Source organism: Macrobrachium nipponense, chromosome 27 (assembly GCF_015104395.2).
Source record: "Macrobrachium nipponense isolate FS-2020 chromosome 27, ASM1510439v2, whole genome shotgun sequence".
NCBI lineage: Eukaryota > Metazoa > Arthropoda > Malacostraca > Decapoda > Palaemonidae > Macrobrachium > Macrobrachium nipponense.
Genome location: NC_087216.1, coordinates 7,383,870 through 7,455,958, shown reverse-complemented (window position 1 = coordinate 7,455,958; position 72,089 = coordinate 7,383,870). Strand labels below are relative to the sequence as shown.

The 72,089-nt window shown below is 37.0% G+C and overlaps 3 protein-coding genes across 6 annotated transcripts; all 3 read left to right on the top strand.

Moving 5' to 3' along the window:
• Window positions 1-14,115: 14,115 nt before the first annotated feature.
• On the top strand, window positions 14,116-24,700 carry LOC135200779 (uncharacterized). Of its 2 annotated transcripts, none has more exons than XM_064229421.1 (9): window positions 14,116-14,273; window positions 15,189-15,623; window positions 16,051-16,208; window positions 16,373-16,480; window positions 18,356-18,540; window positions 20,592-20,815; window positions 21,158-21,286; window positions 22,847-23,077; window positions 24,568-24,700. In XM_064229421.1, exons 2-9 carry the CDS (start codon window positions 15,203-15,205, stop codon window positions 24,675-24,677), a joined length of 1,566 nt encoding a protein of 521 aa, XP_064085491.1. In that variant the 5' UTR covers window positions 14,116-14,273; window positions 15,189-15,202; the 3' UTR covers window positions 24,678-24,700. The 2 variants fall into 2 exon arrangements, with proteins under 2 accessions (XP_064085491.1, XP_064085492.1); XM_064229422.1 differs by having other exon boundaries at window positions 14,124-14,273; window positions 15,195-15,623.
• A 3,815-nt stretch (window positions 24,701-28,515) lies between these two features.
• On the top strand, window positions 28,516-55,103 carry LOC135200778 (glucosamine-6-phosphate isomerase-like). Of its 3 annotated transcripts, none has more exons than XR_010311358.1 (8): window positions 28,516-28,672; window positions 32,433-32,556; window positions 36,809-36,910; window positions 37,530-37,712; window positions 37,925-38,109; window positions 39,712-39,885; window positions 43,248-43,346; window positions 52,665-55,103. XR_010311358.1 is itself a non-coding variant. In XM_064229420.1 (8 exons), exons 2-7 carry the CDS (start codon window positions 32,433-32,435, stop codon window positions 43,290-43,292), a joined length of 813 nt encoding a protein of 270 aa, XP_064085490.1. In that variant the 5' UTR covers window positions 28,516-28,672; the 3' UTR covers window positions 43,293-43,295; window positions 52,665-55,103. The 3 variants fall into 3 exon arrangements, 2 of the variants coding, with proteins under 2 accessions (XP_064085490.1, XP_064085488.1); XM_064229420.1 differs by having other exon boundaries at window positions 43,248-43,295; XM_064229418.1 differs by lacking the exon at window positions 43,248-43,346.
• Window positions 55,104-60,141: 5,038 nt separating this feature from the next.
• LOC135200777 (3-hydroxyacyl-CoA dehydrogenase type-2-like) lies at window positions 60,142-66,962 on the top strand. Its single transcript, XM_064229417.1, has 5 exons — window positions 60,142-60,211; window positions 62,673-62,837; window positions 63,944-64,108; window positions 65,965-66,202; window positions 66,416-66,962. The coding sequence occupies exons 1-5, from the start codon at window positions 60,203-60,205 to the stop codon at window positions 66,604-66,606; spliced, it is 768 nt and encodes a 255-aa protein (XP_064085487.1). The 5' UTR covers window positions 60,142-60,202; the 3' UTR covers window positions 66,607-66,962.
• Window positions 66,963-72,089: the final 5,127 nt, after the last annotated feature.

Sequence of the window (72,089 nt, the reverse complement as noted above, 5' to 3'; positions counted from 1 at the left end):
CAACCCCATCATCATTTTGGGCTCCCTCTTGGGACCCCAAAATGATTCGAGCCGGGACGTGGGCTCTGCTGGTGGTAGCGGCGATCCTTCCGCAAGGTCATTATGCAAACGCATCAGCTTAATGACCTCTGCGAAGTTCCTCTGTATCTCAGGCGTTACCGCGTCTTGTGGAGTAGGACCGTCCAGTCCCTCCAGCAAGAGCATATCCCTCGATACTCCTCCTTCAGAAGGAGAACAGCGACAGACCCCTGACGGTCGCCTCCAACTACTTGCGCGTACGTTCTGGTCGGTCCTAAGACCGTGCCTGAGCCGCACGGCGTCATAGCTGGGTCACGAGCGGCGCACCTCTCGTGATCGCTCCTTGGTACCTCGCTCCTCCCGGTATAGCCCGAGGAGGTTGAAGGTACAGGAGAGGCAGACCTGACGCTCCCCCCTCGCTCGCTGGCAGGACCAGCGTGCGTGGAGGGCTGCTGCTGATCGTCAACCCGCGGTGACGGTCGAGCAGCAGGCCTAGCCTTGCCGCTCGCCTGGGGCGATTGGCTCGGCTGAGAACGTCGAGACCGATCTCTAGCGTCAGGCGAGCTGCCGCTGGTCACCGTCTCCGCCCGGTCCCATCGGGAGCGGCGGACGGGTGACCTGCTAGGCTCCCTTTCGCGTCGAGACCGGCCAGCGTCCTCTCGGCGCGTCAAACCGCTGGTACCAGCCGTGGCTGGTACCGGCGGCCGTGGGGACTCCTTCCTCGCCTCACCCGTGGGCCGGTTCAGCGACCGTCACGTCAGCCCGAGCAGCCAGTTGATCGCTGCGAGAGCGTCCACTGGCCTGGCGAGAGTCGTGTGCACGACTCTCGCCAGTCTTCTGCTCCGCGCCGCTGTCTTGACGGCGAGCGAGCTCGGGCGTCAAAACTTTGGCTGGGACGGTCCTCTTTGGAAGAGCGTCCACTCGGTGCTTCTCGCGAACGAGAAGCGGCCGAGACGGAACCTGGTTTAGCGGCAGAACCGCTAGCACCAGGTGAGGACGCACCAGCCGAGGCTGGTGCACCTCTGGTCCCCGTCGACTTCTTCTTTGCAGAAGAAGCGACGGGCCCCGTTCCCGAAGGAACAGGAGGACCAGCAGAAGAGCTCCCCAGCTCGCCTGAGCGAGCCAGGGCCCTTAGAAGATCCCGAAGGAGTCTTCTTAGGGGGTGGGGGGGAGGAGGCAGCCTTCTTCTTCTTCGGCTGTTTGGCCTTAGAAGTCGAAGGGGAAGGAGAGGCAGCAGACGACGAAGAAGACGATGAAGACACGACGACACCTTCTTCCTCTTCCTCTTCTTCTCGCCAGGCTCCGCAGAACAGACGTCAGGTCTTCCATCCAGGAGGGATCCGAGGCAGTTGCCGAAGCAACAGGGCCCGACTGCACCTGTCCGGAAAGACCTGAGACTGTGACAGCAACACCAGCAGCAGGAACAACAGGAACAGGTCCGGGAACAGCAGGAACGGCAGGAACATCTGAAAGGGAATGTGCAGGCCGATCTGAAATGGAAAGAGTAGCTGGAACGGCAACAGGTACGGCAGGCACGGCAGGTACCACGGGAGAGCCAGGCGTCCTGTCGGCAGTTACGTCATCCGTGGCACTGGCGGCAGGTCCAGGGGGGTACTCTTTGGGCAGCGGAAGTCCGGGGTCGGCAAAGGAAAAAATCCAGGTGGTGGTGGCACCGTCCCTCCCCTTGGCACGGCAGCAATTGTTTTTTGTATAGCCACCGTGGGGTGTCACCGACATTATATGGGGCGTATATAACCAGATGTGGTGCATCTCATACTCCTGGTGTCGTTATTGTGGTGGTAGTTGTGGTCAACCGCACCATGAGTGACCACCGCCGACCCCGCCAACCGCTGAAGCAACCCCTGGATGCTGGGCACTCCCCTTGCAGTCCCAGCGACTCCCACACCTGTCCCAAGTCGTCTTCACTGATGGCACACCTGCGGAGACAATAGTCGGGTTAGTTGGAGGGGCTTCCTCACGCCCTGGGGAAGAAACACCCCCCCCAGAGCGGACGGAAGACCCCGAGTACAGCTGTACGTCCGGGTAGCGGGCGCCCTCCTCCACACTCGACGGATCGAGAGAGGAAAAGGACTCCGCTACCCCCCCCGCAGGGGAAGGCGCGAAACGTGGGGGCTGGCCTGGGGGCTGGCCGGGGGGCAGGAAAGAGGACGAAGTGTCCGTCACCAAAGGAGTCACTGGACTTTCCGATGACTTCTTGGCCGGCCTAAGTCTCTTCCTGCCCTCGTACAGCACCCACTGCGCCTCGGACCAATTAACACATATGACACAAGGTTCGTTGCGGGAGCACTCTCGCCCCGGCAACGAGTACAAACCTCATGGGGGTCCACGTCAACGAATGACCTGAACCCTCCACATCTACGCCCCTCCAGCCCGGGACACACTCTACGGGCGACTGGAGGGCGCGGTGAAATCTCCATTTCTTCCAATTCACTCATTGCAAGATCAATAGAATTGTAAAAGTACTTACAGTCACTCCTGATTTATACAGAAAGAGAGGCAAATACTCAAAGTCAAAGCAAACGACAAAGCGGGCAGAGCGATGGCGAACACGTCCTTCCCACATACGGCCGAAAGCAAAAGTGATTTGTTTACCTCCCAGTCGCGCGGCGCGCGACGATCGGACAAGCAGTTAACTACGTTCTCCCCTTGTTCGAAGCTTACGACCGTTCCAGCTGCCGCTAGCTACTTCCTATTGTTAAAGGACCGAGGGTTTGTATTACGTATCGGAACAAAAACGAATTCTAGTCAGGAGGAAGTAACAACAATGTTGATACCGCCGGCGACAGAGAGAATCTGATTAGAAAACGGGAATAGTTCCTAGTCCTGCCACCCAGAGCAGGGCGGTAGATCACCTGACCTACCTGTAGCGAGTGCCGCGAAATTTGAAATTCTGTCGGGAACGACGGAGTCTATAGCTATGTATATATCTGACAGGTAAGTTGAATGTATGAAAATGCAATTTTGGACAAATTGTCATTTGTTCCGACACGGCATACAAACCTTCGGTCCTTTTACAATAGGAAGACTCACTTCTTGGTGGGAGGAATCTGAGTCTTTTGTGAACAGACTGGTGTTCGCCCAACCTTGGAATGCCTCCCTGGTCGTAAGAGCGAGGGAGGGATCCAAGCCTCTGTCCGATTGATCGGGGTGTGCACCGCAGGATCAATGGTCAGACTGGACCAAGTACTAAGAGAGAGGCAAGGCGGTATTCTCTTCGTACCAGCAAACAAGAACAAGTTCCTATTTGCAAGAGGCAACATAAAGTTATGGTTTGTCTCTTGTTGGCATCCACTTCCCCCCCCTTGTAGGAGGAAGTGGTGGATATTCGCTCCCATCCCTAGTGAAAGGGATAGGATGGGGCTCTGTCGAGTAGCTCACCGGCATCTCGTCCTTATCCAGCAAGGTGATGACCGTATCCCTCTACCCACAGGTAGAGGGGGAGAAAAAGATAGGAAGAGAAACCAGTCACTCTCTCATTCACTTATCTATTCTTACAGTCACACCAGGACTCGATGCTGTTCAGCCTGCTAGGGTCTGGGTTAGCTACACAACGTGTTGAGCAGCCACCACGGGTCCCAAGGAAAACGATCCAAGGACCTGTGGGCAATATCCAAAAGGTAGAAGGAGGTGCCAGTGGTCTGGTTGTACCAGACCCCTGCCTTCAGTACCTGCGCCACGGAGAAGTTCTTGTGTAACTCGAGGGAGTGTACTTCTAGGTTCATCTTGGTGCTGACGAAGAGTCTTCAACACTCAGCCTGGGATGTCGAGTTTCTTCAGAAAGCGCGGTCGCGCTTTCACAGGACAAAGCAGCATCTCCTTCGCATCGAAGGCGGTGAAGTCCATTAGGGAGGGGATTGTGAAGGACTCTAAGCGATCGTCAGGAACCGAAGGGTTCAGAAGTCTTCGCTACGAATTCGGTACGAAATCGAGCGTCACGAATCCCCATCCCCTGGATGCTTGACTTCGCAGGAAAAGTCATGCAATTACCTCAGAGGAAAAGAAGGGGAATGTCGTCATGACCTATCCCTCTTCTCGACTTCGGTGATGTCCTGTACCCATACTGGTCTATCCGTCTGCAGCGGTAGTGGATAGGACACCGACACTCAATGGTGGGTGTCGATGGTATGGGTACTGTGACAAGCCGTTAGGACGAAGAAAAGATTGTTATGGAACAACCGAACTAAGTCCACAGCGAAGTTCGTAACAGACTTGGGCGCTCTGACAGCTGCCGACTGACTGCGTTCGGTAGGAGGCAAGTTGTCCAAGCACCCGAGCAAGTCACGTGACCTTCGCCTTAAAAGGGTTATGCCAAGAGACTAAACAAATAATTTGTTCGTCACCGATGCCAGAAGGCAAGGTGATGACTCTCTTAAGGCATGTGCCCAACAGGCGAAAGTCAATTGCCTTCTAGAGACCGAGGTCCTGATGGCAAGATATCTCATAGTATAGTTGATTCTCGGCTAAGGAGAAACAACACTATGTGTCGTTGAAGACGAAGGTGTACAGAAAATGCAACCTACGTCTTCACAGCTGAACCGAGAGAAGGATTCTCAAGATTCAGAACCTGTGCTACAAAGACTGAGAACGCTAACCGCTATTCATTGCTGTCCGGTGAGGATCGTAGTTGCAATAAAAGCGGAGCGCTTTTCAGTAATGAAGACAGGGAAATACTGCCTGAAGAACTGCTTCTCATGGGCTGAACATTTGGAAGTAGAGCTGTCAGGTCGGAGAGTAGGCGATGTCTTCTGACATATCTGTTAATTCGGGGCGAGCAATGAATAATTGCACACCTACGAATACGAGATATTTTGAAGACAAACTCAGATGTCTGCAAAAATCATTCGCATTATCGCGGTGCGATGCAGCGGGTGACTAGTACAGACTTCTGTTACCGTGCGGTAAACAGAAAGATGAAAGAGTCCAAGAGATATCTCTGTTGAAAATTCTCGCAATGTCGAAGGCGATGAAATAGAGCGTCACAGCAGTAGATGGTCCTTCATTATTGCGAGAATCCCCGTTAATCAGAGACCTAAGTCCATGATTGTTGGGCAGAGATACGGTTCGGTAGTCAATCAAACCAGGGGAGAGAGAGACGTAACTGACCGTGCATCTCCGAGACCTATCTGATACTGAGCCGCTATCAGGCAGTTCAATACGCAGTAGCTCTCGGTGACTCATCATCCTGAGTTGCCAGGTAATCCATTATTCCACGAAGGAATGCGTTCGGCTAGAACCATCGAGCACAAAGAATACGCTCGAGCAATTATATTTAAACGAAACGGATTTCGGTAAATACAAAAGCTGATTTGGTGTTGTCATGACAATACCAAGTATCTAAAATCGAAACTGAATAAACTGCTGGGAGGTTGCAGGCAACCCCGAGTTGCAGTTCAATTAAGATACAATTCGTCTCGGTCACAAACCGTAGAGTTAACTACGGTATGCGCCTACCCCCCGGACAATTCAACTGTTAAAAGAATCATGTCGCGAGGGTAATATACGTAGTATATTTGTAGGTTCTGTACCACGACCTCCATCCTAAATTCTTTTCCTCTCGAGGAATGAGAATAAGGATTGGAGATCGACCGCCTTCGTTCTCTAGTCAAGAGAGTGAAGGAGAAGTCTTTCCCAAAGGAAAGCTTCAATGGTGAACAGAATACCGAAGACGATAGTTCAAGCCAAACTGGAAGTTCCCGTCCGTTCTTCTCTATTCCAGGTTAATCGCCTACTGTGAGATACTCTTCTTTCAGCAGCAGTCTTCTTCCAAATGCTAGAAATTACAGGAATTCGAGCATAAGCGAGGTTCCCGATTATCGTGTAACAATTATCGGGGATTCTCGCTCACTTTGGACCGTGGTCTCGCCTAAGTGTTTGGAGATCGTAAAAAACTCGAACACTCTGAGTGCGCTAGAAATTCCGTAGAATTCTAAGCACTCTGCGAAACCCCCCACCGAATTCGTCAAACGATATCGGCTGGTGGTCCTCTCGATTCCCGTAGAAATCGAGAAAGGGGCAGGATCCCTCCATAACGACCGGGGCTTACGTCAGGTAGGACCCGAAGGTCCCCCCGGTTAGCCGCAGCCCCTAACGTGGGATCTTACAGAGAAATATCTGTAGGATCCCTCCCCTTTCCCTCGTAGCCGTAAGGAGAGAGGGAATGGGGGAGGAATTGGATACTGGCTCGCCTTCCCAGCGGAACTAGCAGTTGGAGAAGAAAAGGAGCAGCCATCGCCTTACGGCGATGGCCTCTCAGAGTCTGGGAAAACGTATCGTCAGGAGAAAACGTTTTCCCCGAGGAGGGTTACGAACTCATACGGTAGGTAAGGGTCTGCCGCCACTGTGAACGTCGTCTGGGTGGGGCTGATCGACACCTGACAGGAGAGAGCCGATACCGTCCTCCGACTCATTCCAGTCCTCGTCGAGGTCGAAACCTCAGGAGGACGTAAGGGGTATTCAAATTAAAAACGGTGTCCGAAGACACGTAGAAACGCCTGTCGCAGTAGAGGAGGTGAAGTAGCTTGTTCGACCGGCCAGAACTGAGAGCGCCTTCTTGTCCGGAGACGAGAGACTACCTGGTTCAACACAGTCGGCAAGCTCCGATCGCGGCAGACCCACCGTCGATTTGGGTTTCCCTCTCGGGCCCCAAAACGACTCGAGCCGAGACGTGGCTCTGCTGGTGGGAGCGGCGATCCTTCCCCGAGGTCGTTGTGCTGACGAATCAGCGCCATAACCTCGGCAAAGTTCCTCTGGATCTCGGAAGTCACAGCATCTTGCAGAGTAGGACCGTTAAGCCCTTCGAACAAGAGCATATTCCGAGAACCTTCCTCCTAAGAAGGGGGAACAGCGACAGCCCTCTCGGTCTTCTCCATCCACTTGCGCATACGTCCTGGCCGGTCCAAGAACCGTGCCTGGCACGTAGGGCGTCGTGGTGGGATCATGAGGGGCGCACCCCTCACGATCACTCCTCAATACCTCGGTCCTCCCGGTGTAACCCGAGGAGGTTGAAGGTAGGGGAGAGGCAGACCTGACGCTCCCTCCTCGCTCGCTGGCAGAACCAGCAGGCTTGGAGGCGCAGGCGATCGTCAACCCGCGGTGGCGATCGAGCTGCAGGCCTGGTCGAAACCGTCTCGCTGTGGAGAACGGCTGGACTGAGCACAGCGGCCCCGATCTCGAGTGTCAGAAGAGCTGGTGCTGGTTGCCGTACCCGATCGCTCTCTGTGAGAACGACGGTCAGGCGACCCTGCAGGCTCCACTGTCACAGTGAGACCGGTGCTTGTCCTCACGGCACGTCACGTTCGCTGGTTCCAGCCGTGGCTGGCACCGGCGAACGGGGGGACCTCTTCCCAGCCTCAGCCCGTGGCCGGTCGTGGACCGTCACGTCCCCGGGTAGCCAGCTGGTCGCCGCGAGAGCGAGAGCTGGTCTGGTGAGAGTCGCGTGAGCGGCTGTCACCAGTCTTCCGCCCCGTGCCGTGAACCTGACGCTGAGCGGACTCAGAGGTCTGGTTCCTGGCTGCACGGTCGCTGGTAGGCGACCGTTTACACTCCGGTACCTCCGCGAACGAGAGGCCGAGACGGACCCTGATACAGTGGCAGAACCACTGACACCAGGCGAGGAAGTACCGGTGTTAGCCGGTACCCCTGTGGTCCCCGTAGTCTTCTTCCTTGCGGAAGAGAGACGGGCCCCGCTCCCGAAGGAGCAGGAGGACCAGCGGAAGGAACCCTCCCGTCCCACCGAGGTGAGACGGGTCCCCCGAGAAGCGCCCGAGGGAGAATTCTTGGAGGGAGGAGGCGAACCCTTCTTCTTCCTCAGGCCTGTAAGCCTTAGAAGTCGAAGGGAAGAGGCGGCAGCCGACGACGATGAAGAAGATGAAGACGACGACGACGACACCTTCCTCTCTTCTTCGTCAGCTTCCTCAGGACAGACGTAAGATCTGCTATCCAGGGCGGAGCCGGGGCTGCTGTAGCCGAAGCCACAGGGCCCGGACGCACCTGTACAGACAGACCAAAGTCTGGGGTAGTACCACCACGAACAGGGACGACGTCAGCAGGTATGGGCATCTCAGGAACAGCAGGCACAGCCAGCACAGCATCGGTAGGGACAGCCAGCGCAGCACGGCAGGGACAGCCAGCGCAGCAACGGCAGGGGACAGCCAGCGCAGCAACTGCATGGACAGTCAGCCCAGAATCGGCAGGTACGGCAGGCAGCACCGGAAACACAGGCAGTGGGGCAGCAGCCAGCAACATCCTGGTACCGGCGGCAGGTCCAGGGGCGAGCTCTAGGGCAGCGGAAGTGTGGTCGCGGCAGCGCGGCAACCACGAGCGGCGGCGGCACGCCCCCCTCTCGGTACGGCGAACGGCACTTCACAGCGGCTGTAGGCAAGACTGTTACCACGTGAGGCGAGTACACCAGGTGAGGAGGGACATCGTCACCTGGAGCGTGGTCACCACTCCATGGGTGACCGCAGTAGGCCCAGACATAGAACCGCAGCCCCTGGACACTAGCACGCCCTGCAAATGGAAGGACGCCCATACCTCACCAAGGTCCACCCTCGTGGCAGTAGCACCTGCGGAAATAACAGTAGTAGCGATTAGTGGGGGGGGAAGGGGGGGAAGTCCCCTCGCGCGGGGGGGTGAGCCCTCTCCGAACGAGTGGAAGACCCCGAATACAATTGTACATCGGGCACCGAGCGCCCTCCCCGCGCTCGACGGATCGGGCGAGGAGAAGAACGCAGATAACCTCCCCCCCCCCAAGGGGAAGGGCCATCTGTGGGAGCAGGCGGGGGGGGAGTTTCGGGGGGGGGGGGGGGGGGGGGGTTCTCGTTCCCCACCCCCGCACAGCACCCATGTACCCAACAATAATAATAAGAGCCCGAGAGCAATCGTGCCCTCGGCCCGAATGCAAGGGCATAAGGATCAATTCCTTGACTGAGCGGAACTTGAACCAAATAAATATTGATGCAATCAATAATAAAAGGAATAAAATGAAAAAGAATCTTGCATTACGATTCACTTCACAATGAATAAGGGCTCGGATCGAGCGCATTTGCGCCCTCGGTACCGAGCGCAAGGGTAAAAGGATCCATTCCCGATTATGAATGGAAACCTTGATCCATAATGAATTGATGCAATCAAAATATATATGAAAATGAAAAAGAATACTGCGCTTGCGATTTCACTTCATACAAATAAAATGGGGAAGGATCAATTCCCGGGAAATAGCGGAAACATTGATCCAAGTAACAATGCAATCTCAATAAAATATGAAAATGAAAAAGAACTGCACTTGCGATTTCACTTCATTCAAATAAAAAGGGTAAAGGATCAATTTCCGGGTAAGCTCGGAAACTGATCCAAAATGAGTATTGCTACAATCAAAATAATATATATGAAAATGAAAAAGAATACTGTACTTGCGATTCCACTTCATACAGAATAAGTTTTCGTGCCGAGCGCATTCGCTCGGCAACGAGCATACAGGTCAAAAAATATATAAATGAAAAGAGCACTTACTTACGATTTTCATCTACACATTTCCAACCAAATATACGCTCGGAGCGAGCGCTCTCCCGCCCTCGGCACCGAGCATACACAATACGAGGATCATTTCTGGGAAAATGAATTCCCGCACTTACGCCTTCAGTCCCCCGCAAACATCGGGTAATCGGAGGGCGTGGTGAAACCAAGATCCTTTAATTCACAATTGAATTCAATGGAAATAAATATGAAATGATTGTACTTACAATTCAGTTTCACTAGATAAATAGAAAAAGAAAAACACAACCATGCGAAAGCAACGACGATGAAGCGGGCAGAGAGCGATGATACACGTCCACACGCCAGCAGGCCGAAAGCAAAAGTGATTTGTTTACCTCCCAGTCGCGCGCGCGCGCCTGTCGGACAAGCAGTTAACTACCGAAACCCCTTGTTCGAAAGCTTACGACCTATCCAGCTGCCGCTATTGTAAAAGGACCGAAGGTTTGTATGCCGTGTCGGAACAAATTGATTATTTTGCATTTTTGGTGGCATATTTCATCTGCCAGATCAGCGTTTGTAGGCGTCGTAACTCTGGAACATGCGTCGTAACCCTGGAAATAGTTTCTGATGAATATAATTGAAAAGCGTTGTAACCTCGGAACGTCGTAAGCCGAGACCGTCATAACCCAGGGACTACCTGTACATTAGTCAAAGCTGAACATCATCGTAGACATTTCATCATCAAATAGAAGAAAATTATTTTTATTTAAAAACGCTTCCAGGAAGTTAGATGAAAAACCATTTAAAAGTGTCTGGATTATGATTTTAACAAGAACACAATGGAACAGAATAAATTTTATAATCCACATACCTAAACAGTCTGAAATGTAAGATGACAAATTTTATGTATAGTAATTGCATATGAGCCAAGGATTGTTCAATTTATTGCCTAGCAAACTTGAAGAGAGGCTGTATACACCTGTAACTCATTTCTAATGAAGGAAGATGCTTGGAACTCATGTTCTTTATTTTTTTCTTAAATACTACATTGTGTGTGACGAGCGGCGAGGTTTAGTGAGGCTTCAAACTGCCCAGCTCCTTCAGTGTGGTCATCAGATAAGAACTGTTAAGTTTCATAAATTAGCAACAAGTCACCCCATTCAAGCCACACTGTTTGCAGTGTGACTGTGCCCTTATGGTTAGTTAGTACAGAAAATCCTTGTTCACAAAGATAAGATGTGGAAAACTGCAATAAAACCGTTAATGCCTTGTTAGCTATTAAAGGATATTCTTCTTTAACTGAAATCCAGAACTGATCGATGGTCACCTCTTTATGCTTGATCTTTAATCCCCAATCAGTAGATATAGCGGCCAGCACTTCCTCTTCTGATAACGAAAAGCCAACTTCCTCAGAAGAAATATCAATGAAAGGGTTGCGAATCCAGTCGTACTGCTCAGTGTTTATTGAGGGAAAATAATTATTCAGATTACCTTCCAGAGTCGCTAAATGATCCACTATCAAAGGAATTAAATCGTCTGACTAGCCTTTTCTCAGCAAAGGGAACATTTCCAAACAGCCTGAACTTGCTTTTCTTTTCCAAATCACTATTGTCTTCTGGAATGCTTTAATTCTGTCGGTAGATGAGAGAAGATTTTCATTTCCACTTTGCATAGACATGTTCAGATTATTCAAGTGTTGAAACATATCAGTCAGATATTCCAATTTTGATGTCCAAAACTCACATTCCAAAAGTCCACAAAATTTACTTTTATTTTCTTTTTTAAAAAAAGCCAATAGTTCTTCGTAAAATTCAAGCACACGACAGAGTACCTTTCCTTTTGACAACCATCTTACTTCTGTGTGCAATAGCAAGCAAGTGTGTCGTGAATCTATGTTTTCACAAAGTTGTTCAAATATACGTATGAGCCTTTACTGGTCTAATCTTGATGAAATTTACCATTTTGACATCTTGATCAAAAACTTCTTTCAATTTAACACCCAGTGTTTTTGCCATCATTACCTCTCTATGCAAGAAACAGAGAGTTGTTATTATCTTGGGATTCATTTGTTTTACAAAAGATGCAAGACCTTTAATGGAACCCATCATTGATGGAACTTCATCAGTACAAATTCCAACACATGACTCCCAGGATAAATTACATTTCTCAAAGTAATTATTTAAAATAAGGAAAATATCTTCACCTTTAGTAGTAGTAAGCAATTCCTTGCAACAAAGATACTGATTTACTATTCTATCCCCATGAATAAAGCGAATAAAAGCCAGTAGTTGCGCTTTGTTACTTATGTCTGTTGATTCATCAACTTGTAGTGCAAAGTATGCATCCTGAAGTTTATTACTACAAACATTTTCCTCAAGATCGGTAGACATTTCCAGATTACGCCTATGAACAGTATCATTTCATAGTGGAATTTTACTTAATTGTTTCTCTGCATCATCTCCTAACAGTCTTCACCATCTTTCTGCAAGCGGGCAAAGTAATAGATTCAGCAAGAGTTTGTGACTTCATCTTTACGGCAATCATTTCCGATACTTCATAAGATGCAATTTGAGCTTTTTCAGACAAAGTTACTCTACTTTTGAAAGCAAAGCTTGCTGTTTGTTGCTCAAGTAGTCTTTTGAAATTATTTACATCTTTTTCTTGAAGACTGCAATGCGATGTTTGAAAATGTTTACTTAATTTACTAAGAAGCATCGACTCATTTGACATTTTGCAACCACAAACCAAACAGGGGCTGATTTTCATCTCCAGCCCACTAGAAGCCAAAACTTAAATAACTTTTGTCGTATTTCCGATTAGGTCTAATCTTAATTTTCTTAGCTGGACACTTCACTTCACTCGAAATGAAAAGGAAAGATTAAGGAATTTACCTTTCAGTTCAAAATGTCAAATATCGAAGACTTGACTCAGACATAGAAACACATAGGTACTCAGTGTCTGCAAAATTTCTGAAAATAATTACTGATATTTTAAACATTAGAATATGATTTTGATTTTCCTATTCCTTGGGGCGCACCTGAGCACCTCACGGGGCGCACAGGTTGAGAAACGCTGGTCTAGTAGCTCGCCGGGGAATACTAGTTAGGCTATTTAGTATACTAGGTAGCTAGATCTACCCACCGTTTCTATGACCGTCAAACGTCTAAACACATATGACATTTTGGGAAGAACAGTAATACCTAGGTAGTACCTACTATAGCTACTTGGCTACCTACTATATGTACCTACCTACCATCCCATAGAGTAGCCGGGCCCAGGCCGTAAGAGTACCTACTAGCTAGGTACCTATTCAGACAAAAGAATAAATCAAGCCTACAGTGCAGTACTAGGTATATACCTAGTACTGTACATAGCCCATAATAATTTACGGAGTCTAACTGACGAACGGAAATATTTATACACTTACCATGTTTGAAGTATTTTGTAACAACACTAATAAAATATAATCAGTGAGTGACGGCACTCAGGATTATTCAACAGTCCTTGGTCGCTTGACAACTTACGAAACTATCTGATCTACAACGGCACCTCGTTTACTTCAAAAGCGCAAAGGGAAACGAAGAATAAGTTTACGCTGACTATTGCACAAAAAAAGATGGGTGTAAAATAAATAAAAAAAAGTGAAAAATTAAATTAAGTAATAACAAATGCAGTCGACACTGGGTCCCCGCATGGACATAAATAATTCATTCGACGTGAATAAAAAATTAAAAGACAAGGAATCCAAGTTGCGCAGCGTGTCCGACAGTTACCCCATTATGGGAAGCAATTAGCATTAATGATAGTAGTAAAGAAAATGTATGAGTCGGAAAATTAATCCCCTAAATATCTGGTTGCTAATGGAAAACCACGTCCAGAGTTTTGTGCGAATATCAGAGTGGTATGCATTAACCAAGATCTCTCAAGAGCCACAATCTAAACATTTGTCTAAATTTTTACTTTTACTTCAATTATATTCTCTTTTACACAAACTAGGCTTGGAAGGGACTTCATACACAATTAAGAACGTGTGATATAATAAAATGACGTGAACTTGATGGGACATTTTACGCACAAAATATTCTATTGCCGAGTCTCAAATCTGATATTTTAATCACCAGATTGCTAAAAGTTGGGAAAATATGCTTCATCACATTCTAACTTTACATGTTTAAAATATCAGATTTCAGACTTGGCAATAGAATTATATCTTTTATTACGTATAATGCCCCTTACAGTCCACGTCATTTTACTATATTACATGTTCTTAATTGTGTGTAAAGTCCCTTACAAGCCTCGTTTGTGTAAAAGAGAAAATAGAAAGAGAAAAGAATGGAAGTAAAAGTAAAAATCTAGACATGTTTAGATTGCATTAGAGGACGAAGAAAAAACTTGCAGCAAGTTTGAAGGGAGTAGCTAAATGCACTGTTGCTAATCCTCTCAGTTGCCTCTAATATTATACATCTTCCATTTACTGCATTATTCACGTCAGACATGTGAAATCTTAATCACATTTTTTTGTCCAACTATTAATGCCTGAATTCATAATTACGACCATCCCGATGAAGCAAGGGTCTCTCTGAGACTAGGCTAAACAGTGTCCCATTTCTGTAAGTATGAAGAAGAATCAATAACAAATCCGTCCGTCCGTGTGAGCACCGATGTACACAGACAGGTTTCGCAAACACATTGTGCCCATTTGTTCCAAAGGGAAGAAAGGAAAGTATATTCGTAATAGGCTATAATACCACAAGAACAAGGTAATTATGTATAATTTGTTAGTTTTGTACAATTTACCCTCTGGATAACTGTTGGACCGATTATTTTTCTGACTGTACATTAGGTTAATACCCTAGCTAGTACCTCGCTATCATTAGCTACTAGTACCTAGGTACTAGTATATATAGCTACTACCTAGGTACCTAGTACTCTACCTATGGTAGATTGATAGGTAGGTATAGGTAGTTCATTGAATAGGTACTTAGTGAAATTTACAGGGATGCATCTTAATTTTATCTTGCCTTATTACTAGGTATGTAGGTAGAATGGAGAGTGAAGAGTTACGACTTTATTACCTAGGGGTGAGTTCAGTGAGGGGCCAAGTCCTCCTCGCCAGGTTGGGACATGGTGTCTATGGTTAGATTAAGTCAAGATAAACCTGGTTCGGTTATATTCCCTCTGAAATGCTTACTAAACCTACAGTAGCGCTGGCCCTGTACTCTTTAACCCCAGAATAAGAAGCAACCTCATTTAGGGTAAAAGAAAACAGAAGAATCATATGAATGAAGACAGATTATACCTAATAGGCTACTTATTTATTTTCATATGCAATGCTATATACTTACCTGGGTACCTGAAAGCACATTGCAGTACAAACATTTTGATAATTGTTTATAAAGAAGATAGGCTAATGGTGTAACAACATACATATTTTTTATTATCACAAATGAGGTGCTGATTCGGATAAAACAAATGTTACAGATTTTCAACTCATGAATTGTACATTCAGCTTAGTTGACATAGCTTGTATGGAATTTTTTAAATTTTGTCAGAGCTTAATGATAAAAGTTGTATAAAGTAGGGTGTTTTTGTGAGCCTGATAACTGCCCCAAGTGTACTATATTTCTGTATATTTTTTTATTTTAACTTTACTTTTAATATTGCACTTATTTCAGAAACAGAGCTTAAAATGACTGATTGGGATGACATGCCTCCTTTAGAAGATGATGATGCAGCACTCCATCAGAGGACAGGTGCATCCCAGCTGTTAGCACAGAATGGATTAGATCAGTCAGATTGCTCAGATGACAATGAAGACATGTGGGAAGAAATGGAAGAAGATATTCACGTGAAAACGAAGTGCTTATTTTGTGATGACCGAACACTTTCCATTCAAACCTGCTGGACACACATTAAAGATGTGCATGAGTTTGACTTTAAAGCTTTTGTTTGCGGTCAAGATATGGATCAGATTGATTTTATTAAGCTAATCAATTTCTTGAGAAAAGAAAAACCTTCACCCTCTGAATTAAAGTCAATGGATAAAATTACTTGGAATTGTGATACATATATGAAACCAGCTTTTGAAGATGATGCTCTTCTGATGTATGGTGAGTTTGAATTCAGCCTGTAACTGTAGCCGTGATGAAAATTGTGAATAGGCTACAGAAAGTCGCCAATAGTTGATATGCTATACACAGATAACTTGTTTATATTTATAATATCTGGTGATGTTATTACTATAGTTAGATTTATTACTGAATTTACTCAGCTTCAGTATTATATAATGTATTTGTGAAACTGATGGCTTTACATATTCAATAGCAATTTTAGAAGATGTCGTAGTATATATAAGCTATTTGTTTTAATCATGATAGTATTTGAGCAGGTAAAATTTATAAAGTATCTTTTCCTGTTGAACCATCCATTTCTTTTTGAAACAGAGTAAAATAGTAATTTAATCACTGATTATACTGTTTTTTTTTCTTAATGTGCACTAGATGGAGATAGAAGTGAATTTATTTGAAATATTTGCAGATGTTGAAGACTTCACAATGCCTGAGGACAACCATATGAAAAACAAAGACAGGGAAATCGGAAACCTAAAGTCCACTATTGAAGGTTTACAGGAAATTATTGATAAGCAGACAGAAACCATGCAAAGAATGCTACAGGCTGCACAGGCAAACAGTGAGGTAATCTTTGAAGAAAACTTGTGTTATCTGATTTTGTGACATTTCTGGAATATCATGTCTCATTATTTAAAAAAGAAAAAAAGGCATACCAATTAGAAAAGTTCATTCTGTTCAAGTTCTTAAATACATGATTTAGTTTGTCAAATGAATGTACATTATTACAGAATCAACATCGACCTTCAGTTCGAACAGTCAGCTGCATAAGACCTGAAGAAGATGAAGGATATTTTAACTCTTATGCCCATTTTGATATTCACCATGAAATGCTTTCTGTAAGTATTGGAAGGGGGCCATTTTTTTGTTTTTTTATTAAGCCTTTTTCTTTTGTATTTATTGAATGTTCTTATCATGTTTCCATGTCAGTTTTGCTTTCTAAATTTAGTGGTTGGTAGGTTCTCTAAATATTGTCTCTGTAGAATTGTATAAAGTACAGTAACATAAGTAATTTACCCATCACCATGTTTTTTGGGGTTGTCAGCTTTCTTTCAGTGTTATTCCTAATTCACTATTCTGCTTCTTAGATTCAGCTGTTACCTTTCAAAATTTTCATTCTTTACAGCGTTATTTCTTTTTTTCTGTTTAAATGTATAGTTTCCTCTTTTATTAAGGTTCCTCTGGAGATGAACTTTATACAATCATGTAGTGTAGACATGGAAAGTCTTCCCAGTTTAACCCCTTCGCCACCGGCCTGCTGCATTGCTGCAAATGCTTGCATACCGCATGAGGCCCAATGTTGACCGCGAGTATCAGTCATTACTTGCTCCCACTAAATTTGATGTTATTCATATTTTTCCTTTATATTCTTATGTGAAAACATTGTGTATACATATATCAATTAATATTTTTTACCCCATTGTCAAAAAGTTAAAAAAAATATAGTAAGGATATTGGAAAAAATAGGAATATTTAGTGGAAAAGGTAATTGCAGAAGTAGGAACAGTTATAAAGTAGTAGAAATAGTAGTAAAGTAGTAGAAATAAAGTAGCAGAAAAGTAGTAAAGTATTAGTAAAATAGTAGTAGTGGTACGTAATAGCAGTATACTAGTTTTCTTACTGAAACAGTTATTCCTAGGTTTCATACAGAAACAGCGTATCAATGAATGTTTACGACACTGGTAATAAATAACAACAACAATAATAAAACTAATAATAGTAATAATAATAATAATAAAAGCAACAGCATCTCGTAACCAATACGTATAATATATATGGGGCAGTTTATTCACCCTCATTATCATCAGCAAGCTATAAAAAACACATCTCATCACGAGTAACAGGCCTCCATAGAAGTCCTTTCACTTTACGCTTTCCTGTTGAATGAAAGTACTACTCTGCCCGAGCATTCATCCATTCACACAATTTGTCATTTACATCACCACAAAAAAGAAAGAAAAAAAAAATGCATTACATAAGCAGGTGAAATTTGGTGTGTAAGCAGGAATCAAATTGTCACCCTCCATGAATGGGGGGTGGGGGGGGGGGGGGGGGGGGTTGCCCTGGGTCTGGGCGCACATCACAAGATGGATCAGTTATGAACTGCCAACCTTCATCGACAAAAGGTTCAGTGTCCTCCAAACACTCGTTGTCTCTGTCAACCTCTAAGAAATTATCATTATAATCATCATCTGATAGATTTGGCAGGTACTCAGACCCTGACTCTGAAACTATCATCTGACATGATACTGAAAAAAAAGCATATAAAATAACTGCAATCAAAAGGGAAAAAGGTTTATAATTCAAATCTACATGGTTTACGGACAAAAATGTGATCATCCTTCTCAGATAATAGCCTGAGGCGCACTGGCATGTGTTGGCCAGTACCCCTCCTAATATCCCATATGAAAATGACGTCATGACATCATCAGACGCTCATTGGTTAGAATGAATTGTTGGTGGAGTTTTAGAACCTCTCTCGTACGCAATACTGTGTCTGGAAACCATCCAAGCTGAAGAAAACATCTTTGCTTTTCGAGGAGGGGTGAAAGACGTATTAGCATATGTCGCGGTCTTTTATTACTGAACCGTAAATGACGTACATGTGTACGTCCCAGTGCTGAAGGGGTTAAGTTGATTAATTCTAATACTTGTATTGTCTTAAGTGTAATGCAAAATTTACTATGATTTAAAGATCAGTATCCATTTTGCAGGATCGAGTCAGAACGGAATCATACAGGGATGCAATTTTGGGCAATTCTTTGTTGCTCAGCAAGAAACGTGTATTAGATCTTGGTTGTGGAACAGGTATACTTTCTATGTTCAGTGCTAAAGCTGGAGCCATAGTTACTGGTGTGGACATGTCAGATGTCATATATCAGGCAATAGATATAGTTAGGTAAGTAAAATTGTCCTGTTTTCCATTCATGTATTGTCAGCATCACTTAGATTAACATTCATGTATTGTCAACATCACTCAGATTTAATTACATGTCCACGAGTTTTTCTATTGTTGATAATCATGAGTACTTTTCCTGTTGATGCTTTTGTGTTTTAAGAAACAATTCTGAAATTGTTACATCTTTAAAGCTGTTACTTTTCCTTTTATAGGTTTATATGGTGAATATTTTTCCACATATAAATTCAATTTACATATGCTGTAACATGTTTCAAAGAAATACAGTCCTCTTGAAACCTTAGATTACTCATCCAGTTGTGTAACAATTTAAGCTGCCAAGTGACTTCATTGGTGGCATCTAACCTCTTATTAATCTCCCTAATCAGCTGAGTAGGAAAAAGGTTACAGACCTCAATGTCAACTATCATCAGGCTCTTGGAGTCAGAGGGCTAAAGCAAACTGAGAGGAGACTTCTAAAATGGGTTCCCTCTTCTTTAGAACACTGTTTGTAAGGGAATTGGCCACCATTCAGATATGCAGGATATGTCACCAGCCTCCAAGTATTTGCTACCCTTGTCACACCCATCCTGGTACTTGGCAGAGAAGAGCATTTAACACAGGAAATCTTGCCTGGGATTTTCCTCCATTTGAGTGAAGATCACAGTTGGTGTGGCTAAAGCTGATGAAACATCACTAACTAGGCTTCAAACCAAGATCGCTTGAAAGGCATGAATATTGTAATATCATCTAGACTTGGCAAAGGGAAAATAATCTGCAGAGTTGTTAAGAGCTTATCTGCCTTATGCTTAGAGCCTCTGCACTATATCCTCTCTTAAGTCCAAGAGGATAGCATCCATAATGGCAGCAGTCAGTCAGAAGTTCAAATCCCAAGGATGGCACCTAGGGCCTAAGACAAACATCGGCCTTTGATGTAATACAGTAAAATTCCTGTCAGACTTTAAATGCACTGTCTCTCAGACCTAGTTGAGGAATCCTTCTAAGAACTTTATTTTGCACAGGGATCTCAAAACTATTATCTTTTCTTTGTGGGAGAACATAAATATCCTTAGGGCTCTCCAAAATGTTGTCTTAGGGACCAAAATAACATCTTGAACAAGGCTTTTGACTAAAAGACTCAAATAATATATCTGACTTTAAGGCAGTATTGAGCAAAGCCTTGGCTAAAAGACTCAGTGTTTTGCATTGCAAAAACTATGTCATTTATCTGGCTATGCTATGGATAAGAAAAAGAGACTTTATTGCAAATAGTTGGGCAAATAAATTGGGGGGGATACAATGCAATTTTTTCTTGTATCCCGTAATATCTACTCATTATTCCACCTACATAGTTCATTTAGGGCTCTTTTTGTATGCTATCGTATAGAGCAATCATTCAGCTGCAAAATGAAAGGAAATTGAGCAGTCTACCTTGAAAATTGTTGGAGCTACATGTTTTTAAACAAAATGTTTTACACACACTTTGTGGGTAACTGTCCCTTTTGTTACAAAAAAGTGACTCTACATTGTTATAAATTTTTCACATTTTTGTTGATATAATTACAGTTTTGCATTATAATAACTAGGTAATTCATTTGGGTGTGCAATGGAAAAAAAAGACAACACTTCAAATGAGTGAAATGTCATATGCAAGTCTGGGCAATTGCACTGGGTGGCTCTCAGTCTTGAATAGTGTTAGGCAAAAGGGATTTTGTTGCAAGAAGTAAGGCAATGTATGAGTAATGGTATTGTAATGTAAAACCCATTTTGTATTTTAGAAATGTTTTGAGATCATTAAGTAACTAGACTATCAAGTTTTGCTATAAAGTTATGTAAGTTTGACAGCAGTGTTTGAAGAGACTAAAGGGAACATTTAAAAAGGGAAATACATCCAGTAACTGGAACCAGAGAGATGCTGCTGCACAGAGCACACTGGCAGTACCTTCACTATTGTTTTTGTATTATCATGGAATGGTTGAACTGTATAGGTTAAACCATAAGTTTTACTCAGAATATTGCAGTATTTTCATATTTTACCTTATTTGCTTGGACAGGGAAAACAACTTGGAGAACAGAATAACACTGCAAAAGGGACGTTTGGAAGACATGGAATTTAATGATGAATATGATTTCATTGTATCAGAGTGGATGGGCTATTTTCTTCTCTTTGAAGGCATGCTGGACTCGGTTTTATATGCCCGAGACAAGCATTTAGCCAAAGGTGGCATACTACTCCCCAATAGATGCACAATGCATATAACAGGAATGGAAGACATGAGTAAGTATTTTGTGACGTGAAAGTACCAGTGTGGTCTCCTATTTTAAAGTGTAACACCAAGTAAGATAATGGCCTCTATTTGTTCTCACTCATGTTTGCCATTTTAGATATTATATTTTATGATAACGAGTTTTAAGAAACATCTCAGGTTCTCATTTTTAAAGTGGCGTTCTCCTTGATGTATAAGTACACAATAGGATTTTACTGCTAATTAGCTGTCAAATCAGGCAAGAAGTTATACTGATCAATCAGAGTTGTATATCTTATCATTTACTTTGTATTTTATGTGTTAATTTTGATTGCTTTTTATAGATTGTAGTAAAGAGTTGTTTGTTATTTCAGACTCATATAACAAATTTATTGCCTTTTGGGATGATGTATATGGCTTTAAGATGTCATGTATGCGAAGTGGTGTCATTAAAGAAGCAACCACTGAAGTTGTGAAGGAAGAATGCATTATAACCTCAGCAGGTAAGCCTTTTGCTTATAGACTTTTATTTTGTTACACATTGTACTTTATTTTAATGTTATGCCAAATATTGAGATGTTAAATAAATTTTTATGTACCATTGTTAGCAAAATATTTGATAGTATATTTATTGAGATAAGGGAATTAGTCTTCGGTATAAGAGCTTTTAACAATGAAACAGCAATGATATAACTTGGCCACATTGATTACATGATGTTAATGAGAGTTTGTCCTAAAGGTACTTTTTTAGCCTTTAATCAAGACTCATAGCAGAATAAATGAGGTACAGTTAATAATTGGGACTGATATTTTGCACAAGGGTACTTCTACAGCATGCCTTGAGTATTGTTAATGTTTATGCAACATTCAGCCTAAGCTGCATTATTTTTTGTCTTTCCTGTTGCATTATTTCTCATAGCTTTTCTCCCATTTTGCTGTTCTACTTTCATATATTTTTGTCCTTCATTTATAAACAAATCCATTGGCAGGACTTTAGTCTATAAATTCAAGTAGTTAAGGGTATGTTTGCAAGTTTCCCATAAAAGCAGCTGTTGCTGTACAACTGATTGATGTTTATTTTATTGCTCATTAGAGGGAAAGGTTTTCCTACCCAAGTATTTATCTGATCACCTATGACTGCCTCTATGATGATTGCAGCCAATTTTTGCCCAAATCCTACAATACTATACTGCATGTTTAGGTTTGTTTGCAGTGAATATACTGTAGACAATTTTGATTTCAATTGGTGGATTTGTCTTGGTCTTTTTATTGTGTTGTGGTTTTAAGGTGTAACCTGAATTAATACAAGAAGGGCACATTGTACTTTGTAACTGTTTAGTGAGACAAAGACAGAGTGAGAGAATGATGAGTGGTGAATTACAGAAGCTATATTTCAGTAGTTATAGTAGCAGTAAGTTGCGCATACTCTTGGTCCTGAGCACAGCACAAACATGCTGGTTATAATATAATCACATAATAAGCAATAAGATTTATCTCTTAGAGTGATTGATTGAAAAGAATACACATATGGGTAAAAGGTATAAGAGTTATTTATCCTTGTTTAACATCTTTGATTCAAAAGTTTGTGATTACTAACTCCTATTTGACTTCTAAGTATGAGATTGCTCTTAACTGTTATATCCAGAACATTAAATGTTTATAAAACCTGTGAATGGTAAATGTGATGTTTAAAGTCATTTTCAACAATTTTTAAAGTGTGTTGTTTTAAAAAGAATAGGGTTGATGTATTGTTATAAAAGGACTAGGGTTGATATAATCCTTGGAAAAGACTATGACACTTTCAGATGGGTAGACGTGTAGGTCTAAGCAGACAATGTTAATGTAGTCAATTTTTCCCGATGGTAAACTGTGTGCCTAATAAATTAGGTTATTGTTGTTGGAATTCATTACTGAATCTGACTTGTAACTTGCCCTGTTTAATCAGATTTTAAATATGGAATTATTTGTGAGCAGGCATCTCATTACATATATTGCTAGTACATATAAATGATTCTGAATATGATGTGGTATGTATTTATCCTATGGTAATTATTTTCTTACAGATAAGATTGCTGATTTTGATTTGATGACCATTCAGCCAGAGGATACTGAATTTGTATCTGAATTTTCAATTATCGTACAAAGGGATGGTCAGTTAACAGGTTTAATTGGCTATTTTGATACTTACTTTGAGTTGCCAAATCCAGTGTTCTTTTCAACGGGACCACATGCAACTCCAACACATTGGAAACAGACAATATTTTACCAGCCACGTCCTGTTCCTGTTAAAAAAGGTATGTGCTTTATTATTATCATATTAAGAAGTTTAGAAAATTTAGGTAGAAATCTTATACTCTTGTATGATATATATTTTACTCTATTTACTGTTACCACATGATGTTATTAGACACATTATGGTCTTGCATAAAAAAATATATCCACTCTGATTTATATAGAAATATACCAGAAAAATAACATAATAAAATTAACTGTTAAAAACTAAACTTAGTGCTTTGGGTGCTAATGGCAATCCTAATTGCCAGTGTATATTTATGTATCTAAACTCTTGCTAAATAATCCCTTAGAAGGTAGACTTAGATACCAGTAGGATGCTCTAAAGGCGATAACTCGCGAAGCTTCAAGTCAAACCATCATAGAGTTAACTAGGTATCTCTGAACTCTGCTACATAATTATTATTGTTTAATTGCATTTCAAATAGTTTTGAATAAATCTTATATGGGATGAAATTGAAAGCTGTAAGGTTTTATGGGCCGAAAGAATTTTTCTTTTACCTTCGATACTTTTGGAAATATTAGCACTTGAATGGCGTCAGGACCGGGCCGTGCCGGACCGTCAGAAATGAGCCCGTTTTGAGTAAGACTGATATTTTAAAAATAATTCTTATATGGGATGAACTTTAAAGATGTAAGGGTTTATCTGCCGAAAGAATTTTTCTGTTATCTTCAATAATTTCTTCAATACTTTTGGAGATACAAATTAGCATTTGAATAGCATTAGGACCAAGCCGTGGCAAAAATTATGATACAATAATTAAAACATCATTTAAATGTGAATTTATGATATATTTTAAAAATAAATTTTTATGGGATGAAATTTAAAGATGTATGGTTTTATCTGCTGAAAGAAAGTTTCTTTTATCTTCTATATGTACTTTTAGAGATATTATTAGCATCTGGAAAGCATTAGGGCTGAGCCTTGGCAAAAATTATAATGCAATAATTAAAATATCATATAAATGTGAATGTATGATATTTTGAAAATAAATCTTATATGAGATGAAGTTTAAAGATGTAAGGTTTTATCCGCTGAAAGAATTTTTCTTATATGTATCTTCAATACTTTTGGAGATATAAGCATTTGAATAGCGTTAGGGACTAATGCCGTAATTAAAACATAATTTAAATGTGAATTTATGATATTTTAAAATTAAAATTAATAATAAATTTTATGAGATGAAATTTAAATATGTAAGGTTTTATATGCTGAAAGGATTTTCCTTGTATCCTGAAGTTTCTTATGTAAATATGACCTCTATAAAACAGGATCCTTCTTGAATATTGAAATTAAAACTAATAATGAATTTCTAACCAAAGTTTTTGGTTTGGTAAAAGATGATATATTTGAAATAATAGTGTCTTGAGGAGTCTTCCACTGAGTTTTCTAAATTTTCAAATATTTGTATGAATGTTGAAGATTATGTTTTCAATTGTTCACTATTCATTAATACATCTTGATTTTAATATTTTTGTATTTCTTCAACAGGTCAGGTTTTGAAGGGAGTGATCTCTGTAAAAAGAAAAAGAAGAGAAATTCGCAGCTTAGATGTAAAAATAGAATTTGCAGATAAAACATTGTCGTACGTAGTTGAGTGAAAGTAAAAATCAAAATTTTTTTACTATGTACTATTTATTACCCCAGTGTGTAAATCTAGTGGTTTTTGTTTCAGTGATAAGGAGTTATGGTGTGAAATACATAGGAAATGACTCTGGAGATAAAATCCTACGTCTTTCAAAACTTACATGGGTATTTTCTACCTTTCAGTGTCTTACATTTCACATCAGTGCAGCATTCAAGGTCACCATGTTAACTGGTACTATTGCATAATGCAGTAATTATTTTTTTTTTAACCATGCTTACTGCACAACAGTGGTAAATTTTGTTGTTAAGCAGAACATATGACACCATGCATACTAATTAGACTATTTTGCAGAATAGGGAATGACAAAACAAGGCTGATGACTGAGAAGTGAAAGTCACAGCAAAGAAAGATAACCTCTGGCTAACCGATGATGAACAGTACTAAATATGGAGGTGGAAAAGAAAATCCATAGACATTAATTAAGGTACACCAATGAAGCTATATGAAAGCAACACATAAACAGAGTGAGATGATACCATAAGGTCAAAGGGAATTTCTGTATGTCTGGGTCTCCTCTGTTTTGTTTGTTTTGTTTGTTTGTATGATGTTTTTACATTGCATGGAACCAGAGGTTATTCAGCAACGGGACTAACGGCTTTACATGACTTCCGAATCGTATCGAGAGTGAACTTCTATCACCAGAAATACACATCTCTCACTCCTCAATGGAATGGCCGAGAATCAAACTCGCGACCAGTGAGGTGGGACGCCAACACCATACCAACCACCCCACTGAGGCGCTTTGGGTCTCCTCTGGATACTGAAAGGGTCAGAAAGACAAGACATACTCAGATGAGTACTATACAATGAGAAGTTGGTGATGGTTTGAGTACTGTACAAGGAGAGGCTGGTGATTTGTGAAAATAAATATAGGAAAGGCAGGAGTGGTTGGAATCTCACAGAGGCCCTACGTGTCCCATGGCACTGAAGGCGAGGATAATGAGCATGTACATGTATTAGAAAACTGCAGCCTTTATCCTAGTGCTATGTAGTCATTTTCTTGGGAAAATTGCCAGTGTTATTCCACTATCTTCAATGTTTAAATCCAAGTAAATTTATTTTCTAGAATTATTCAAAGGTTTTTCATGTACTCTTGCAGAAACTTTTATCCAAGCACATATGATATCTGTAGATTTTATACATTCACACCATTAATTCATTTATGATATGGCTCCATCCCTCCTATTTCAAATTTGTCTCCACAAGACATACTTCATCTCTTATGATACTTTAAAACCATCTACCTTCAATTTGAAAAGTAATGGCCTTTTTGTCAGTATTGTTCATCAAAGAGCAATTACGTACTATACCAAAATATTAATACTATCGTTACTGTACTAAGATTTATTTAGCTGTTCTGGCTAAATAAGCTTGGCAGCCTGGCCTTTCTTTGCCATTTACCTATTGGGTTTCCCCCTCCCCTTAGTACGTATCACGATTGGTTCTTCGTTGATGAGCACTGAATATGATTATTTCTGAAGGGAGGCAAGATTACATGGCATGCCCCTTCACATGTGTAATTAAAGTTACTGATATGGTCAAGTGAGGTGACAATTCAATATCAGGCTCTAATACTGATATGGTCAAGTGAGGTGACCTAGTGTTGGATTCAAGCTCAGTACGCTAACAACTGTTCGGACTTCGGAAATCACGTAAAGCCGTTAGTCCCGTTGCTGAATAACCACTGGTTCCATGCAACATAAAAGCATCATACAAACAAACAAACACCGAAGCCACTAGGAACGCTGCATATATCTGGCTATTAGTCTTGACATGTGGCTATGACGGATTCAGAATCCATAAGTGCAAGCTTTCTAGTAGGCATGAGAAAATACATAGATGGGTCTTAATACAATATTCCATGACAAATAATACAACTATAATGTTGATGATCACTGCATGAAAATCTGTTTAAATATAACTGGATCTTTAAAAGAAGAAGAAGAAAAAAACTTCGAAATGTTTTTAACAGGGTTACCTCTTCTGCTAAAAACATACTACCGTTTTTATTTCCAGATATTTTAGACACATTGTGGAGTTTTCTTATAAAACTAATAATAGTAGCTATCACAGTAAAATTATTTTGAAACCTTTATATATTGAAAAGATACACCGTAGCCTACTTTCATTTTTCTTTTGCAATGATAATTTATAATTTACCTACTTTGCAAATCTGCAGTTACAGTATCACTTGGGATTAAATACCAACCTTTTGTCAGTATTATTGAATTACATTGGTATTAAGAATAGTGCATCGAAGATTGTTCATTTATAATGGGGAAAAATAAACATTGGTATTAAGAATAGTGCATCGAAGATTGTTCATTTATAATGGGGAAAAATAAACACTTGTTAAGGTGGCACCAAGGCCTCTAACTTTCGAACTAGTGATGACGTTACGTAAACAACATTTATAAATGTCAGTCTCTGGTCCACATTGTTCCCGCACTTTATACACAATTGGGCAAGGTTATAATCTACGTAATGAGGTGCTTGTCATGTAGATCGACCCATTACTTGATCCTAAACCAGAGTGCTACAATTTTTTTTCTGTTTTTGATATTTGACTGTCGATGTGTGCAGTTTTAAATGCTGTTAGCATCTTGACTGTTTCGATTCTTCTTGATGTAATATTACTTCAAACCTTTGATATCTGCTAGTTTGTGTGTGTGTGAATGTACACACACATGTTATATATATATATATATATATATATATATATATATATATTTATATAAGATAATCCAACAAAACAGACATTAAGCAGCAAACAGACCTTCGTTTCGGGCCAAGTAACAGGATGATGCCTATAAGACAATTGGATTTAATCAGCTCATTATGAAGGTTATACATATACACATACACACACGCAACACTTGATTTGTTTATCACACACACCACCGGTAAAAAAAATGACAAGACGGGATGTAGTAGGTCCTACCGTAAACACACACACACACACATCACACACACACACACACATATATATATATATATATATATATATATGTGTGTGTGTGTGTGTGTGTGTGTGTGTGTGTGTGTGTGTGTGTATAACAGAATCACGAAAAGTTAGGAACGTGATAAATCCATAAATAAAGATAAATGCCACGGCATTTATCTATATATATATATATATATATATATATATATATATATATATATATATATATAATGTGTGTATCTGTATGTTCGTATATATGTGTGCATGTGTAATATTAGCCTACGTTCAGAATTGTAAATTCTTGTTGCATACTGTTAACCCGCATTGGAAAACTCAATAACTACGTCTGAGAACGAGAATAAAGAAAACTTTGGAAGGTTAAGAGGTTGCCGAATTTACCATTAAAAATATGCATTTTTTTTCTTGAGGGTTAATGTTTAATATATGTAAAACATTTTGGCATTAGATCACCTAAACTTTGTATTTGTCAGACCGAATCTAAATCTAGAATAACTTGAAAACTTGGGATTATATTCAAGATTATTTATCTAGCTTGTTGCGTGGACACGTGATTCCAATGTGTGCAGCACTAAAAATAAGCATTTATCTTTTAGTGGAGGCAAACCACTCTGTAGAACGACTTCTCTTTCTTGTTATAAGTAGAAGTATGCAGACTCAAATATGCAATACTCTTCTAAGAACAATTATTTAGATTGATCAAACCCTTATAAACGCGGAAGTAATAGAGAATAATAAAATAAATAAGCATGCTAAATCATACATCTTTTAATCTGAATCTTTATGTTCGGTACCTACATGAAAGAAAAAAAAAATAGCGCGAAATGTCATGCTCAAGTCGTCGGTCCTTTATCAATTTACATGAAGAAGAACGCACAGTTGCTTAGGACTTTGAGGACGAATCCGACCGACGACGTAAGCAGTAGCATATCACAACAGAAGTCCGTCTGCTGTAGACGTGTGAACGGTGTCTGCCAGATTAAAAGGTACGTTAAATATTTTATCTATTCTTGTTATTACCATGATTTACATCTTGGTGCGTCCTGCCATTCCTTATTGTTTGCCTTTTTAATAAAGCTAAGTGAAAGTCACAGGTTTACATATTTGTGATTAAGCTTTGTTAAATACACTTGTCAACTGCACCACTGTTTGCCCTTGTAAGATGCTTGCTTGTCTTGTTGCTGGCGAGACAACCCGAGGACCTTGACTTTGGACAACTGGTTGTTATGAAATAAGTGGTCCGGATTAACCAAGCCTTTTGTTGCCAACTTGGTTTCGTTTTAAGAAACTGACTCTAGCAATCTTCGAATTCCGTCCAGCTCTTTATTTTCTTCTGGCCATTTTCTTTATTAAAGATAAAATATGAAAGAATTGATAATCGATCCCTCCCTGCATATGCTTCCAGGATGATTTAGCAATTTAGCCTTGTTTTCTTGTTTGATCTACTTTCGAGGTTCAAGATATGTTATAGGTATCCTAGTCTTTTCTTGGACTTGTGTGAACTCGCTGATGAAAAATTATATTAAAGCATACATTACAGGAGGACTGTAGGGTAGTCAGGGCTCCGGCAATTGTTCACGTCTGTTGACGTAGCTAGTGTTATTTAGCTAACACAGTTCAATGTTCACCAACACAGATGGTGTTGCTGTTTTTGGAGAATGTACAAAATCATTCACTCGTGTCAAAACATTTTTTTTACCGAATCCGTTGTGCTTGCTAGGTCTTTCATAAGATGGTGAAAAAAAGTTGCAATTTACATGAGTACATCGTAATGTATATATAATTTTATTTACGGTAGGCTTGTATCCAGACTTACAAGTTTAACTGGGTGCAAGTTAGTATAGTATGCAGTTTACTGTAATTTTTCCCCTAGAGGTTTTTTTTTTTAATAAGCCTAGGGTATTTTTGTAACTGGGTTTACATATTGGAAACTGTTAGTTGTGGAGTCACACCTATACTACTAGCTTTCAAATACTGAGTTGGTGAAAAATGGGATTTTTTATTTTAAGTTTAAGGTAAACAAGGCTTAAAGAACCCATTAAAATGCTCCCATGTCTGACAATAATGCGGGATCCCCAATAAGAAACTCCTTTTGGATCAGGCCATCTGGGAGTTCCAGCCCTCTAGTCGAGTGGGGGACCAGCCATTCTTGGTTAGGTTGATTTATTATTTCACCATTCCCCTTTTCAGTTTTCTGTAAAAGAAATCTATTGATATGGCTTTTGTATGCACATCCACCCTCACTCACTTCTTAAAAACTACTGAGGCTAGAGGGCTGCAAATTGGTAGGTTGATCATCCACCCTCCATTTATCAAACATAACAAATGACATCCCTCTGGGCTTAGTAGTTTTTATTCTATTTTAGGTTAAAGTTAGCCAATATTATACATGTGGCACTGCTATACCTAGGTACCAACAACACAGGCCATGAATAGGCTGTGAGTTTCATTCTGTATTAATCACTGTACAGAAAACTTGATTGGGCCAAAGAAACTATAGCACATTTTTTTACATGTTTCTTTAGGCTAAGCGCTGGGACCTATGAGGTCATTCAGCATTGAAATGGGAAATTAACAGTAAAAAGTTCGAAAGGTGTAACAGGAGGAAAACCTCAATGCAGTTGTACTAAGAATCAATTGTTAGAAGAGGGTGGAAAGTAAGATGGAAGAAAATAAAAGGGAGATACAGTAAAAGGAACAAAAGCGTTGCAGCTACGGGCCGAACCCACGCTGCAAAGACCCCTAAGTAATGCCTACAGACCACCACATGTGATCCGCTGATGGCACTACCCTCCTATGGGGACAAAGGATAAGTTAGTTATTGCAAAGGCTACAGAACTGTTATTTACGGCAGGAATAAAGTGCTACAGTCTAAGGTAAATTCAGTAGGTTGAGGATAGTTTCTTTACTCTAAAATGAATTTTGGTCATTTGAATATTAGATACCAGGTTAATCAGTGCCTTTGGCAGTGCTGACTGTTAGTTTTTGTCTGTTCAAGATTTATCAACACTCACTCACTGACTATTAATTAACATTTGAAGTGAGTGTCAAAGGCTATATAATTATAGAGCAGATAAAAAATTAATGTAGTTAATCACTGAAAACTAAAAAATAATGACCAGGTAGCAGAAGTAAACACCAGTATTCCACCCTTTTTCTGTATTATACTAGATAAGTACATTACAGTACTGTTTTATATCAAGGAAGAGGAACCTTTAAGTGGAATTCTGAATGTACCTATTTGATACTACTGAAATCTGTTCATGTCATCCTACTGGCCATCTTGACTACAGTGCTGGGGAATGCCATGCATTCATTCTTCCTAACTTATGCAATTAGCAGAAATGTGAGAGAACAAAATGGTCAAAACCAAAGTTATATATAATTAATTTTTTTTCAAAAGTAGGTTTTAGGTATTCTTATATTCTACAAAGAAAAGGACCATTAAATACACACTCAAAAAAGGTATAATTTCCTGCTATACATACTTCTATGATCAGTAAATATTTCTTTTTATCTGTTCTGCCTTGCTGCAATTGTAACACCTCTGAACAACTTTTGGTCAGATCACCTAATTGGGAAAACCTTGCTAAAGTGAACTGTGTAAGTGTTCGTATTATTTCTCAGTTTGGGAAGTAGTCATCTTAGGCACTCTTTTAAGAGACATATTCCTTTCAGTATGTCTTTTGTAGAAAATAAGGCATTTTTGGAAAGGATCGAGGGACAATCTTCAAGAAACGCTGTCTTTCCTGTAAACAACCAAGGAGTAGGATCTACCCAAAACCTTTTTTATGGGGGATGCTTTAGCAGTCCATTTCCCAGATAACAGGGGTAACAAAAACAATTGAAACCCAGCAGTTGCAATTTTGACAGGATATTTCATCAGTCTGGACAGCTTCAGTTGACAGGCAGACATCGCCACAAACTTGGGAAGCAAATGACACAGTAGTAGCAGTTTACCTTTGTAAATTAGCCCTGGACATGCTATATTGTACCTTAGTGCCATAGTCCGCTTATCAGGGTAACTTTGAAAAGCTTAAAGCAGTAACTTTGTCACGTTAGGGCTATTATCAGACCTGATGATGGATGGGACAGGTGTTAATTGGGAGTTGTTTCATGTAAAGATTGAAGACCTGGTGAGGGCAGCATGTCCATGTTCACAGAGCTCCTGTAAAAATAAGTTGGAAGAGAAGTGGTATGGTAATTTACTGTAAAAAGAAACTATAGTATACCAGAGCATTTTATAATGGTCCCACCTCAACTACCCCATGTAGTCCCTGATGCTAAAGGGAAAAGCATTTGGTGATGGCAGGTCATTGAGGGTTCCCGCACACACCCACTACCACCCTTGTTACCAAGTTTCAGTATCCGAGTCTTTAAATATAAACGCCATCAGTTTACATGGAGGTCTCTTCTCCACCATCACTCATCTTGTGGAGAGTAGACAGCACAGGCGAGTGACTTGGATACTGCCGGCGGTGCTTGGGTGTCCGAAATGTATGCCTGACGAATAGGGAGTGTTCAACGTCCTATGGAGTGTGTCTGGGAACAGCTGGTGACAAGATTAGACGTGTAAACCGATTGGTTTGTATTAAAAATGAACTTTCTTAAAAATGTCATTATTTTAGTTATACTATTTAACATGTAAATCACTTGATATGTGTATTATATGTACACATAAATTGTTTTGCATTTTCAATACCTTAACCTCTAAATTATAGTACTGACTATTCTCTTATTTCACAGATGCGTTTAGTTATTTTAGATGACAGTGAGAAAGTGGCAGAATGGGCTGCCAGATATGTAATTAAAAGAATAAATGACTTCAAACCAGGACCTAATAACTTCTTTGTTCTTGGGCTACCAACAGGTAAGCTATGATGTTTGTTTGTACTGTACTAATTTTTCTTGTTAAAAGCTGATAAAGTTGTACTATGGTGCTTTTATTGTTTTTTTTTTTATTCTTGATAGCTGAAACAAATGTAGCATGGGACACTGCCCCCCCCCCCCTTTTTTTTTAAAGCTTGGCTTTCTGCATTTTAACTCCTTTTTGATAACTAATATACAATTGGTATAATAATTTGCTGTAACTTGATTGCATCATAACTGTTCCACATTTTTGATGAAATAATAACGACAACTAATAAATTTCTTGTGATAAAATTGCCTGTATCATTTAGGTAGCCATGTGAGTACATGACAATATGCCCTATGATTATTACAGAATTATAAAGGTTTAACTCCGTCAAATTTTTAGACACAAATAGGGTTGGTCTGAAACATTTATTTACAAATGGTCAGGAAAAAGTAGGACAGAGTTAGAATAGTTTTATTGTTTGATTAAAAATCTTTAGTATTGTTAATATCAAAATTTTTTGGGACAAGAAATATGCATCATTTTCATATACTAGCTACATTTTTCTTGATAATGAGTTTGAATTTTACTTTTGTTCTACTGGAAAGGAAGAGTATACGTAAACTTTTGGCCAAGGGTCATTCAGTACAGGAAGGGAAATTGCTACTAAAGGGATGTTTAGATATGCTCATTTTACTAATTTGGCAGCATTAGGTTCAATTATTCAAGGGAGTGTGATCTAATATATTTGTGATTTGAATTTCACTTACATATGTTTCTACTTAGCTGATGAGCTTAGGAGCAGTCATGTAAAGAAAAGGTTGAGGGTTTAACTTGCACAATAGGCAGATAAATTATGCTAGGCACTATTTGTTGAATTGCAGTCTGGTTACCTAACATGTGTGTTTAGTTTTTCAGTTTGTAAGGTGATAAGTTTTCATTACATTCCTGAGGGTCGGACACCTCATAAATGTAATGAATTATGCAAGTTAGCTTTTACAAGAAAGACCCAGTAGATTAAATTATTTTTTAAGATGGCACAAACAATGTACAAAAGTAATCTCAAGATAAAGAAGTATCACGTGGCATTTGCATTTGAAGTTTTGAAGGTGCAGTACTTTAAAGAGTGTAATTTTTGTTTCAGTGGTACATTGTGGGATATCTTACACTATGTATTGTTTGTCTCATTATACTACTCATTGCACTACACAGGTCATATGACAGATTCCCATAGGTTGTTTCATTGTAGTGAAATGCTTGCATTCTTTTGTAGGATAAGACCTTAAAGCATATCAATGAAAAGGAGTCTTAAAGACAGAAATCCATTTTTTGAAAACTGGATCTGTGATATTTTCTTAGGTGGAAGCATGTGTGTAAGTATTTGAAATATATATTGAATTTTTAAATATGTAGTTGGAAATTGACAAGCAAAATCATTGAAGATTTGTTTTTTAGATAAATGATTTTACAGATGAAAGCTGATTAAGATGTGCTCTTGCGGCATTTGTCTTTGAAGTACTTAAGGTACAGTACTTCACTATGGGACATCTTACACTCTCCAGTGTGATAACAAATTTCAGACTGACAGCACTGTGCAGTGCATGTGACAGATTCCCATATGATGTTTCAAAAGTGCTGATATGTTTATATTGTTTTTTTAGTTGACTATCATTATTCATACCAATATGGAAGAATTGTGACAAAAATATTTAACTTTTGCAAGTTAATTTGATAATGCATATTCACAGGAGTATTGAATATGACTTTACCTGTTGTATTTGCATAACATATAGTTCTGTAATACGACAAGTTACTGTAAGTTTTGCACTAAGTATCAGGTCCACAATAATATTCAATGTTGAATTATGTTGATTTTATAAAAACGTTATAAGAGCTTTCGAACCCTGCCCTGGCTTCATCTTCAGTCAACCTAAAACCATCAATACAAAAAGTCAATATGTAAGCCCCAGTTTTAAGGAGAGAAGCAGTGGGCAACCTCGATGATGTGTTTATCTTACAGACAAGGCGACAAGCAGGACGGTCAACTATCCAACCAAGTCAAATATTTAACTAGGTCACTGTTTCTCCTCTACTTATAATTTTGTGTGGCTATCCTTCATTGTCTCCTCAGTTATTGTTCATTCTTCTGTATCACCCTGCAGATACCATATAATAAACGGTATTCAGAGAATGTCACCACTAACAAAGAATTACATACAGAACAACAAGTGTGGAGATCAAGAAGGATAGCTCCGCAAAATATAAGTAGAGGAGAAGCAATGACCTAGTTTGACCATCCTGCTTGTTGCCTCGTCCATTAGAGGTTCTTTCCTTAAAACTGGAGCTTACATATTTACTTTTTGTATAGATGATTTTAGGTAGACTGAAGATGATCCCAGGACAGGGTTTGAAAGCTCTTGTAACATAATTTACCACTGAATATTACTGTTGACCTGATCTAGAGGAGAAAGAATCAGTTCTGTTTTTGTTTAAAAAATTCTCTAAGAAAGTTTGAGATTCCACCTTTGGAGAGAAAGAGTACATAGTATAGTGAGATTAACTTATGCTTTAAGAATTTAGTAGAACAACAAGGAAATGATAGAGATATGCAATTCATTTGCAATTATAGTAATAAGATTGAACTGGCATTTCTACATAGTAGTACTCTATTGTACCATATCATGGTAGGTAGATAAAAGAGAGTAATAGTATTTTTATAGTCCTGCACTATCTCTTTGTCAATGAACATATTCACTAGCCCTCTACCCTTATCTGTGGATGCAAGATTACGTGTCGTTCAGAGGGTAGATAACTCTTGGTGATAAAGAGTATACTTCATTGCATGCTACTTGAAAAATTGTGTAGTTCCAATATGTTAAGATTGCTTGCATGGTCACATAGTGCAGGTAATATATATATATATTGATGTGAATTGTTGGTATTTAATTTTGATCACGCAATTGTTGGTATTTAATTTTGATCACACAATTGTTGGTATTTAATTTTGATCACACCAAAAAAGAATAAACTGGTTGCTTTCAAGGTCTAGGTACACTAATTATCTTCCGCAAACTGACACTTTCCTTCCTTCAGAGAACATTGTAAAGGGACATTTTGTTGCAGATAAAAGGGGTTCGATAAGTTATGGGCTTATACTAGAAATAAAAATATTATAATTCTGTTTCATAATTCTGATGAAAACTGTTGCTATGTACAGTACTTAACTTCTATTGGTAATGAATTTTTTATTTATTGTTATTTGTTATTGTTTGTTATTTGATATAATTCTGTAGAAACTGGCTGAGAGTAACAGAAATTATAGAAAAAGAAGTTATATAAGTTTTATTCAGGATCCATATTCTTGTGTACTACTGTATTTGTCCACTAGTGGTTGGAAAGTAAGCCCTGTGGTAAAGGCATTTCAAATGTTGGAAAAATTAGTTACTTATTACTTATTCTACCTTCTGGTTTGCTTCTAGTTTCGTGTTCTTATGTTTTAAAAGTTATGTTTTATATCATGATATAATTTTAAGGATTTTTTTTCAAGCTGTAATGGTCCAATGACAGAAACACAGCATTTGACATTTAGTGTTGTTTTAAACAGTTGATAAAGAATGCCACTGCAAAAGGAAAATACAGGACATTTTATAATGTAATAATTTTAACTTTATGGAAAAAAGTAATTGGCAATGATATTACTGTAATTACCTACAGCAAGGCCTTTTTTTCCAGTTTATCAGCATGTTTATGTATTTATTTTGTGTACTGTACAGTTAATAGAAGGATTACACAAAAAGGTTGTCATGGTGTTCTATGCCTGGTCAGTGACCAACTTCCACCTCATATACACATGAGTTGCCAGGTGCCACAGATTCCTTGCATTACAATCTTGGATTGTTTTTAACCGGTTTCCAGCTGGCACAAGAAAATTATCCTATTGTTAAGACCTCAGCTATGAAAAATACAAATTAATTAAAAATTTGTCATTTTTACAAAGGTTGGCCTTGTGACTCAACAATGGAAAGAGATCTCTAACTAGATAAGGGAGGTTTTTTGGGAGGGGTTGGTATGCTCAGTCTGGACAGAAGTTTGAAATCACAAAACATGTTTTTGACAAAGCTTGTCTGCATATTTTTCCATTGCAACTACAAAATTTTAAGAGAAAATTTTAAATCCTTAACTTTTGTTTGTTTTATGCTTCATCTAGTACATTATGCTGTAGCATGAACATTTTAATTACAGTTTAATGTGTCTTTCATCTCTCTAGGTAGTACACCACTTGGCACATACAAGAAACTAGTGAAGTACCACAAAGCTGGAAAAATTTCATTCAAATATGTCAAGACATTCAACATGGATGAGTATGTTGGTATGTATGGTTTTTTTCATTATCTTCCACAAGTAAATAAGTTTTGGTAAATTATCTTTTTCATGATGATATGATTTGAATATTTTACTCATAATTTAAATGGATAAGTGTCTAAGTTCTTAACCATCAGTAAGGCTACATGTATAGTAACCTAACCCCCTGAATGAACAAGCTTGAAGGTTAGCTATGAAACACATCAGTGGAAAGAATGACAAGCACATACCACATGTATTGATAAGGGGGAAAAAAACTTATTTGCATTTCCACCGCAAGTTAAACATACAGTACTCTAGCACAGCTAGCTAGGAAAGTTTTGCCCTGGGACATGGACTCCTCTGACATACGTGCAAAAATATCACATCAGCAAAAAGAGACTGCTTTATCCCTAATCATAATGTGTACTTTGGGACACCAGTAAGAACTAACCGACCAATCAGTCAATAAATGTATACTTATAATCATTTTCAGCATCACTATATGCTTGGTGATTTATTGAATCATCCTCCAGTAACCCCTAACTTAAATTTTAGTGCTTCGTATTGTTGGGACTTTTCGGTCTTAGTTTATTCCAGTGACTAACATTTTGAAAATGTACATATATTTAGCAACTTATTTTCAGGGATCCCAAGGGATCATGAACAAAGCTACCATACATTTATGTGGGAGAACCTCTTCAAGCACATTGACATTGATCCTGCCAATGCCCACATTCTGAATGGGAATTCTGATGACCTGGAAAAGGAGTGTCAGGAATATGAACGTAAGATCAAGGAAGCTGGGGGCATTGAGCTCTTCATGGGAGGTAATTTGAAACTTCATGTATAATATCCGTTTTTCAATTCATGTTTTCTTTATTTAAACTGATATATAATTTTGCAGAACTAAATTTTGTTAACTGCACATGAATTAAATTGGGCAGTATATTTGGTCAACATGTAGTATTTTAGTAACATTAGTAGTGGTAAATTTAATTTGTGTAAATATTTAATAATTCAAAAATCCCTTTTCCTTAAGGAATTGGCCCAGATGGACATATCGCTTTCAATGAGCCAGGTTCCAGTTTAGTGTCACGCACACGTGTGAAGACACTAAATCAAGAAACAATAACAGCTAATGCAAGATTCTTCAATAACGATATTAATTTGGTTCCCAAGCAAGCTCTAACTGTTGGAGTGGGCACTGTTATGGATGCCAGAGAGGTAGGTCTTCAGGCGCATGTGTTTGTTACATTGTGCCCGTAAGTGACATTTTCACAGGTGTTGATTATCTTCTTCAGGAAAATCAGGCACAAAGTGTATTCTTGAAATATTTTGTGTTTGAATGGAATTAACAAAGGGAAGGCTGTAATCTTCTTACTATGAAGTTTATAACCAATTTTTTATAATAAGTGATATGATTACTTTTATAATCATTACTGTGAAAAGGAATTTTTGCTTTTTTCAATTTGTGTAGCCTATTCTACCACTATTAAACATTGGAAAGAAAAACAAATCTTACTTGTGGAAAGGATTCATGTTAAATTGCTGTGGTGTGAACATCTAATCTGTATATCAGAACAAAGTCTGGTGTCAAATTGTGACACATTCATTTCCCCAAAATTAAAATTGATTTGAAGTGACATGCTGTCCAAATTAAAGATTATTTGTATCCTGTCATGCACGCTTCATACCACTGGTATTTCCTTGTGTGAAACTATTAGGCATATTTGATGAAAATGTTGGTAATCTTAGTATATCAAAAGTAAATACCTCTTTATAATGGATTTTTGTTTGAAACTTTTCAGATAGGTTAATTTCTTGACAGTAATACTAGTATTCTTGACAGTAATACTACTAATTCATGATGGCTCTTATTAAAAGTAGTATTAGAAACTTCAAGTACTCTTTTAAGTTATATGGAACAGACCTCAAATAGGATATTCCTCTTATTCAAAGATACCAGATCATCGGTAAATTTGAAAGTAAGATTATTATCCTAAATCTTTCATCTGTATTGTCAAGGTTTTTTATTCATGAAAATGTAAATGTTTGCTATATTAGGACTGGTCAGTACCTGCTGAAATGAAAATCCACTCATCACTTACAAAGTTACAATAGGTGAAAAGGGCTGAAATAAATAGTTTCAGAGAGAAAAATAAATATACTCATGACTTACTAAGTTACAATTAGTGAAAAAGGGCTCAAATAAATAGTGGCTGAGAAAAAAAGTTATAATAGCAATCCTTTGTGAAGCAGACACCTGGAAGCAGTGAAAAAGGTAGCTCACAAAAAGTGAGGGGATTGTGGCATGCCTGATGATGCAGACGGGGCAGGCCTAGTGAGATTAGATACTCCTATCTGATAGATGAAAGTCTAGTGCTTAAGGACATATGGGACAAGGGGATGTGATGAAAGACTGCCGCGTTTAGTTTCCAGAAAGAAAACGTAATTGTTGAATAGACTTAACATTCAATAATCTACCTCTTTCAGTTACACTATCCTATTTCTTTTATTTAGACTAGTGTCTGAAACAAGTTTAGTCCTCCAGACATAGCAGGCTATTTAATGTTTACAGATGACTATGAACAGTTAGCACTGTTTTCTGTTTATATTGTGAAACTTTAAAGGGGGTTTTAAAAGTTATTGACGCTTGATTTGCAACAACAGTAGGATTTATTGTAAAAGGGTACTCAGGCAGTGAGAAATGGGTAATTGTATTTTTTAACCATATTCTACTGACAGACTTAGTATTTATGTGTATACCTATGTACTTGCTTGATTGTTTTAAATACTGATGAATAAGCTGTCATTCTAATGCAACAGGTGATGGTGCTGATCACAGGCTCCCACAAAGCCTATGCACTCCACATGGCCATTGAGGAAGGTGTCAACCACATGTGGACTGTATCTGCTTTCCAGCAGCATCCCAGAACTATTATGTTATGTGACGAAGATGCAACACTTGAATTGAAAGTAAAGACTGTCAAGTACTTTAAGGTAAGTTCTGAATCTTTTGAAAAAGTTGATATCTCCTCTATAATTGTGTATGTACTTAATGACATATTCTATTTTTTTTACCCCATATTCCCTTTCATCATAGAAAATAAGAAGAATCTGTATAACCATCAACACAACTGTGTTGATTTTTGTATTTGTAAAATATTACGTATATTGTACATTGGTAATTATGAAAGTTGTTTGTATAATTCATAGAATTCAAAGAGTCTGGTAGTTTATATAAAGTTTGTTTTTAATTCTATTTGGATATTTAGCTTTTTAATTTAAAGTCATGCATGATTTGTGATTAAAATAGTCAGTGTTTTTTCATGTAGGTTGTTGGAATAGTGTTTAGCAACTTCCTGATGTCTTTACTGTAACTGTTGTTCTTAACTTGTATGCTGCATGATAAGATGTTTGTCATGATGGGACCAGCTATACATGCAAGGTGGTTTGGAGTTTGATATTATGTTGGGAGGCCACACTGCTGTTGGGCTTTCATCAAGAAGGGACAAGAATCATTGATCATGGACACTAACAATTTGATGTTTTGTTTCAAGAAACCACAGGTGGATTTTGTGGCACAAGCCTTGCTAGTTTATATAAATCTCCAGCAGTGGTTGGTGATAAGTAGACAGTGTCTAAAAAAAATAACTGAAAAGAATGCTACTTAAGGTTCTTTTGAAAATGTAAACTTATTTTCTAAGCTGATATTTGTAAGTTGATACACCTGTATAAAGGCTTATGCATGAATTACATAATTCTCATATGCTGTATAAATTTTGATAACAAATGCTAGAGCCATATCACTAATTGCTTTCTCTGAACTTCTGACCTATACGAATGCCCAATTAATCTTCCTCAAGTAAGATTAATTTTTTATCATCTAAACAACAGAGTAAGTGCTTTTCACTTGTGCGCTGGCTCGAGAATACTCTCAAAATACAATATCTCCTCTTCAGTGAGAGCTGTAATTACTAGATATATATCATCCACTTTAGAACTTTGTAAGAAATATAAATAACCATTATCTTCAAGTGTTGAAACTTTCAACTATTTTACCTTTTTATTTCTGAGTCGGTTTCAGAGTACAGTGCTCTGATTAAGTGCTTCAGTGGAAATGCCCTAGCCATTACCATTGTACATCCTTTCATTAGCTAATGGAGTTGAATTATTCAACAACCATACTTTTAAATGGAGTAGCTTGACATATTATGTTGCAGAAAGTGATAAATGATTTAACTAGGTAAGCAACATTAGGAAGACTGAATATACTTGTGAAGAGAGATCAAGAGAAAAAATATTTTTCAACTACTCTTGTGCATGGTAAGAGGGAGAGGAGTTATTTTATTTGCTACATATGCTGTTTTGTCAACATTAGCATGGTTATGCACAAAGCAGTTTGTGTAGCAAATGCTGCTTGAGACATAAATTGTCATATTAGATCTCATTTATGAATGCACTAGAGTTTCCTAGCAATATTGTAATTTCTGGTTAGGCTAGCAACTTGAGTTTCCTTGAAATATTGTAATTGTTGGTTGGGCTAACATCTTTAGGAGCTTTTAACATTTTGTTTTGAAATGTTCAGATTTTTATCAACTTGAGCCTAATTTTTCTAATTGGATGCCATAAGAAAAGATGTCTGGTTCTGTGTAGGGTTTCTGCTGTATGCCATACCAAAAACAAAGATTTAAGGAATCTTGTGGGTGGTGTTGAATTGTCTTGTTTACGTTGTCTTTTTCCTTTCTTTCATGATTAAATTGTAATCATATGTTTGGGGCAGAATAATTTTCATATCAGTTCTATTAATTAAATGTGATTCAATATTTGTTTTTAGTTCAAAGACATGTGGCTCATATGTGGGAACTTGAATTGCTGAAACTTAGCTGCCAGTTTGTATCTAGAAGCTGGTGCAGTGATTAGTGCAGTTGAATGTATATTCTAATTATCACAGATACTCTTTATCTTGTCATTATTATTGTAAAACAGTTTGTCAAACTATTTGTGAAGGCATAATATTGAGTACTGTTGCAGCACCATCTCTCCTTAGGGGGTATTACCACTTCGTGCTTCATATTCAGTGGGATGTTAGAAATCTTAAATGCAAATTCTCATAACCCAAAAATTAGTTTTTTAAATATAAATCTATCAGTCATAATAAGCCCATATTTGCAGATTTGAATTTCTCCATCTGTTATTGTCATTGATATTTTTACTCTATTTTCTCATTTTTTTTATTTTTACAACCCAAGAGATAAATGAAATTGTGTTCACACGGAACGTACATACACACTCATTTGCTAGCAGTGGTGAATTTGCTACAGCTTGTTTTGGTTTGTGTCGTTACACTTATGATTTTTAATTTTATATTTTATGCTCTTCTCATGTATATTTTTCCTGTATTTTATTACTTCATAATTTTATAACCCAAAATATTAATGCAACCGTGTGCATAGTATAACTACATACTACACACAAACTAATTTGGTGGGATCAGCGAACTTTCTACAGATTGTTTTGATTTGTGTTGTTACTTTAATGATTTTCAAAATTTTTATTTTATGCTATTGTCATTTAGATTTTTACTGATTGTATAAATTTTTTTTTTACAAACCAAAAGGTTAATGCAATCGGTGAGCGTGGGGTACGTCCATACACACACAAGTATGCAAACAAATACAACATTACAACAATTAAATATTTTTGGTTAAATATTTTTGAGAAAGGATATAGTGATTAGTAATGTCCCAGAAGTAAAACATGACATTACAACATTTCAACACAGAGTTTTTTGTGGATTTATATCAAGTATGGATATTTTTAGTAAAGGGTTACTTTCAGATTTAAGTATGGGAAAACCTTTTACATTAGATCTCATTATGATGTTGCTCATCGTAAAACAGAATAATGAACGTACCTATTCCAAGAATTTCTTCACATCAGTTAGCTGTTAGTGTATTTATAAAATTAAAGTTTTCCAATTGAATGCGTAATTTGCATGAATTATTCTGTTATATCTTCGTCATGATTTCTCATTTGGGTTAAAGGTATCTGTGATAATTAGGCAGTTTTTTTTTAAAGCATTTGTAGGATGACTGTTAGAATATGTATACTTAAACTTGACCAGTTGCTTATCTGATATCATGATTATCCAGTTTTTAAATAATTTCTCGTTTATGTGAAGTGATGAGGCTCTGCTGGAGAGGCGGATGTGTTTACATTGTTGGTGCTTGTGATTTTTTCTACTTTCAAACAAAAATAACATTGCCTGTAAATTGCTATGGGACAGTGTGGTTTCTCACTTTGTGGTTTCTCACTTTCTTAAAGGGGTTTCCTCTGAATTTAATTCTTCATTTTTACAGAATCTTCATGACATACATTCTTGCCTGATAGAAGAGGAGCCTTGAAAGGTGATGGTTGCATGACTGTTTGGCTTGGTGCTTGTTCACATTATGCCAATTGTAGGTACTTTTTCTCAAATTTAAAAAAACCTGCTTTCCCTGTTTATGTTGTCTTGGTTGATAATCCACAGTTTTTTGTCTTTTTACAAAAGTGTATATTTTTAAAGATGGTCTAAGTTGATTTTCTAACATTTTTTCTAGTACTACATTGTATTTTTAGGATTTCTGACTTTTCAAACACTGCAGTTCATGTATGTCTTGCGTATAAAACAAAAAATGTGGATTTATCACCAGTTGGTAGTAGTAAAAGCACTGCATATTTATTGGAAGTAATTACACACACCAGTGAAAATATAATAGGACTGAATTTCAAGTGCTTATTTTTCTTGCTTTGAATGTTTGACAGCTCATTACAATCCTTACCCATGAATGAAATTATTAGCATGGTCCCCCAAAGTTAGAGCAATCTGAGTGTAGTTCAGGTACAATCTGAAAGCATGTTTGTACTGATTTATCTTTTGTGAAATAATCTTGTATTGTTAGATTATTGTGAAATAGCTTGTATTGTTAGAAAGATTTTATATTTTTAATTCTATTTATTCAAGAGTACAATGCCAGTGTTACTATTGAACTAAAAATTAATTTTTAAAATTTGTTGAGCTTGTTTACAATTTAGCTCCCTCGACAAGTTTAAGTAGGATGGCTGTGTTAACAGGTAGGGTTGCTATGTATATAATTCTCAAATGAGGACTTTTTCAATAATTACGTATAATTAAAAAGTATTCCTGTTGTTGAATGATAATGGGATGTAAAGGATATCACCATAAGTTGGAATGGTGCCATTGTTATCCGTTTCCTACTGTTTAGAACTATCTAGGCTTATCTAAATTACACCTGGTGAACATGACTTAATTTCATATTTTATATGCCAAGTATAAATCATTATGGAAGTTATACATAGCATCTGCTACCAATTTGCCCTCTGGACTGCTTTTATAAAGCTGTGAATGGTTTAAAAGGGCTCTGAATTTTTTTTTTTTTTTTTTTTTTTTGTTTTTTTTTTTTTTTTTTTTTTTTTTTTTCAGTATAGGGAATACTAATAATAAACCTTAATTTTCCTATCTTTAAATTCCTGTATCTTTAACTCAATGCAAAACATCTTTATCAGACCTTTTTAGGCTTTTCCATAGAACTTTTCTAACCCCCACACACACACACACACACACACACACACACACACACACACACACACACACACACACACACAACAACAACAATGTAGTTTGTAGGCTTACTCCAAGATTAGGTAAGCAAAAATAATAATACTGTTGAATAAAATGGCAGAATTCAGCGTAACAGAATTTGCTTAAAAAAGGGTCTTTTTCCAAAATAATAATAATAATAATGTATTTGGTACTTCCTGATAGAAAAGGAGATTGCTGTCCATAATTTCTACTTAAATACATTTATACTAATATATGTGTGTGTGTGTGTGTGTGTGTTTGTAATATATGATAATTGGTGGCCCCCTCCCCAATGAAATTTTCTGGATCCACTAGTGTGTAAGGGGCTCAGAAACGAAACCCTAATGGAGGTATAGGAGTCTATGTACACTTGTTTACAGAATTTGCTTACCCCAGTATATCGCATCATATTTCTTTTGAATACTATTGGTACTTGTTAACATAATCACTTACATAACCATAATTCAGCATGAAAGCTTTAATATCTGCTATGAACTGGTGATGTTCAGTGCCTTTTTGTACCATCAGTTCCGATATATATTTGACTTCTTCATTAGATCAGGTTACCTTTGGCAATGATATTTTTTGAAAAATGTGTACAGTTTACTAATTGTAGGAATTTTGCTCTGCGACTTACCATAGCTTGAAGCCTCAGTACTTCAGCTTGTAACATATTGACAGCCTTGTCACAGGTATTACAATTTTGAGGACGAAATGAAGTTGTAACTAAAATCAGAGAAAAAAATTAACAAGAAAAATGAAAGTGAAATGGATAAAAACAGGCAAACTAAAACTGGCTTTAAAACAGGAAGATACAGATACAGTAAACACGTCCTATCTTAAAGGCGGTAGAAAAATGACTGGTGGGTCACGGGACGCCTAGGGCATTCTGGGTAATACATGCCCCGTGACCTGGTATAGATGCCAATAGTCCCTAAATCTCACAAGTTTAATTTTAATTCTACCGGTTTCCAGCTTGGCACTAGTAAATCCTAATGTTAAGACCAAAGGTTTGTTAGTTATGAAAAATACAAATTAGTTACAAATTTGTCCTTTTATGACTGCTTACTTAATGACAATAATGATGCCTGCAGTTATGAAATGTATGATAGTCACTGGCTTATAGTTCTGGGTTGCACTGAAAATGTCTGTTTCATGTTTGGAGCATGAGATAGAAATCTTGTAAATTTTATATATTATGCAATGTCTGTAGTTATGCTTCTGTGGCTTGTCTACTGCTTCCTTAAATTTTAACTGAGCTTTAATCCAGTTTGTTTTATTGCTTAGAAAGAGAAAAGGTGTGACTGCATTTGATGGGGACACTACGTGACCGTTTTACCCAGCTAAACTTCGCTTGGCTAGTATATCCCAGCCAACATAACTTGAGTTAAAATTATCACCTTTGATAGGGTTGGCCTGAAGTGTTTGATCCTGTAAAATTAAATAATATTGTATCCACCAATCCAAACTATGTCAAAACTTAATAAATTTAATATAGATTTTTGAAAAAGTCTTGCAAAGTGCATTGTGCCTGAAAAGTACTCATTCCTATACTGTAATGTGTTCTAAAGTACTCATTCCTATACTGTAATGTGTTTTATTATTAATAAATTATAATACACTAACGAATACTCCATATAAAAGCCATGCATTAAATGAATGTTCCCAGGTTTGAAGATACGATAATATTACTTTCTCTTTTAATTTTGCATTGATAAAAACCCATTAATTTTTTGTGGATTTCATCGGTTTTTGATTGAATTTTATACCCCATAATCCTTCAGGAGATTTCTTTCCTACCTAGTTATAACAGCCACAGATGGCTTTACCCTACGACACTCATTACGGTATTTGCAGTCCCCAAATGTGCAGTTGATCCTAGATCTTATCACTGTATTCATGCATGTCGTCTTGAAATAAACCTTGCTTAAATGTGTCCTCATGACTTCTAAATTGAGTCTTCATTCAGTTTTGAACTACTTTCATTGAAGGATGATCAGGATATTGACTTTCAGATATCTACTGTATTATAATAGTTAAACATTTAAATAATAAAGTATTGATTTCAGCAGTTCAACTATGAAAAAGACTTTGGAGAAAGTAAGTTTCTGACATGTGTAAAAGGTTTTAAAATTGCTAACAAGGAATATACATAGATGGTACAAAATAATCAGTTGGGTGTTATGATCACTTGTAATAAACCGAATATGTAATAGAGATGTTTAGCTTACAATTACATTTTCAAGTGATCCCACAGCTAGCAGTAATACCATTTAACTTTCAGCCTAAACTTACCTGTCTCTTACACTTATGCAGTTTTAAAAAGGTGGCCCAGCAAAAAACTATGATAAATACAAAGTCTAAGTGGTACACTACTGTGTGTAGTATTACCATTCCAGTTCAATTAAATAAGTCTTATGTGACCCCCCCCCCCTTTTTTTTTAAGCATTAACTTAAAGAGGAGAATTTTAAGTGCACCCTGTATAAATTTCAAAAGCATATGTAATCATTCCATTGATTAATATCATTTCAAAAGGTTATGTCTTAGTTGAGCTCATAATTCCATTGTTTTTCCTAATTTTGACTTGGTAAAATGTGCCCCTTGCAATTGCTAAAACTATAAGACTTGCTTAGCAAGAAACCACAATGCCTTCAGTGGTTCGGAAGTCACGTAAAGCCATTGGTCCCGTTGCTGAATAACCACTGGTTCCATGCAATGTAAAAGCACCATACAAATAACTTCAGTCTTGTTACTGTATTTCAACTAAATCATTTGGTTTGTGGTAACAGAATATTGGTTGACTTGACCTGTGTGAATTCCTTGATAATATACTACCAGTACTACAATTGGTTTGTTTACTGATGTTAGATGCAACTTATTTTGTAGTTGTTTACTGTAGAGTCCATGTTCTCCTTATTCCTTGGGACTTGATGTATGCTGGATAATGGAAGATTTAGATAATTGGGGATTTATATTATACTGTGTATTCTTTATTTTTATCCTATCAATAAACTTTTATTGGTATAAGCATCACTGGTCTATATTTAATGATGCAATAATATAATCCATTAATTATCTACACCAATAACTGAGTGGTGTAGCTACTTTCATTAGAATATTCTAGCATAACTTGATTTCTAGCTCAACCTTAGCTATGAATGCGCACAAAGCAAGTACTTAAAACCTATAAAATAATTTTTTAATTGAAACTTTCATAATCTGAAATTTTGCTGTTCATACGCAGAACAAACCCTTGGTCTTAACAAAGTAACACGCTCTTATCAGCAAGATATAATACAAAATCTTTAGACTACCCTGTGGCTAGGTAAATGTACAGACATACAGATTATCTTATTGAAGCATTTACCAAGTCTTTCAGCTCTATGCAATCTGCAGTAGAACAATATAGAACTGTAATGTATCAAGCCCAATAAAAACAAACTTGAAATACATGCATTAATATCTTTCATTTGATTTCTTCAAACTTGAAGAAGCAAACAAAAATAATGAACTTAAACTCATAAAATAATTAAAATACTGATAAGAAGGAAATACCAAATTACATTAACCTTGGAACTGAGCCATGGCTAAATAAGCAAGGTGAGGTGAAGTGCCAAAAGTGTGGATTTAGGAAAATTTACCTTTGGGTAAATAATTTTTTGAAAACAATGGGTCAGCAGTTTAGCAAATCTGATGTCACAACTTTATCCTATGCTTATGGGGCTTGCTTTTAAAAAGAAATGTGTAAATTTAAGCTAAGAAATTTCTTGAACATATTTTATTCCTACCTTCCTTAATGCATGAACTTAAATTCCACATTTTTTTTAAGACTTAAGACTTAAAAATATACTAAAACATCAATTTTCCCTTTCAGAACCATCACATTATTTAAGGGGTAAAAGGCCAAAACATTTTATGCTTTCCTTGCAGAGAAATTATATATACTATGCAGTTTCAGGCTTGTACCCAGAGTTTTTTTTTATGGGGGGGTTGTTTTTCCCAAAATGGACCTTTTCTTCTTTAAATGTTATTGCATATATAGGTATATACAAGATTGAAAATGTTATATTAGTTATATTAAGAAAAATTGGTTATGCGGTCTATCCCCTTCTACCCAGTTGGATTTTATTCAAAGTTCTGACTTTGGTTAACAGAATTTTACTCAAAATCATATACAAATATAGTGGCCTATATCATATTCCTGTTATCACTTGCATTTCCTATTGCTAAAGAATGATTTTTATGTTTAAAAAATTAGAAAAAAATGCCAAAAAAACTAAAGATTATTTATTACTCTGTAAGTACAGTTCAATGAAAAGGATAATCAGAAAATATGGATTTCCAGAAATTTTTTGGGTTGGTCGTTTGACTCCCGCCTCCCCCTCGGTACAGGCCTGAGTTTTTCTTCCAAGGTCTCTGAAATACAAACACCACAGAATTTTTAAATGAAAGAGAACAGAGGAAAAATTACCTCCAGATACCTAATATGTATGGATAAATCCTTTGACCTTATATGAATAAAATAATTGGTGTGTAGTTCTGATGATGTGAATATGTTCTGTGGTTAAAGGGCTTCTGTAAACAAGTGAGATTTCATGTTAGCTTGTAAACTTAAGGAAATTTTATGTAATTTTTCTAAACTAAATTGTCTTTCACAAGTTTTTTTTAGCAATAGATAAACTGAGTGAATTCAGTTTTCCCATCTCTGTCTTCCACATTATTTCTATAGTATTCTGATTAAATACTGAAAGACATTAAGATGCCAAATCTTGTATTTTAACTTATAAGTCAGACTCGCTGTATGGAAACACAAGATCTAGATAAATACTGTGGGTAACTCGGCCTTCTTTGAGGCGATTTTGTAAATACAAAACTCCAGTAATCTCCAATTTAATGCAATTTGACACATTTACAGGATTGCACTTGCACAAACAACCATTTTAGGTCTGTAATGCTCTTAATGTATGTAATACTTTTGCTTATCTAAACCTTATATGTACGTATACAGTGCTTCCATGCTGCAAAGGGAATAACTGGTAATGGCATCAAGGGAAGAAAGAGAGAGATTGGCAAAGTAACTGGAATTGAATGTAGTACATGAAAATCAAAACATGTTCATTCAAAAAAAGAGAATTGCATGATGAAAATTAGCTAAGTGATTGAAATAAAAAGAAAGGGATATCATGCACAAGAGATTGTTTGCTGAAAGACTTTGTGTGTGGAATTTTGGAAATTGTACAAAATTAATGTGTACAGTAGTACTGTATGTGTAATTTTAAACTGATTATTAATGTAGAACTTCACTTTTTATATTTCTTTTTTTTTTTTTTTTTAAAGAAAACTTCCCGTGGGGGGGGGGGGGGGTAAAGTACTGTTGGTGCACCTCACATGGTGCACTGTAGGCATTTCACGAGGTTCTTTGCAGCGACCCTTCAGCCCCTAGCTGCAACCTCTTGCATTCCTTTTACTGTATACCTCTACATATTCATATTCTCTTTCTTCCATATGACTTTTACCCCCTACATTTGTTTCATAGTAACATGTAAAACTGGGAGGTTTTCCTCTTGGTACACCTTTCAAACCTTATAGATCCCAGCGCTTGGTCTTTAGCCTAAATTCTATATTCTAATTCTAAAAGAAACCTCTTTAACCTTAGAATAAATTCAGAACATTAAATCTGTCTACCAGATTTAGTTTTATCCTTATGTATTCAAATATAAATGTTCTCCTTCTTTATATGATTGAGAATGTTTCATATATACTATAAAGAAATGGCATTTCGCCTCATTGTGGTGGTAAGTATCCCTTTGGTGATTGGTCCTGGTCTAAATGTAGTGGTCTTTGGAAATGGGCTATGGATATCATAAGAGCAGGACTTTTCATCAGTACGACAAGGATGAATCTAATATTTTTGATTGCCTAGCGCTGACTGTTGCAAAGGGCAATGTGAAGAAGATAGTCTGTATAGATACAATTAGGAACGTCTATGAAAAAAATTGCATGCCTTGAAAAATGGATATTCCCTGCAGTAGGGTGACCAGATGTCCCCAATTTCTGGGGACAGTCCCCATTTTCAGTGACCTGTCCCCGGTTTTCACTGTGATTGAAAGATCCGAAATTGGAATAAAGGAAAAAAAAATTTTGATCTAAATACATAGTTGCACACCATACTACTCAAACTATACATTGTATACGTATAACAAAGGAAATGATAAACAGCTTTGCACGGCATGATTTGTGAGAAAACCAAATTTCCCACCAAATCATCATGCCCCCCTTACCGTTGAATAGAGTTCAAAGGTAAATTACAGGTTAATTACAGCCGGGCAAAAAAATATTACTAAATTCTTGTTCAGGAGGTAAAACTGTAGAAAACGTCAACTGCCATAGTCTAGCTCACCGTGGAATAGTTATATAGATCTACCTAATCTTTATAAAATTCCTTTGCAATTTTGGATAATTAAGGTGAGAGAAACTTTTGAATGGTAAGGGCAGCATGCCTGTTTTACTTTTCCAATGACAAAAACTTCATGTTTTGGAGGTTTTTACGCCTCTGAACAGAAAATGGATTTTGTCTCTGAAATCTGGTCACCTTACCCTGCAGTCACAGGATGATGAACATAGTCTTGTACTTCTGAATATGCCTCTCAACATGGTATCACTTGGTTCTTAGCCTGAAAAAAACAACTCTTAGTCCCATGTGTCATTATAGCATGAAAAGGTTTTGGAGCTCCTTTCATTCATATCGGGTCATCGAAGAGCTACTACGGAGTTCGATGTTTTTTCTACCTTATTGCAACTAGTGCAATCATAATTTGTTTGGAGTTTTCTGCTTCACTGCTTACTTTGCTTAGTGGGTCCATGTTATTTCCCTTTATATATTCTTTCATGGGGAGGGGATATCTCATGTGAATCCCTCAGCAATGGGATGAGTTAGGTGGGCATAGTTGCATATTTTGGGTGGGTAATATAGGAATAAAACAATTATAGGTGGGCAATGCAGTTGACTCCCACCTATTCATGGTACCGGATTTGTAGACTCGCCTATTTGCGGATTTTGCTATGGAACATATGTACACATTATTATTGGAAATGCCTATTCATTATTTTTCAGAGAAATATTCACTAATTATGTACTGAATTTTCATATTTTCGTGACTAAATTTTCTGTGATAAAACTATTAAAATAGCCAGGTATAAGCATTTGGAGAGGGTTTTTTTGGTGTTTGAACACTAAAAATAGACAGTTTTAAGTGTTTTTAGAAGCATTCCAAGTATTCACAGAATTAAGGTGTTCGTGGGGGGGGGGGGGGGGGGGGGGGGGGGGGGGGGGTGGGGGGGGGGGGGGGGCGGTTGTGATACACATCCCCCATGAATACCGGGAGTCGACTCAATAGGAATAAATAAAACAATTAATCTGGGTGGTCAATATTATAAGAACAAAACTATTATTTTCGGTGGCAATATAGGAATAAATTAATGATTATTAACTGTTCGTCAAGAACCCTGTAGGTACGTGTATACCTCTTGGGTAAGTTGCAGTAAAGATGTTTTACCACGAATTTGTTTGAAGCTGTAGTGAATTCTGTACTCTTGTAAGGTAATCAACTAAACTGGATTGTAACCCTGAACTATTTTCATATGAAAATGGTTATGAGAAGTTAGAAATGAAAGATTCAACTCAACTTTCACTATCACAATGGTGATCAGATCTCAAAATTATTCTTAACTACATTATTTTAGGTATCAAAGCTTAAATTTACAGCTTTTTTTTATGCAGCAGTTTTACCAGTGCTTGTTCACCCTCTCCTTTTCAAATAGTTCATAATATAATTGCACATATGTATGTATGTATTTTATGTTTGGAAAGTGTATACGTAATAATTTTTATGCACAATATATTATGTAGATATAATTTTTTTTTTACTTGATATCAGTATAGTAGTTGGTCTGATACAGTGTTCTTAATATTAACTTAAAACAGTATACTTGGACTTGACTCATGAGCTGGAAGTGAAGTCCTCATGATTATGAAATGCAAGTAATTTAAAAACTTTAAAAATGTTGGAGGACTTTTCAAAATAAATATAACATTTATTGTTGGTAATGTGATGTTTCATTGCTTCATTGCAGGACTTGCAGAATGTACACTCAAAACTGATTGATGACCCCATGATGGCTCGGTTCTCATAATTTAAGACAAAACAAGATATTCAACTTTGCCATTGCCTGTATGAGTTTTGTATTGGTGAAGGGAATGCAGATTTGGTGAAGGGTGTTCTTGTTACTTTGTTTTACTCAGTCACTGAATTTAAAAAGAATTATTACCACTAATGTAGTCATTATGGTGCTTTTATTACCAAATGGAAGAGTTTTTAGGTATGGATAAAGCTTTGTTTTGCTATTCTTTTCATTAAGTGGTACACTAGGTTTGGTAGTGATGGAGTTTGGAAACTTGAATGGAAGTGCAGTGAATGGCTATTGCTCTTGCACAGGTTTACCATTGTGTTTAAATGTCCCATTGTTATTATTTTCATTCATAGAGGATGGATATTTGTAATATATGACAGTTCATATCTGTGTCCAGCGAGAACAGGAAAGTTGTGAGCACCCACATCACTGAGGGAATGATTGTGATATAGCTACTTAAATATAATGGATCTCATTATTATTTGCTAAAATTGGAATCTCTTGGGAATAGTCTCATATCCCACAGTTCCTTGTACGATTCACTGTGAATCATGCTACTAGGTCAAGTTTCTCAAAATTTTGTAACTTCAGATGTGCAAATTACTTTTCAAGACTTCTAATACTGTTCCAAATGGAAGATAAGCTTGCTAAAGGACTTGAAATTTTGTAAAGATGTTAAGTGTACTTATTGCGGCATTAGAACGGGTGGTGTTTCTCACTTGTTAGTGACTAGCTTTAGGTTTTATTTGTGGCATTATTTGTAATGGTCATTCATTATAGTGCAATAGTATTCATTAGTATGGTTCAGTTTATTCATTATATTTAGTGATGCAATATACTGTTTTTTGCAAGCCTTGGAAGAACCTGTTACAACTGCAGTACAGTCCCCCCATAAACTATCAAGAGTAATCTTTACTATGCAAAAAAATTACCGTATTTTAAGGATTGATAAACAACCATGCTGAAACTTGAATATTCTATCTGCAGTCTACCCATGTATCATCAAGTTTCTCTGATGTTTAAGTAGATTAACCAGACCACCGAGCTAATGCTCTCTGAGGGCTGACCAAAAAGGTATGTCTGTACTAATGATATGATTACATTTTTTAAATTCTCAGTACTGCTGTGAGTTAAGCAAACTGCCATACTGAGTGTATTTTTTCATCTTACTGCTACTAAGAGTCTTAACTAATTAAATATCAAAATTATCTAAATGTTTGCAATATCACCTCATTCCTTTTCTCAGTTTCTTCATTTTTCTTTATTCATTGTATTTGTCTGTGATAATTGTAGTGATATTTGTGATTAGTTGAAAAATTTAATCCAGTTCCCTTTATTTATGTAAATTCTATATATTTAAGATTTGGAAACTTAATTTTTTCAAGTTTTCTGGTTTGGAAGGGATGGTATGTAATGAATACTGGATGTGGTTTGTTGTATCTAGGCAGGTTGCTTGCCTTGCAAAAGTAGTAGGACTAGTAAGTTTGATGTACTATTTTTGTACAACGTAGTTATACTGAAAAATATTCATACTGATATTCTAGTCCTAAAACATGAACTGTCCAATGGTGTAGATTTTTTAAGGTTTGTATTGCCTCTTCCAAAATGTTCTTGTACTGTATGTATATTTTAATGAAGCACAGTCCTTTATGGCATTTACTGAAGGATGACTGGAAAATTTTTGAGTAATAATGTATGTGCAGTATAGGTATATATTTTTTAATGCTTACAGAATGTCAGCATAAGATTAGAAAAATTATTTGACATAACTCAAGATATTTACAAAGATTTTTTGTACTCTGTTTTGAACATAATTCCTCGTAAGAAAAGAATACTTTAAGAGACATTTAGGCGTTCAGGCACAAAATACACAGGGCAGAGGGGAGAAAAGTTGTCTCCCAATGAACGTACATGTAATAACTGAAAAAAAATGTTCATGATAGTGATTATGATGTACGTACTTATATCAGATGTGAATAGTCAAAAGAACTGAAAATAATACAGTTGACATTAAGAGATAGGAATTTTAAAATAAGTCAATAGCTAACCTTAATTGTTTCTGAGATATCACACTATGCCCATAAAAGACACTAAATGTATTTTCTCCTACATATTCCAGTTATGATTCTTAATATAGAAACCTGTATGTACTGCAAATATCCTATGCAGGAAATACCACATGGTTACAGTTTATATAACTAGAGGTGGTGTTTTCTTTCAGGCCTATTAAGGTAAGTATATATTCATTTATAATTTTGAAATCTATAATATATTCAAAGACAGAGGTTTCCAGCTGTGATTATGTAAAAATTATATCCAATTTTAAGACTCGGTTCTGCCGTACATTTTCAGTTGCACAGTTATAATAAACATATTCCATTCCAGGTGTGTATTAGAGTATTTCCAAATTATCAGATATAGTAATTGCTATGTCATGCCTTACCATGTTAAAATATATGTTAATATATTGTAAGAATAAACACAACTAAATCATTTCATATAGTCCTTGTAACATCACTACAGTATGTATATGCTGTGATGACTGTATCTTTGAAAATGTTCATGCTGGCACTAATTTGGACGTATACTATATCTTTTCTCTGTGTGACTGGTATTGTTCAGATCAACTTTAGTAAAACCAACCTCAAAGATTATGGATAAGTCATAAGATACTATGAAATAGTAAAAAGAAATTCTTCATGTATGATGAAGGACTAATTCTCACTATAAATCAAATTGACTTCCCCTTGATGTTGGGTGGGGAGGCTTCAGAAACAAGTTACCTAGGTGTCTTACAACATGACCCTAAGTACTTTAGTTACACTAAAGTATATAAATTATTTTTTTTCACCTTTTTTTCCTCAGTTTTTCTTGAATTAGGACATTCAGACTTGACTTTTGATGCTGAGCCTTGCGTGGCATTGATCATGATTTTGATTACGTACTCACAAAACATGAAGGAGGATGAGTTTGAGATAGGAGGGCATGCTGCCTTGCCCATAAAATTTAGAGTAACAAAGATGGTCAAGCAAGGTGAAAATCTTCAAAATCCTAAGTCATACTCTAAAGCATTGGGTTTGAGTGCTATAAGCTGACCTTCAAGAGCAATGAAATGTAAAGTCTTGCCAGAATGTAGGGAAAAAACAGACAAAAATTGACTCAAAAATATTTTTAGCTCTAATTTGAATATGATAGATTTTATGTAAAAAAAGTTGATAGAAAACTCTTTAGTTAGTGTGTCATGTGTCTGATTCTTCACTGTATGTATATGTAGAGTAAAGTCATGATAGAGAGAGTGGGTTCATCACTTGAATTGTGCAGATTTATATTCAGAAGACTTGACTATCCAATGCAAATTCTGTTCCTTGATTGAATTGAATATGTATAAATTTTTTATGCCCGGTCTGATGCTGAACCAATATTTGGCTTCCATAATCTACAATGCATATGAGTAACATTGGGGTTAATTTGTCAGCTCCCATTGCCATTGTTGGGAGATGAGAAGATGGCTGCTGAGAAGCAATGTCCCAGTGATTTGATGAGTCAAGACATCAGAGCCCTGGAAGCTTTGCACCTTAGCTGTTGACTTGACAGATTTGAGTCAGGTCTATACATTAACAGTTACAATTTCTTTCCTGATATCAAAACGGACTTTATGGTGAGGACTAAAATAATCGGGGATTATTGAAAATTCTGCTCTTGAAACTTAATTTGATGGAGGGTGCAAATGGACAGCATGCCTCTCCAGTCTCCACCCATGGAGCTGGAGTACCCAATGTAACTGACCAGGGGGAAGCATTTTGTCAACCTTGCCCTCGGTGCTGGGTTGTGGACTGATGACCCTTATGAGGTATATGTTAAAGTGGATCTCCCAAGGCAATACTGTTGCCCTTTTAAAGGCAACAATATTGCTTCTTTCTTTGTAGGGCCCCCTGGAGAACCCCAATTTGAATTCGAATTCATTTTCTCTCCATATCATGAATAATAATCCTCAACCTTCTACTTCTAGTGTGGCATTCAAATGATTCTCCCTTTTAAAGTCTCCCAATCAGAGAAAAAAATGGTACTGAAATTACTCAATCTTCTGATGAAGCAAAAGAAAACTAAAAATATCTAATTCAGGCAGAATCCAAACATCACTAGAACTGATTCTCTATTTGCAAACAAGAACTGATCAGGGTTCATAATGCTAAACTAGTGAATGAAAACTAAATATCATCATTAAGACTTGAAAACTATGCAATATCCAAGACTACTCTCAGAGTAGAAACTAAAGTGGTCAGTCATAGCAACAACCAAAAATCAACCTGAGAATTATCTCTGATAACTCAAAAGTTTAAGGAATGAATATTGTACAATAAAAATCATAATGCCAAATAATGTTGATGAACAATTTGAAAAAAAAATTGAGCTCTTAAAAAAAAAAAAAATAGTAATTTTCAAGTTTGGTTTGTGAAATCTATAATAATCCAAGCATGAAAAAATAAAAGAAACTTCTTTAAAAGTAGCAAAAAAATGAAAAAAAAATTCCCCTGGAAATAAAAAATTAAATCAATATAGAGCAGTAAGACCAATTGTATTTAAATCTTTGCAATACAAAATGGACACTACAAAGAATTACACAACTACAGCTAGTGTGCTACATGAAAAAAATGAAAGGTTATATAAGAAATATAATCCAAAATGAATATTGCATTGAAGATCCAACTCCACATAATGTACTATCATAAATTGAAGTTGAGGAAATTAATTAAATCAGAAGAATTAGAAAAAAAAAACTGAAAATCATGGATCTAAACCTAAAAATAAAAGACAAAAACTAGTAACTATAATGAATTAATCTATTTATCAAACGATAGAGACAATATTCTTGCGCTGCACTGAAGGCATTACTGAAGCCTGAAGGTTCCTATGCAGCATCCCTTCGGCTCCTAGCTGCAATCCCTTTCTTTCCTTTTACTGTACCTCCATTTATATTCTCTTCCATCTTGCCATCCACCCTCACCTAACAACTTATTTCATGGTGCAACTGCAAGGTTTTCCTCCTGTTACACATTTCAAACCTTCATAGATTCTCAATTTCCCTTTCAGCGCTGAATGACCTAATAGGTCCCAGCACCTTGGCCTTTGGTCTAAATTCTATAACACATTCCATTCCACTCAATGAACTATACAAATAACTAACCAATGAATAGTGGCCCCACCTCAGAATTAAGATTGACCAAAAGAAAAAGGAATCCCAGATCCAACAATCAGTAGCAGTAAAGCGCCTCAGTGGCATGGCTGATATGGTGTTTGCGTTCCACCTCGGTGGTCGCGGGTTCGATTCTCGGCCATTCCATTGAGGAGTGAGAGATGTGTATTTCTGGTGATAGAAGTTCATTCTCGACGTGGTTCGGAAAGCCGTTGGTCCCGTTGCTGAATAACCACTGGTTCCATGTAACGTCAAAGCACCATACAAACAAACAATACAACTAATCAGTACTTGCCACAATAAAAGTTCATAGGAATAAACATGGGGCAGAAGTCACAAGCAGATGTAACATTCTTTATTGAACTCTGCAATACAACACGGAAGCACCTTAGTGGCCGTGAGTTCGATTCTCGGGCATTCCACTGAGGGTTAGAGAAGTGTGTTTCTGGTGATAGAAGTTCACGAATCTCAACGTGGTTTGAAAATCGCATAAAGCCGTTGGTCCCGTTGCTGAATAACCACTGGTTCCATGCAACATAAAAACACCATACAAACAAACAATACAACATGGAAATAACAAGAAACTGCCCAATAAAAACCATATGAAATCTCATATAATACAGAAATATAGGACAGGCCATCACCTAGTGATGGTTTAAGTTTCATGGGCCGCGGCTCCCACCTGCATTATACCGAGACCACCGAAAGATAGACCTATTTTCGGAGGCACTGATTTTACGCTGTATCGGCTGTACAGATCAAACTCAATTGTGCAGAAGTATTTTTACTTGGTTTTAGTTTGAACTGATTATATATATGACTGGACTGGGCATGGGCAAAATAGGATAGTTTACCTATTCTAATAATGTGCTGGAAAGAAACATTATCATGGGGTCTAATATAAAGATGTGTAAAATATACATTACACACACACACACACACACACACACACACACACACACACACACACATATATATATATATATATATATATATATATATATATATATATACATTACTCAAGGAAAATGTGAACTCGATCAATCAATTTAAAAAAAGGCCGGAGACCAGTGCCACCAGGGAGATAAACAATTTGTAAAGTACTGTATGTACTTGACCTCTGACTCCAATGCGTGTATCACTATATGTAGTTGGCCGTGAATATTTGGTTACCAACTGTCTTGTTTGTTGTAATCTCTCGGGCTTATAAATCGCAAATTTCAACATAATATATATATATATATATATATATATATATATATATATATATATATATATATATATATATATATATAATATACCCCTGAAAGATGTGTTAGATAATAAATAAAGAACCGGTCAGGATTTACACCAAATGTTTCAATTCCTTTGTGGTAAATTTTCATTAATAAATCACGAGTCACTATATATATATATATATATATATATATATATATATATATATATATATATATATATATATATATATACGTGTGTGTGTGTGTTAAGATAGATAAGGGATTACACTTCTCGATAAAGTGCAGGGAGATTCGGAGAAGAAAAGTTTAGTGGAGGAAGAAATAGCTATATATATGCAAACCGGCCCCTGGCTTCGTATAGTGGTGCGGATGATGAAGTGCGTAAATACTACTACAATAGATTTCACTTTGTAATTATCCCATGATAATAAGAGTATTTTAGACATTTGATAATAAGAGTATTTTAGACATTGTGGAAATATGCTGAAGTAACAACCTCAATCATTTTTATGTAAAACAATAAATTGCTCTGCCTTATACATTTCAGATACTTATATAAAAAGGAGATTGTAACAACAAAATTTCCGTGTTCGTGTATGAAATTAAGCGACTGATGGCATTTACTGCATTATTTCAAAATAAGCATAATTCACTGCCCATTTTTAATGAAAAAATTAGTTTCTTTACATATGTAACATAAAAACACGAGTATACATAACTTCACGCCACCTTTGAACAATCATTATCAGGAATCTCCATCAGGTAATTGTACTTCTCAAAACTATCACTATAATCAGTATCAGATATATGGGCCAAATTATGAAGTACATATTATACTAACAATGATCATTATCGTTAGAAAGTGTTCAAGAAAACCAAATTTAAGTCCACTGGAAAATACGAAACATTCTGGAATGGTTTGAAGGACTGTAAAATATCATAAAAAAAAATACAAGTGTAATCTTCTTCCCGCAGATGGTAACCGGATTTTAGGGTCGCTATTGGTGGTACAAACCTACTTCAGCCAGACGACCATTTCCGCCAGAACAATGCTAAAGGTATTTTAATTACTATTTATTTACAGGTTTTGGGAATGGGTACCCTTATGATGCAATTAACTATGGTCTGTTACGTCAAATTTGTAAAATATATCCGCTTGCCGATAATTCAGTAAGAGATAGGCCTGGCCTACCTTGGAAACGAACCGGCCTTGTATGATATGAAGGCCTAAAGTTTAAAACAAAAATATCGCAGGTTTCTCCGAGATTGCTATTTGCTTTAAGGGGGTTATGATATTATTACATAGGAAGGGCATGGAAATGTTGATTCCTGGGTGGTACCAGTTTGAGTCATATTTTGGGAAGGATCCTCTGTTAAGTAACAGTGGGTTCTGTTAGGGATAGGGTGAGAAAGATAATGGTTGATCCTCCTCCAAAAACTTACTCGCTTGTACGTTTAATTTTAATGCTCAATGGTTAGACCGAGGAGAGAGATGAAAAGAAGCTTCCCTGTTTGATATCCAGCAGAATGCTACGTAGTCGGCCTAGGTATATATAAATATGCTTCTGGTTTGATGCACGAATTTATAGGTAGGTGTCTGGCGTTCGTTTGGATAATTGAATCTTTACTAATTAAATGTGTGAACTATATATTTTTCTTTATGTTCACTTCCTTTTTTATAAGCAATATTGTTTGGTGCAAACCATTAGGCTAGTTTCAAAGGGAAAAAGTAATTGGGGGGGCGGGGGATTGAAAATGGAAACTGCTGTGATCACCAAAAGTTATGATATAGGGTAAAAAACCGAGTGGTACAGGGGTGGCCCATGTACGATCAATGTTTACAACCCCAAGAAAAGTACATTATAACGCGTCCTGACACCGGAGTTGAGGTCTTTAGCTCCGTTTCTCACCAACAAGAAGTCGCGACTGATGCCCATCTCCAATGTCAGGACGTGCTATAATGTACTTTTTTTGGGGTTGTACACATTGATCGTACATGGTCCACCCCTGTACAATGCGGTTTTTTACCCTAAATATGCTTCTGGTTTGATGCACGAATTTATAGGTGTCTGGCGCTCGTTTGGATAATTGAATATTTACTAATTAAATGTGTGAACTATATATTTTTCTTCATGTTCACTTCCTTTTTTATAAGCAATATTGTTTGGTGCAAACCATTAGGCTAGTTTCAAAGGGAAAAAGTAATTGGGGGGGCGGGGGATTGAAAGTGGAAACTGCTGTAATCACCAAAAGTTATGATATACTAACATTGCATTAACCACAAGATTAGCGGTTGGAAAGCAGAATAGTTCTTGATGTGCAAACAGCAACAATCCATGAAATACTTTGATTGACTAAAAAGTTAAAGTACCTAGTAATACCTAGTTCAGCTGATAATTAATTTTTTAGTATATGATTTTGATAAATATGAAAACTTAAATCTTTGGGAAAGTGTTTTTTTTTAACTCGTGACAAACCCCCCTCCCCCCTAACAGGAAACAAAGGTTAATGAAATGCTCTACATCCCACCTGCCTGAACCCCTAACCTAACCTGACCTAGGGCCTATAAGTTATAAATGGAAATACATGGATGCAGTCTATCCTATGCTGTAAATCAGAAATGTAGTACATATACGTATGGTTACATACTTTGGTCATTAGTCACCATCTCTTCAGTTCCCTAATAGGAAATGGGAAGCCTCTGGTTCTTTCAGATCTTGGATACTGATTGTTTGGTTTATATCTGTTAGCCCATATTGCTGTTAATAAGCATGAATTAATGAGCTTAAAATTTCTTATGTAAATGACTTATTAAATTCTTCAAAAGGTTGTGAAAAAAATTATCTGAAAAAACATATTTCACTTTAAAGGCATTTGTCAAAAAATTATCAAAAAACCATATTTCACTTTAAAGACATTTACTTCCATAGTAGCAAGGGTTAACTTCAGTTCCAAAACCTTTATACATCTAAATATGCCATTCTTACCTGAATACAGTTCTTTCATTATTCTGACATTATGGTGCAGAGTCTGTCAGTAGCATTATTTAATATTTTATAAACACTGTAAGGGGATATCACTCAAACATGGCAGTTCATATCACCTTAGCTGATTTTCTATGAAACTGACACCACTTAGTAACATGACATAAAAGAATTACGCATACGTATCATTGGTTGTCACAAAATTTTTGAACAACATTTCTCTGTTGCTTAAAGTTTATGTTGTTGTTAAAATAAAAATATAGACCAAATGCCATTGGAAAGTCCTAGTTAGCAGTTAGCATGTTGACATACATAAACAAAAACTCATAATTTCTGCATTCTGTCACTTTTGCAGCAACTTAATTCTGACAATTTTGTTTAAAAGAAAAGCTTTGTCTTAAAGGGGAGTAAAATTAGTTTGTCATTTCCATAAATGAACTCTGGCCACATATAAGTGAATTTGTGTATTCAGGTTATCTTAAAAAAAGAAAATGTGTCTATGGCAGCATGCAACCTTACATTTATTTTTCTACAGGGCGTAGTAGCACTGGTTACAGGCGGAGCTTCAGGCTTAGGCCGGGCTACTGTAGAGAGAGTTATTCGAGAGGGTGGCCGAGCTGTTATATGTGACTTATCAACTTCCCAGGGAGCTAAAGTTGCAGAGGAATTAGGGGAAAAGGCCATATTTGCTCCTACTGATGTGAGTACCTGTCCCAAAGTTTCCAGTTCTCAGTTGTTCCATATCCTGGAAAAACTGCTCAAACGTCTCTGCTCTGCCTCAGATTAGTTTATTTATTTTATTTATTTATTTTTTTTACTGTGGTATTATTTCAAAACCTGCTGTTGAAAGTTTTAGTTAAATACCCTTGTTTTTCCATGGCTAGTAGCAGATAGGTGCCATACATCAATAGGGTACTATAGAGAAAGTAAAACTGAGAATTGACCATTTTGATAATTTTTTCCTTCTGTTTTATGACTGTAATTTCTCCCCATAGGGGGTAGTGCCGTCAGTGCTGCTCACATGGTGTACTGTTAGCATTACTTGAAGGTTCCTTGCCGTGTTCCTTCAGCCCCTAGCTGCAAACCCTTTCATTCCTTTGGCTGTACTTCCATTTGTATTTTTTCTTCCATCTTACTTTCCACCTTCTAATGATTGTTTCATAGTGCAGCTACAAGGTTTTCCTTCTGTTACATCTTTAGAATTTCTTTACTCTCAATTTCCCTTTTATTGCTGAATGACCTCGTAGATCATTCAGTGCTTGGCCTTTACTTTTCCAATGTCAAAAGTTTTCGTATACATAACAGACAACTTGACATAACTGAAAAATGTTTTTGTCCTGTATGGCTTTCTCAAATCCTATTTAATGTAAAATATAAGAAATTGATCCCAGTCTGGTCTCATATATATTTTTCTCATATCCAATTTAATATTAAATTTCAAATATAAATTTTCATTTCAATCATTGTTCAATATAGTACTATGTTGTTGTTGGTAGTGATTCTCTGTGGTATTTATCCCTTTTGAGTTTTTGTAAACAGTTGAGATTTTTATGATGTGGTATGACCTCTTTGTCTATGGCTTGGTACTGTCTGCAGAAGCATCATTATACTACTAGTACAGACTTATACTGTTGTTGTTATGCTGGTTTACAATGTACCCAAACTGACATTAAACCATTTTTTAAATTTTTATCTACCTTGTCTTTCAACATTTTTGTAAATGATCCAGTAAACATGAAAATTGTACAGGACATTATTTTACAGTGCAGTGATGTATACTTTTGTTTCATAATTTCATTTTCATAGGTATCATCGCCAGCTGATGTAGAAAATGCACTTGGTATGTGCAAGGATAAATTTGGACGACTAGATAGTGTAGTTAATTGTGCTGGTATTGCAGTGGCTGTGAAAACTTACAATCCTAAGAAACAGCTTGCTCATTCCTTGGAAGACTTTGCACGAGTTCAGACAGTAAGTTGAATCTTGTATATAACGAGTTCAATTTTGTTTGAAAATAGAATCTTTCCCTTACAAATATTTTAGGTGCTCATTACTTTATTGTAACATTTGATGTCAAATCTGAACCCTACAACTGAGTTTTGTCTTAATACTGTAATGTTTTTTAGATCTCAAATATTAAGATTCCTTGTGGTTTAACCTGCCTCCTTTGAATGTTGCTTTCATATTTTTAGACTTCCTAATTTCCCTTATAGACTGAATTGTTGTGGGTAAAATTACCGTAATAGACACCTTTGCTCTTACCTCTCCCTTAAATCCTTTCATTAAACAACTAAGAGATTGCATGCTCATTCCCTCATAGGTACTCTTTGCCTGCATTTCAACTGAGCTACAGAGTTGTGCTTTGTCTCAGGTTATCATGATAATATACAGGCAGTCCCCGGCTTACGCGCCGTAAGCCGGAACATCGTCAAAAATCCTAAGAAAACCTTACTTTTAATGCTTTGGGTGCATTGAAAACTATGTAAACTGCATTCTTAGGGCATTTTTCATCAAAAAAACCTTCAAATATTGATTATTTTGTATTTTTGGTGTCATATTTCATCTGCCAGATGAGCGTTGTAGGTGTTGTAACCCTGGAACATGCATTGTAACCCTGGAAATAATGTCTGATGAATATAATTGAGAAGCATCGTAACCTCGGAACGTCGTAAGCCAAGACCGTCGTAACCCGGGGACTGCCTGTATACTAAGAACCCTTTCTCCCTATTTATTGTTTGGAAGTCCATATCCTCATATTGCACAGTTCAGTTAGTTTCTTTTTTTCTACTGCCAAGTTCAGGAATTAACACCCAGCTTTTTTTTTTCTGTTCCATAACCACCTTTCTTTCTGGGGATGGATTGACTGTTGCTTTTACTAGTTCAAATGTACTACTCATTTTACTTTCAAAAATTTTTTTTTTTTGGGGGGGTGGGGGTTTCAGGCCTGTACATATTTTACCTTCCCTTTGGCATTTTTTATATATAAAAAGTAAATACATAATACAGATTTAAAACAACATGGAAATAAGTCTAAAGGGCACTGTATGTTACTAAGACAACATATACTGTTTGGTATATTTTTAGCCTTGTCTTTCACTGTTGCCTACTATGTACCACATTTTTATGGTATTATTATACATTATTTTAATGAGATCTCTGATTCCCATGGTTTAACACAAAAGTTCTCCATAGGACTATAGTAATTTGTAAACGAATAGTAATTTGTAAACGAGAGTTTAAATTGGTGAAGTTGAAATTATATAGCTATAAATGAGCAGAGACTACGCTGTATAAGGAATGAATGAAAACTATGAGGTGTACATCAGTTTGTCTGTAGCCTAAGAAGGGATACTGCAAAGAACCTTTAGGTTGCCACACAGTCACACATGCAAGCAAGATCAAACATTTGAAGATGAAATAAGTTGCTGCTCCTCAAGGCATATGTTGCCTTGTCAATATGATTGTTTTTGTTTTGTTTAGTTTCAAAATGTGTGAAATCTATACTGCTACAGTGTTTTGTATGTTGCAAGTGTTCTTCATATACTCTTTTTTATTTATGGTCTGATTTATCAGTTTTATAGAAATCTAGACAGTAATTTGTATTTTATCAGTGTTCTACATCTATTATTGTCCTATATGTTTTCTGGATGTTGAGTTTTATTGCAGGGAAAGTAATATGCATATGGAATTGTTATACCTTTCCACGAATCTTACATCTTTTATTCATTTAGATGATGAAAGTGGAATTTTAATGATGATCTAAAGTCTTAGCTTTAATTAAAATTAGCAAATAGTTCATATATATTGTTTTTCCTTCTTACTCACAGGTGAATCTTTGTGGATCGTTTAATGTTATTCGCTTGTCTGTTGGCCTAATGGGTGAAAATGTACCAAATGCAGATGGGCAACGTGGAGTGATTGTGAACACAGCCAGTGTGGCAGCTTTTGATGGCCAAATTGGGCAAGCAGCCTATTCAGCAAGTAAAGGAGGAATTGTTGGGATGACACTTCCTATTGCAAGGGATTTAGCACCTATGGGAATCAGAGTCTGTACAATTGCTCCAGGTGAGAATGTATTTCGCTGCACATTTTTTTCTCTTACACCTTGAATCATGAATCTGAAGTCAGTACAATAGTATATATAACTGATATGGTTACAACAGCTGCATCTTAGTTTATTGGGGTTTTAACTTTTTTATGATATTTTGCAGCAAAGGATAACAAGATTCTACTCAGGGATAATTAAATTTTTTATCTAATTACATATTACTTTTTCAGGTTTGTTCCTAACACCTTTACTTGAGGGTCTGCCTGAAAAGGTACAGAACTATTTGGCTTCTACTGTCCCATTTCCCAAGCGTCTTGGAAATCCAGACGAGTATGCTCAGATGGTTCAAGCCATAATAACTAACCCAATGATGAATGGAGAGGTGATACGTGTTGATGGAGCAATTAGGATGCAGCCATAGGGATTTTGATATGCAAAATATGTAACTATAGGTTTGTGAATTCATTTTGTAATCCAGGGGTAAAGTAAAATAGATATTCCAATTTTAGCTGTGACATTCTAACATTACTTAGGTAAGAAACATGCACCATAATTCACTGTAGTTCTGGTTATTTTTCACATACAAATTTTGCTTTGGATTGTGGTGCTTGAGATCATGAGTTACTGTTTTGGATCTTGTCTCATATTGTTGATTCAAACTTTTATTTGAAATGATGATTTGCTTGTAAGTATTCCATTTTTTTCACATCTTAAGTATGAATACAAGCAGTTTTCCATGTTTTTAGTACTCTCTAGTTTACTTTGCCTTTGGTATGTTACAGTGAATTAGTGAAGACAGCTTAAGTAACCAAGGTTTACTTGGATACTTGTGAAATAACTCTGGGAGATTAGATTTTATCTAGCTATAGGTTTAGTGATGTATATGGTTAGCAAGGACTATAGGCTGCTCATTGGAATAATGTCTACAGTATTTGAGGGGATTTGTTATCAAGCTGGATATAACTTTCATGGATGACAAATAAGACTATGATATATGCAGATGATTGTCATTGGTTCATAAAATAGGACAGGTTTTCTTATTTCAAGTACAAATGATAATTGTGACAGCTGTTTTGTTGTAAATATCCCAGCTAGAATTCTCTTCCACAATGAAATTTTGACATGAATGGAGTTATTCATACATCCCCAGAAGTAGTATTTACAATAATAATTAAATTTAATCTATCACCAGTTCTAAATACACTACATTGTTTTAATTGTAATTAACATGGTTAGTTTTGTATAAGTTAAGTGCTTCTTGAATTGAATTAACAAAGGGTTTTTACATTATTTTTGTAGATAGCTTTCATTGTACCATAACCAAGTAATTTCATCAAGTAATGTAGAACTGAATTTCTAGAATTATATTTTGTATAAATGAAATGAAAAATTGTCTTGCCCTATTATATTTAACCAAGGTCTTGCATTTTCAGAAACTGCTCAGAACTGATTGGCATTATAAAGCACATATTCGTATTACTGTTATGTCATTACAAATGATTTTATATGGACCACTGAGTCATAATTCTCTAGACCCATATATTGACCAGAAGGGTTTGTTATGTCTTTGATAAAAAGTGGATAAAGACAGAGTTGAAGAAGTTAGACTTATGCAAGAAGAGAACAAAAGGAACTACTGGAAAGTAAAGGAAGGAAGCAATGCAGCTAGAGCTGAAAATTCATAGAAGACAAACTTGAGAACTGCCTACAGTGTACCATGTAAAGAGCACTGCAAGTAGTAACACTTCATGAGGGACAAGTCATGAGGATGTTATGTACAGCATAAAAATGCTACAGAATTATTGTAGTCAATCTCTGAGGTTAGGGTCTTTGGAACCCATAAATGTCTAGCTGAAAACCATGAATTAGTTTTTCTTAGCAACTCTGTAACCTAAGTCCCTCTTCATTTGAAGGAATATGAATCAAATATCCTTTTGTTTACATGGATTATCATCAATACTGAGTAAACAATCTTAATTCTGATGAGGCTGGGCCAAAGGATTTGTTCTTAAGTGACTCCTTAAAAATTTAAATGGATTAACTGAAAATATTGAAGATTCTGACAAATCTTCTTTCAGATTTGTTTATAATAGTAGATACAGCATATTGTGTGTTCTCTCTTCCAAGTAAAGAATCAAATTGGATCAAGGTTGGAGCCTGTCTTAACTGGGTTGTTCTTTTTGTCTTTGCTACCTCAAAAGGTTTTGATACTTCTATTCTATTTTTTACCTCACTGGAAGAATTTAATGGGAGAATTAAGGGCAAGCCAGATGTTGCAGGGTGAGGATTCATATATTTGTAATGGTTTGGGTTCCTTCTGTATATGGGGTCCTACAAGGGCAGCAGACCTAGGAGACCCTCAGAGACTTAAGGGTTATCAGTGTGTTGAGATCAGACCCAGAACTAAGGGCAAGATTTGACATAGTGTTACCTCTTGTTCAGCCACATCAGGTATTCCAGCTTTACAGGTGGAGAGAGGCACCCCATTGAATTCCTCCCCAAATAAAAGTTTCATAAGTATAACTTTGCATAATAAAAATAATTTTAAGTCTTCATTTTACAGTTGGTTTTGATAGGACGTAAAAATATGAAACTGCATTTTACTAAGAAAGGGGGGAAAAAAAAGCCTAACTATAATCCGTTAAATTGGCAACTGAGGAATGGACTTCCATAGTTTTGATGACTAATGTCAACAAGACACTGGGACATTGCCTATCAGTGCCATCCTCTAAGCCCCAAAAGATGACGATAGTTTAAGGATCTAGGGAGTCCCCATCTTTCTCAAAAAAGTCAGCTGTTTCCTATTTTCAGCCTCAAAGAAACCAACCATACCCACTCATGCTAGAATTTGAGCAAACCCAATGGAATGCATTTTCCTTGAAAAGCAGACTGATGACAACTGTTACTAGACACAAGGCATTAAAATTCCTAGATTTTCCAAATATGAAGACAAGCTTGATGACTTGGTCTTTACCAGAGAGCATGCAAATACTACAAACACAACATTACCAAATAAGGAGTGCATCCCATGCCACTTTTTACCCATATTCATATTTATTAACAACATTCAAGTTACTATCATGGAGGTTACTATTAAATGCAAGAGAAACAAAAATATCGAAGGTGAAGAAAGGTCAATAATATTACTGATGATGTATTCAATCCTAAAACCTAGTCTTGTATATATTTCTGGAAATTAATAGGTATGATTTACCCATTTCAATTTCTAGCTTTAGTATGAAAACACACTTATAAATATGTAAACTAATCATACATTGCCGGCTGGCTGCCCCCAAAATTATGCCTTCCCAGTCTCCCACTTTAGGGAGATAGAAAATCTTCATCTTCACAAATTTGTACTTCTTAGATATCAGTGGAGAAAGAAGAGATTAAGTACAAGAAAACAGACATACATAAAGATTTCAGTACTACTTACCCTTATGCCTGCCATGTTCAGAAACTTTCAAGTACTACATATCCTCTAAATGCTGCGACGTAATTTATTGATCAAGCACTGCTGCCTCCCATTCAGTCCTATGTAATGAGTAACTCAATTACTGATGTATCATTACTCTAATAAGTGAGAAATACAATTATGGTACATATTTTGCCAATCATAATTTTGTAGAAGAAATGTATGTATTATTCTGCCAAAATACATATTTTAAAATTATTTTCCAAGGTATGCACTTACTAGGGACAAACTTAATTACAAATAACAGGAGTCAGAGACCTTTACTGCACTGAGATTCAGAATACTTTTGAAGCCTAATGTAAAAAAAAATAAAAATAAAAAACATTATTTCCAAAGGCAATCTGCTGGTTTTCAAAGGCTATCCACATTATGTCAGCTGAGGCAATCTTACCTTTGTAAAACATTGACTGATTTCTCCTAAGTTTCATGAAATCTCAGCAAAGGAGCTGCTACTAGTTTACATGCAACTTGCCCCATGCAAGTGCTTCCATCTGTTCTAATCCTATTAAATAAAAAACTAAATGAAGCTGGTATATTTCTTCATTTGGAAAAGTGTCTGCACATACAAGCAGTAAAACACATATATACATATATAGATAAACACATATGTGTGTATATATAGGTATATATACACACATATATATTATATAGTATACATGTACCAATAAATTACAGTCTATTTATAAATGCTTAAAACTAGTATAAACTTTGAATTACAAAAGTTAAATACCAAATGACTATTTTTAAAGAAAAATGTTGGAAAATTAACTTATTTGCTTCTGTAACTGATTTACTAAGTATTTTTTCACCTGTTACCTACGGTTCAAGTGGGAGTTTTTAAGGGCAAAGCCCTAGGTCAGGAAAAACAAAATTCCCTAGATTAGGTACTTTGGGAAAAGATATACACCTTTAAGTGCAACTATCACATTTTTTTCCTATATCCTGTGCAATTACCAAACTTTTGACCTGGACCAGGTAAGGCACAATGCTCTTGGTCAGGTTAGTTAGGATAAGACACATTTAGTTACAATGCTTCCCTGTATTTAGTGACTTTAAGCACATTTTTAAGTGTTTTGTCCATAATTTAGTACATTTTTTGAAGAATCCCAATTAGAAATTTGTTATATAAACTATTTCTATCAGTGTTTAGTATGGCCTGGCAGAATTTGACCACTATTATTCTCAGAAATCAATTACCTAGCCTATTTCCACATATACTACACCTCTCATCCCTGGGGGACAGCTCTATCTGAAAAAGAAGTGAAAACCAATAGGAAATATAACTTAAATTTTTAACAAAAAAATTAAAAAAATTTGTTTCCTTTGCAAACCAAACCTGTGGGCCTTTTGAAATAAAAAGCATTTGATCACACCACATAAAAACCACATATCCTACAGCCTAAAGCCACCAAAACTGGGATGAAAGAGTCTCAGCTGGCGAGAAGCTTCCAGTCTAGTCGAATGTGGCACCATGGCTTGGCTAAGGAAGGTCAGAGTGCATCACTATACAGTGGACCCCCGTATTCGCATTCTCCAGATTCGCGGATTTCTCTCGGGAACATTTCCCCGCATTATTCGCCGAAAATTCGTGCATTCGCAGTATTTTTCTATGAGAAATATCCACAAATTCCTGTTTTTTTTTTTTTTTTTTTTTTTTTTTTTTTTAATCAATTTCATCATAAAATGCACTTTTTGTGATAAAACTATTAAAAAAACCAAATATGAAAATTTTTAGTGGTTTTTCTTGAGTTTTAACTAACAAAATAGGCTGTTTTTAGCATTTTTATAGGGGTTCCAAACATTCGCGGATTCTAACTATTCACAGGGGGGGTCTGGTACGCATCCCCCGCGAATACGGGGAACCACTGTACGTAATACTTCATATGGAATGATTTTACTTCAAACTATTACATGATATGGGAGTGTTTATACTGAGATCTTAGGTCTCCTTAACATGATTAATACTAAATTCATTAGCGAAACTATAGCATGACTGCTTCCTGTATATTTACAACCTTCAGATTATGTTTTACCATCCATTCAATTGGTTTGGTACTGAACACGGTGCTCATGAGAATTGAATTGATAGAATTTAGGCCAAAGGCCAAGCACTGGGACCTATGAGGTAATTCGGTACTTGAAACATGAATTGACAGTAAAAGGTTTCAAAGGTGCAACAGGAGGAAAAACTTCGTGGTTGCACTATGAATCAATTGTTAGGAAAAGGTGGAAAGTTGAGATGGAAGAAGGGAGTATGAATGGAGGTAGAGTAAAAGGAACAAAAGGGGTTTGCTGCTAAGAACCTTAAGTAATGCTTACAGTGCACCACAGAGGTACACTGACGGCTCTACCACTTATCCCCACGGGGCTCAGGATGGCAGCAGCCTTGGGCTCATGAGACTACATCTAGGTTAGTGGCATATAAAACT

Bases quoted from the DNA above. Each gene is read 5' to 3' on its own strand.
- LOC135200777 (XM_064229417.1), top strand. The intron at 64,109-65,964 runs GTAAGTTGAATC...TCTTACTCACAG, and splicing joins ACTTTGCACGAGTTCAGACA to GTGAATCTTTGTGGATCGTT. The intron at 66,203-66,415 runs GTGAGAATGTAT...TTACTTTTTCAG, and splicing joins AGTCTGTACAATTGCTCCAG to GTTTGTTCCTAACACCTTTA.
- LOC135200778 (XM_064229418.1), top strand. From the start codon at position 32,433: ATGCGTTTAGTTATTTTAGATGACAGTGAGAAAGTGGCAGAATGGGCT. The intron at 37,713-37,924 runs GTAATTTGAAAC...CTTTTCCTTAAG, and splicing joins CATTGAGCTCTTCATGGGAG to GAATTGGCCCAGATGGACAT. The intron at 39,886-52,664 runs GTAAGTTCTGAA...GCTTCATTGCAG, and splicing joins AGACTGTCAAGTACTTTAAG to GACTTGCAGAATGTACACTC.
- LOC135200779 (XM_064229421.1), top strand. From the start codon at position 15,203: ATGACTGATTGGGATGACATGCCTCCTTTAGAAGATGATGATGCAGCA. The intron at 16,481-18,355 runs GTAAGTATTGGA...TCCATTTTGCAG, and splicing joins TTCACCATGAAATGCTTTCT to GATCGAGTCAGAACGGAATC. The intron at 18,541-20,591 runs GTAAGTAAAATT...TTGCTTGGACAG, and splicing joins CAGGCAATAGATATAGTTAG to GGAAAACAACTTGGAGAACA.